Source organism: Mya arenaria, chromosome 1 (assembly GCF_026914265.1).
Source record: "Mya arenaria isolate MELC-2E11 chromosome 1, ASM2691426v1".
Taxonomy (NCBI): domain Eukaryota; kingdom Metazoa; phylum Mollusca; class Bivalvia; order Myida; family Myidae; genus Mya; species Mya arenaria.
This window is the reverse complement of record NC_069122.1, coordinates 21,820,260-21,892,348: the sequence shown is the minus strand read 5'-3', so window position 1 is coordinate 21,892,348 and position 72,089 is coordinate 21,820,260. Positions and strand designations below refer to the sequence as shown.

Below are 72,089 nucleotides of genomic sequence, written 5' to 3'. Positions count from 1 at the left end.
ACTAACATGACGGGGCTCACAATGGTATGCAACACTAACATGACGGGGCTCACAATGGTATGTAACACTAACATGACGGGGCTCACAATGGTATGTAACACTAACATGACGGGGCTCACAATGCTATGTAACATGGGGTGTAACACTAACTTGATGGGGCTCACAATGGGATGTATGATATACATGATGGGAGGTAGCGTATACATGATGGGGTTCACAATGGGATGTATCTTCTTAGTCACCACCAGTGGTTAGAAGTTTTAATGACTAAACTCGTTGCACTGAAGTGAAGAGGAGTCTTGGTATTGGAGTGGTATTGATCGATCTTACCTAGTACAATTTCGCACCACCTTTTTCAGCGGTGTGTTCTCCTTCCTGTCAACATGGAGGCAGATGTACATCACCGTATACATGCACCTGTTCGAGTGGATACGAGGGGACCACCTGTCAAACACGTACGATTTTATTTACAATTTTCTTAAGAAAATGATTAAATTGTGCATACGTATTTTGGAAACAGGTTTGTCGAAGTTTTTGAGGAAACTTAAGTCATCATTTGAAGCACTGTAATTCAACGTAGCCTTTATGACGTTATTAATCACGTGGTAATTTAAACACACACCGTAGTTGGAACATACTATGCCTACGGGCCTAGATAGAGGGAAGACATTAATGTAACACTTAGGCCGATAAATAATTTCGATAATGACTATTGTTTTAAGCCAGTTGTTTTCTCCAGCAATATGCACATCACCGTGTCAAAATGGCGGCTCCTGTGTTGCACCTGACACGTGTACGTGTCCACCAACACACGTGGGCCCAGTTTGCGAAACACGTAAGTAACGAGTTTGTGCAATATCTTGAGTGATTCATGTTCGAGTGGTTGTTGTTTGATTGCTTGTATGTTGTTTGATTTCTTGTATAAATATGTTATGTGTGCATTATGTGTATGGTTGTTGTTTGATTGCTTTTATAAGCCTGCTTTGTGTGCATTATATGTATGGTTGTTGTTTGATTGCTTGTATAAGCCTGCTATGTGCGTATTATGTGTGTGGTTGTTGTTTGATTGCTTTTATAAATCTGCTATGTGTGTATTATGTGTGTGGTTGTTGTTCGATTGCTTGTATAAGCCTTCTATGTGTGTATTATGTGTGTGGTTGTTGTTTGATTGCTTGTATAAATCTGCAATGTGTGTATTATATGTGTGGTTTTTGTTTGATTGCTTGTATAAATCTGCTATGTGTGCATTATGTGTGTGGTTGATGTTTGATTGCTTGTATAAATCTGCTATGTGTGCATTATGTGTGTGGTTGTTGTTTGATTGCTTGTATAAATCTGCTATGTGCGTATTATGTGTGTGGTTGTTGTTTGATTGCTTGTACAAATCTGCTATGTGTGTATTATATGTGTGGTTTTTGTTTGATTGCTTGTATAAGTCTGCTATGTGCGTATTATGTGTGTGGTTGTTGTTTGATTGCTTGTATAAGCCTGCTATGTGTGTATTATGTGTGTGGTTGTTGTTCGATTGCTTGTATAAGCCTTCTATGTGTGTATTATGTGTGTGGTTGTTGTTTGATTGCTTGTATAAATCTGCTATGTGTGTATTATATGTGTGGTTTTTGTTTGATTGCTTGTATAAATCTGCTATGTGTGCATTATGTGTGTGGTTGTTGTTTGATTGCTTGTATACATCTGCTATGTGTGCATTATTTGTGTGGTTGTTGTTTGATTTCTTGTATAAGCCTTCTATGTGTGTATTATGTGTGTGGTTGTTGTTTGATTGCTTGTATAATTCTGCTATGTGTGCATTATTTGTGTGGTTGTTGTTTGATTTCTTGTATAAGCCTTCTATGTGTGTATTATGTGTGTGGTTGTTGTTTGATTGCTTGTATAAATCTGCTATGTGTGCATTATGTGTATGGTTGTTGTTTGATTGCTTGTATAAATCCGCTATGTGTGCATTATGTGTATGGTTGTTGTTTGATTGCTTGTATAAATCTGCTTTTTGTGTATTATGTAAATCTGCATGTGTGTGTTATGTGTGTGGTTGTTGTTTGATTGCTTGTATAAATCTGCTATGTGTGTATTATGTGTATGGTTGTTGTTTGATTGCTTGTATAAATCTGCTTTGTGTGTATTATGTGCATGGTTGTTGTTTGATTGCTTGTATAGACGATCTGTATTCTGTATATTGTATGTGTGGTTGTTGCCTGATGTATTGTATGCTGTGTAGGTATTGTTCGCGTTGTTGTTGCTTGATGCATTATATTGGCGCGTCAAATGACTATAAATAGTTAAATCATGAAAGTTAATTAAGGGATGTACGTTTAGAAGTATTGGATTGTTATTTTGGAGATTAATAGTTGTGAATAAACTGACGTAGAAAATGAAAACGCAGAAATTTATGTGCATGATAACAAATTATTGAGAAACCTGTAAATACTCTTTGACTTACATGTATTTAGAACATTTATTGATAGAGTACATCCATTTGACATAGATACTCGACAATGTTGCACTAGTATAAAATGCATTCGTGTGTTCATTATCATTTACACGATTTCAGGAAGAATTGTTGCCGCAGTAACCGACTTTATTGATCAGTACAACGTGAGTGATGTTGTTGCGGGGCACTTGGAACGGCTCCTCAGCACGAGCGACATTAACCACGGTAACTCTGCAAATCAACTAATTAATAAAGCAACAATCATCATACAAAGCTAACATCATTTTTCATTTATCCAATTACGTTTGGCGTAAGCGTGCTTATCAAGTTAAGATTAACTTAGATGGGTGAAATACTATGTGATGTCGTGGATGTATTTACGCTCACGACAAAAAACTGTAGTTAACCAATATATTTGATGACAAAACAAACATGTAACAACGTGTAAAATTGAAATAGATACATTAAAAAAAATCAATATTTGTATATATTAAAATAACAATGATTGCTTCTGAGGCAGGATACCTCGCCAAAATAAAATTGTTCCCCATTTTCGATGAAAACTTCATATAACGTATTCTTTCTTTTTTCGATGTAAATTCTCTTTGTTGCTATTTAAATAATTTTTCTTAATGGTGTTAAGATCAGAAAAATTAAACTTCGTTAGCTTGCACATATTTTGGTACAGAATGCATCCGAGTGTGTACAGTGTTAGAAAACCAGGTTGATTGCTGGGCAAAAAGAGTGTTTACCGAAGATGTACATGGTGACGACTCTTGGTCATTTATTGAGTGGTTGTGGAAATTCACTGAAATATGTTTTTTATTTGTTTCAGGTAACGAAAGTCTGTTGCATTGTGTTGACGATAACACCTGTACCGCGATCGGCCACAAGATCTGTGTTCCTCCCATGATCGAGCTGGGGCAGCAGCACTGTAGGAGTTTCTGCAAGTTCTGTGTCAGCAACATCTTGGCTGAACCCGATGGTAAACTAACAATACATAGTCCATGCTTAATATAAACACTCTGCCCTGGAGTGGAATACGGACTACCGTATTTTGCGATATGTATTGCGTGTGGATTTATGATTGGTATATAATAAAAAATATTATTTCTCCACTCTTTTGAAATAAAGTGGTGTATCTCAAACTATCAATTATCAATGAGTATTTCTATTAAGTTTCTATTATGCCATCGTTTTGATTTTAATTGGGTATAAACTATGAACAATTGTTTTTTGTTAATGTGATAGGAAACGATAACGAGTACAAACTTACAAATCATCGTTGTTGACAATGATCAGTTATTGGTCCTGCTGTGGCTTAAGAATCGCATGACAGCACTGTGTCTGACATTAATTAGTCTAAGATGTCCCCGAATTAAAATGGACACGTAATGCACCAGTCAATTGTAACCACAGGCCCTCAAGGTCTGGGGGTATACCGGGGATAGCCGGGGAAATGGGCCGTGGATTTACCTTTTCGTTGGCTCCGCAGTGCCGGATGAATGCGGTGATTTTGTCTTCGCACTAAATATAGCGGGGAATGAGCCTTACCTAGGGTCCCTGGGGTGCGGGGGCATTTGGCGGGGATTTTACTTCCAGTTCGTCTCCGCATGATGGGGATTTTACCCGGGCTTGGCTGGACCGAAAGTCAAAGTCCCCGCTATTCCCCGGACCGGGGGGGGGGGGGCGTGGTTACAATTAACTGGTGCATAATGAAATAAAATTAAATCGGTAATCTTATTTAACCTCAATTTAAAGTAGAGCATCGTTTCCGTGATTGGTCGATAATTTTCCGGAAGCAAACCATAAACTAACTTGAATATAGTTTTCCGTTTATAACGGTGCATCGAATTGGACGAATTTAGTGTTTTTTAAAGTTTATTTTTAATTTATCACGCGTCCATTTTAGTTTATATACTTGTTTGAATAGTTTGAATACATATATCTATTTCAAACCTGTTAAATTGCCATCGAAAATACTGTAAGATTTAAACATAAGATATGAATACCGGAAATAAATCTGTATTACACACTTGATTTTCTGATACCGTAACACACAATAGCCTTTTGCGCATGCACAAATCTGCTCCCGCATTACTACGCGAAAGAAATAGGGCGATTTCATCTAAAATTGTTTTTCTGAAGATAATTTTTATTGTTTTTATTTTAAAAACAGTTTAAAGGTATGAAATGAAAGAAATTATATGTTAATCGGTTGATCTGTGACATTGTATCACTTCTCGTTGCTTGCGTAAAGATACATCGCACTCAACGTTCGGTCTCGTGAGACAAGGACTTGACGCAAGCAACTCGAAGACTTTGTACGATGCCTTCGAGCAATGTACTGTTACAGAGCTGATAATGGAAAAAAAAATCAATTCGCATCATCCTGCAATAGAATCATGCTTTACTACTCGCCAAATTAAAGCAATGTACACTATACTGAACCATTCAAGCGAAGGAGAATCTAAGAAACTAAAATAAACTAAATTCATTTCAAAAACAAATTATTAGATATAACTGTTTTTTATAGTAAATATAACTTTTTATTTAAGCGTGCATGACGAACGCTGCTGATGTTGTTTTCGTCGTTGATGCTTCGGGCAGTGTCGGATTAAGTAACTTTGACAAGGTGAAGACGTTTCTAAAGAAGACAGTGAGTCACTTCAACATTGACCAGAAGCACACAAGGGTCGCTCTTATTGAGTTCAGCTCACAGGTGACTTTGATGTTTCACTTGAACGATTTCACGGACATTACCAACCTGATGTCGGGTATCGACAACATGACCTACTCCGGTGGTGGAACAGTTACATCGGAAGCCATTGAAATTATGAGAGGGGTTGGGTTCGTAGGGTGAGTTAAGTTGACATTATCTGTATTCACCAATATACGCGTTGAAGCTTTAAATTGAAACTCTTACTGTTATTGATTAATCGGTCATTAACAAGCGTTTGTGTTGAAAATGCTTTACATTAGGAAATTAAAATATTTGTTCACTATTTATTACCATGTCTCATTTTTGCCAACACGAATAATATCAAGTTGTATTATTTAAATATGCACCCAATAACACTCGAATATTTAAATATTTACCCTACCGAGTGTTTTCATCTCATTTCTATGCACATGCACCTCAAAGAGAACACTCATCTGTTTTCTATTGACAGAGAGAGACCTATGATCCCCGATGTTGCAGTCATCATAACCGACGGTCTGTCTAAGTACCCGACACTGACTCGGCGTCAGGCCGACCACGCTAAGGACGAAGGAATCACTATGTTCGTCGTCGGTATCGGCAACGAAACAGACCATCAGGAAGTGCGTTATATGGCCAGTGATGACAAGGACCTTTTCGAGGTGGACGATTATGACGAGCTTGAGGGCATTCATCTAGATGTGGCGAAGGGTATATGTAAAGGTAACCAACGTGTTCATAGCCAATGTCAACGCTTGTTTGACATATAACAAATTATTGCTAATTATGTCAATAAAGTTCATGCAGTGCTTGGTACTTTATACCTCTAATTTTTGAATTGATTTCTTAAAGTTAAGAGTATGCTTATTACACTACAGGTACTAGATAAATACAGTGTTGTTGTTTTTTACAAAATTCCATCTTTGTGGGTGTACTGCTAGTACAATGTACGTTCCAAAGAGCGACGTGTTAACATATATCCATGTGCCCCGTGTTGCAGTGGTTCTGCCATCGAATCATCACAGTCGCAATCTGTCGACGCCGTCGCACATATCGCACGAGTGTGTAGACATGTTGCCAATTTGCAGCACCTATGCCCGCGACTCTTGCTCCGACTATGAAGCCTACGCCCGGCACAACTGCCCCAAAACATGCGGATATTGTCCCGGGGAGAATTTGGTAAGCCTATGTACGCTTTAAAGTTTTAGGACTTTTTCCATGCGAGCGCACTTTCCTTAATATTCGATTACTAATAAGAAAAGGACAAACACCGTTTGGGGTTTAATTATATATGCCATGAGTCATTATGTTTAATTTAAGATGGGACAGTTTCTGTATTTGCAGGACAATGTGTAGTATACTAATGCACTTCCATTTGTATATGAATATGTTTTGTAGTATTTCGAGTGGGTTATCTGTACATACATGGTTTAGTGCTTTATTGCAGACATACTCTCTCTTGCAGGAACGTGATTTGTGTTCTATTGTAGACTGACTTTCTCTGTACTTCAAGGGACTTGCTTTGTGTTGTTATTGCGGAACGACTCTCTTTGTACTTACAGAAACGTAAATTGTGTTTATTTCAGACGAAATCTTTATGTGTACTTGCAAGAACATGTTTTTTGTTTTGTTGCGGACAGACTCTCTCTCTCTCTCTCTCTCTCTCTCTCTCAGAAACATGTGTTTTATTGCGGACAGAATCCATGTGTACTCGCGGAAACAGGCTTTGTGTTTCATCGCGGACATACTCTCTAAGTGTACTCGCAGAAACATGTTTTGTGTTTTATTGTGGACATACTCACGATGTGAACTTGCAGAAACATGTTTTGTGTTTTATTGCGGACATACTCACGATGCGAACTTGCAGAAACATGTTTTGTGTTTTATTGCGGACATACTCACGATGCGAACTTGCAGAAACATGTTTTGTGTTTTATTGCGGACATACTCACGATGCGAACTTGCAGAAACATGTTTTGTGTTTTATTGCGGACATACTCACGATGCGAACTTGCAGAAACATGTTTTGTGTTTTATTGCGGACATACTCACGATGTGAACTTGCAGAAACATGTTTGTGTTTAATTGCGGACATACTCACGATGCGAACTTGCAGAAACATGTTTTGTGTTTTATTGCGGACATACTCACGATGCGAACTTGCAGAAACAGGTTTTGTGTTTTATTGCGGACATACTCACGATGTGAACTTGCAGAAACATGTTTTGTGTTTTATTGCGGACATACTCACGATGTGAACTTGCAGAAACATGTTTTGTGTTTTATTGCGGACATACTCATGATGTGTACTTGCAGAAACATGTTTTGTGTTTTATTGCGGACATACTCATGATGTGTACTTGCAGAAACATGTTTTGTGTTTTATTGCGGACATACTCATGATGTGAACGTGCAGAAACATGTTTTGTGTTTTATTGCGGACATACTCATGATGTGTACTTGCAGAAACATGTTTTGTGTTTTATTGTGGACATACTCATGATGTGTACTTGCAGAAACATGTTTTGTGTTTTATTGCGGACATACTCACGATGTGAACTTGCAGAAACATGTTTTGTGTTTTATTTTGGACAGACTCTCTATGTGTACTTGCAGATACTTGTTTTGTGTTTTATTGTGGACCGATTTACTATGTGTACTTGCACAAACAGGTTGTATGTTCTATTTCAGACGTATTCTTTGTACTTTTAGGATTATTATTTTTGCTGTCAGACTCTTTTACACTTGAAGGAACATGTGTTTTATTGCAGGATTCTTTGCACTTGCAGAAACTATTTTTATATTTTATTTAAGAGAGAGTTACTTTGAACGCACATAAACATGCTCTATTTCAGACTGAGCCGGCGTGCGCGGACACATTGGACAACTGCGATGCGTTCGGCACAGTCATGTGCCTCGAGCCCAAATACATGGACTGGGTCATGGACTACTGTAGGAAGACCTGTGGTGTCTGTGGTAAATATATTGCATAGGGATGGACTCGATGAATAATATACTTATCAACATATTACTGCTGACTTCTGCATTTTTTCCTTGTATGCTATAGTTCCGTTATAGTATATTTCAGATGTACAATTCTATATAGAAATGTATATAAATTTACGCATTTATATTGTTACATCGTCATAACTGTAATCATCAATATATTTAAGGAAGTAAAAAAGACCTATGGACCACTGTTCCTCCCACGACCTCGACTACGGAACACGCAGCAGGTAGCTGTTTTGTTACGAAATGTTGCATGTAGATATGTATTAAAAGTCACAAAGTGCAAATATATAGTACGTTTTTAGTCCGTTATGGTCTGATGTTCGAGGAGTATAACATGTTGGCTATCGACAACATGGTTTCGACTTGTACACATTACTTATAAAAGGATGGAAATTTAATCATAGCATATAGGTACAAGTACAGTTAATAAATAACATATCAGTTAATACTTTTATAAACTAAACAATCTTTAGCTAATGCACCACACACATCATTTACAGCGCCTGTACCCTGTAAGGACGAAGTTCAAAACTGTCAGGATTACGACGCAGATCTGTGCACAAATCCGGCGTACTCAAACTTCCGTCGAGTTTCCTGCAGGAAGTATTGCGGCCTCTGCTATGTGACGCGCCACATACCCTCAATCACTGTCAATAGCCACAAGTATGGTCAATGTTATTCTCAGCTTAGTTGTGTATATTTGCAAAAAGTGATTAGAAACAAATTGGAACGCGATTTCTGAAAACATGTAGCACTAGCATTAATCAGCCGATATATAAATACATTTGTTACCGATATATCGATAAATTCAACTTCTGTAATTGCATTTAACGTTTTTAGTTTGAGAACAGATCACGTTGCTAAACCAATCTTTTATGGGAAAGCCGTGTAGACTTACAACATGCCTCATGTTTAAGGTGCCCATCTTGGAGTCTACCCGTCGAGTGTACGTTGGAAGAACACCCAACCCAGTGCTGTCCGACCCCGAAATGTCCCCAAGGCTACCGTCTTGGAGTCCGCAGGCAGTGACATTTGAACGTGAACATAACATCGAAATGCTGATTGACTAAATGCGTTTTAAATAAGGTGTCTTAATAAATATGTATAGCCTTCTCATAAAGTGTTGTCCATCGGATCGACGGTTTAGACCCAATTAATAACGACACGTGGCTGTGATGTGCCAATACCGACAACCGTATTCAAACCTGTCACGGACGCGAATGCCAGTGAACCTACAGGCAGCACGTGCAAGAACATATTTCACAAAAAACATGCATTTTAAAACCAGATTTCCACTTGGGATAAAAAAACAGGCCTCTTTCCATTAACTCTCGATAACTGCTATTTTACTGTAAATAATTATGTTTCCACAATAACTCTGCCTGAAGACAGTTTTAATGGGTAGTCCACATTGGTGCATTTTTCTATAATATCAATTTTATAGTTAATAAAAACGGCTAATGGATTCATGAATATAAGGGCTTCCAAATGGCGTCTTTAAAAAGCATAATTGCTTCCTAAAATGATGATTTGGGCGAATGTGATTGTCCTAAAATTCGTATTTCAATCAATGCCTCCCTGCAATACTACTTTTTCAGAAATAGTTAATCTCACTTGAATCTGTCATAGTAAAAATCAAAAACTGAAAACACCTTATTATATAAATATTTGATAGTAAAGGTTTCTTTATTTTTTTGCACAAATATTTATTTATCCATCGGTATACGTTTTATTTCTAGGACCAAATTTAACTGAATTTCACGTTTATCGCATATCGACGGTCAAAATGTGCACACGTATGAATACAAATGTAGTAAAAAAGTAGACATACTATTATCGTTATGATAATTCAAATAATAAAGAAATAAATCGAAGACAATAGCAGAATTCCAATAACACGTTTGAAACTGTTGTTGTTTCCATATTGCCTTTACAACAGAAACGCACTGATAAAAAGAACCAAATAACCATATACTTCATTAAAACAATATCTACGACAGTCAGTTTCATTGTGAACAATTTCTCATTATCGAGGAAATGGGAATGGAACCATAAGTCGGTATTATAGAAAAAAGCGTTGACTGAGTATGTTTCAGGTTTATCTTGTCGTTACATGAAGTGTATTGTACATGTAATAAAAATAATAAATAAATAACATGTTGTAATACAATTCTATTTAAGTTAATAACACGGACCGTTGTTAAAACTTATATTAATCCCAACCAACTGAACCTTAAACAGAGCATTATATTGTCCACCGTTTAAAAAATGACCATTCAAAATTGCAATTTCAGACACGCGTCAGCCACCAAGAATCTTACCAGCCAATGTGCATTTTGGAGAAATGTTATGTTTTATTTATCAATATGAGTACCAGCATGGACACCATTGCGTGAAGCCGCCATTTACCACGTGTATATTATATAAATAGCATATGGCAGCATGTGTGACACCCGAGAGCAGAATGTCACCCGAGGCGTTAGCCATATTATATTTATTTTATTATACCGAACAAAATTAAGTACATAAAGTAGTTTTAAAATGTTTTTAATTCATATAATAAAACAAGTTTAACAAGGTTAACAAAATATAACATAATAAAATAATTATATCTAGAACAAAATTTCAACGTTAATTTTCTGTCGTCTGATGTTTCTGAGTACACATTGAATAGTGACGTCACTACTGTATGTGTATAAGGGAGGCAATCACGTCATGATTTAGCTAAATTATTGAAGCAGTTATTTGCCCTTATATGACATTCAAAATGTCACTGCGGTCACATGACCTGACAGTGAATTTTCGCTTGGTCACGTGTCAAAAAGGTGCAAATGTTTCTGACAGTCAAATTATCTCTTTTTCGGATAATGGGATTTTACCATTGTAGACTTTTAATAAATTGATATATTGACAAATAGCTCATTAGTACGTAATGAAATAAATTTCAAATAAACTGGTATTCTCCCAGCCCAAACTTTGTTTTCTGGTCATTACAGCCATGTAGGTTAAAAATATCTTCCATGGCCGAGAGTGTAAGATAGGTTCATCACATCCCGAGCATAAGGAGTTTTGCGGAAACGAGGTTCACGAGCGGCCAGGGTAGATGTTTTTTCCCGAATGACTTGAAACATGGCAAACATTGTGTTCTCATTGGATGTTCACGTGGGTACCAATGACCTGAAGCATGACAAACACTGTGTTATCAGTGGCTGTTCACATGGGAACCAATGACCTAAAACATGACAAACACTGTGTACTCAGTGGCTGTTCACTTGGGTACCAATGACCTCAAACATCACAAACACTGTTAACTTAGTGGCTGTTCACTTGGGTACCAATGACTTGAAACATGACAAACAATGTTAACTCAGTGGCTGTTCACTTGGGTTCCAATGACCTGAAACATCACAAACACTGTTAACTCAGTGGTTGTTCACTTGGGTACCAATGACCTGAAACATGACAAACACTGTGTACTCAGTGGTTGTTCACTTGGATTCCAATGATCTGAAACAAGACAAACACTGTGTACTCAGTGGCTGTTCGCTTGGGTTCCAATGACCTGAAACATCACAAACACTGTGTACTCAGTGGCTGTTCAATTGGGTTCCAATGACCTGAAACAAGACAAACACTGTTAGCTCAGTGGCTGTTCACTTGGGTACCAATGACCTGAAACCTGACAAACACTGTTAATCCAGTGGCTGTTCACTTGGGTACCAATGACCTGAAACCTGATAAACACTGTTAACCCAGTGGGTGTTCACTTGGGTACCAATGGCCAGAAACATGATAAACACTGTTAGCCCAGTGGCTGTTCACTTGGGTACCAATGACCTGAAACCTGATAAACACTGTTAACCCAGTAGCTGTTCACTTGGGTACCAATGGCCAGAAACATGATAAACACTGTTAACCCAGTGGCTGTTCACTTGGGTACAAATGACATGAAACCTGACAAACACCGTGTACTCAGTGGCTGTTCACTTGGGTACAAATGACCTGAACCATGACAAGCACTGTGTACTCAGTGGCTGTTCACTTGGGTACCAATGACCTGAAACCTGACAAGCACTGTGTACTCAGTGGCTGTTCACATGGGTACAAATGACCTGAAACCTGACAAGCACTGTGTACTCAGTGGCTGTTCACATGAGTACCATTGACCTTAATCCTGACAAACACTGTTAACCCAGTGGCTGTTCACTTAGGTACCAATGACCTGAAACATGACAAGCACTGTGTACTCAGTGGCTGTTCACTTGGGTACAAATGACCTGAAACATGACAAACACTTTGTACTTAGTTTCTGTTCACTTGGGTACCATTTACCTGAAACATGATAAACACTTTGTACTCAGTGGCTGTTCACTTGGGTTCCAATGACCTGAGCATGGCAAATGAAATACGGTTTATAAAATGGTTTTGATGCACTTGGGTAGGTAAAAATAGATTGTCAAACGTTAATGAGTACTGTAGCCTCTTAGCAACTTGGCAAAAGCTTTTTAATCAATTGTGTCAGAAAAAACGCAAAAATTGTACACCATCTAATTTTGCAGTAGAAAACAAGACGGACAGAAACTGTATTATGCAATACACACTTCTAGAAGTTATGTAATTAACGATATCAGCGCGATAACGAGCGTCTTCTTGACAACTTAGACGCTTTTCTGCATGATCTCGCCACGGCTCAAAATTCATGACTCCCAACCGTCACCATCAAATGATGAAATTGTACATTCCTAACTTGATATTTCATAACGTTACTAAATAGTTTATCGCAAAGGTTCATTTAATTTTAACTAAATACAAAAACACTATATCGAGCAAAAAATCTATGACATTTTATATTTACAGGAAACGCATTGTTCGAATGAAACCGAAGGTTCACTATGGGCAAAATTAAGAACAATGGTAACAGCCAATCAAGGTGTCGCAATTTTGATTTTATCAATCTGAATCTAAGGCCACAACAAATTAATCATTTGTTCTACGGATTTTGCCAAAAAAGTAGGATAAGCGAGCGAAAAAAACAACAATTTTTTTTTAAATTTAAGGCAAATCAGAGGCGAGCGAAAAGCGAAAAATTAAAAAAAAAATGTAAATTTCTTACCAAATTTATTATACAACTATGTTAAGAAATGCTTTTTAATTGCAAAAAAGGTTCTCAGCTATAATTAAAATGGTTTTGATTGTATCACATGTTAATGTGTCTCAATATTTAACAAATGCAATAAGATCGAATGCTTTACTATTAACTTTCATTGCATCAGCAATTTAAATGTGGATACTATTGCAAAGACAGCATTCCTCACAGTAACCTGCAATTATTCGAAGACCAATAAGAACAACTATTGTATTCATTCCGTACTAATCTAACTTACTATCACAAAAAAAACACATTTTAGACAAGTAAGAGTAATTTATCATTTGAGCATTTCTAAATATTGGGTCAGGTCTAAATTTGAACCTCTTGAATCACACGATATAATTGTAGTGACATTGACATAGCAGAATATTGAAAATGTAAATAACACAGAACATTTCTGAAACTAATATACACTGTGAATTGAATTGTGGGAAAATAAAACTGAAGCAGTAGCAAACAAATCTGCAATGTGGCACTGGTTATTATATTAAGTGCAGGTGTTGGATTAAAGATGTTTCCATTTCAAGACGTCGCCTTGACCACGAACCTATGGTTTATAGGTCCGTGCCTTGGAAAAGAATAACATGACAGCCTCCATAGCTTCAATGCCTGTAAGAAACAGGCCACTTTATCACTAATTGATCAAAGAAAATAAGTGTGATAATGCACCAGTCAATTATAACCACGCCCCCCCCCCCCCCAGGCCCGGGGAATAGCGGGGACTTTGACTTTCGGTCCATCCAAGCCCGGGCAAAGTCCTCGCCCTGCGGGGACGTACTGCTTGTGAAACCCCCGCACCCAAGGAACTCTAGGTAAGGCCCATTCCACACTGTATTTGGCTGGAACACAAAATCACCGCATTCACCCGGCACTGCGGGGCCACCTGGAAGGTAAAAACATAGCCCATTTCCCCGGTATACCCCTGGACCTGAGAGGGGGGGGCGTGGCTACAATTGAATGGTGCATAAGAACAAAGAATTTAGAAAATTAAAACAGTCATTATACTTATAAAAGGTTGTATTTTCTGGTTTTACTGATGTTATTATAATACTGTATGTGTAAACACAGACTGTTTCTAAAACATTTACAAGTCCTACTTTTTTATCTGTTGATAACACTTGAGTACAAAGGTGCTCGTCACATTGCCTGGATACAGTTATACATTTTTTTATAATTTTTTATTTTTAATATTTTTTTTTTTTATTTTTTTTTTTTATTTATTTTGGTCAAAATAGTGAATATATGTCATTTAAAAAAATATTCCACAATTTTTCATGAAAGAAAATTAGTATAATATATAAATAAATATAAGGTAAACATGTGCAAAAAATCTTCAATTCCAAACAGATCTAATCAATAGAGCATAGTTCCTAAAATAATTGAGATAATCTAATAATTTTTACTGTTCTGATAAGGTAAGATTCCCATCTACAAGAAAAATATAACTTTTATGCTAGTAAGATTGACCTTTACGGCATATTCAAACAAAATGCACCGACCAGAAACTGAAATTCGCCATTACGAAAGAACCGGGAGGTTGAAAAACAACGGATTTTTCACCCCTGAAGATGTAAAAAAGATGTAAGCAAGTGGCCAAGTGTGCTATATCCTGATATTTACAATTACTTGATAAACTATCCGGGACTGTACACAGCTGAATCACTGAAAGCCTACAAGTCTCTAGACGGATATAATCATTTCCATTGTGGACATGTGCAGCAGGTTTTGTACCATGAAGTAAGCAAAGAGTCAACCGCTTGCTTACTGAAGACGAAAGTGACTCCATCACAAAGAGTGAATGACAAGCCACATGAGACTTGGGTTTGCATCGACATAAAGGGAGGACATGTGATCAGCACTCACTGCACTTGCAAAGCTGGGTATGTACTTTTTAAGTTTATGATTGTATATTTTTCTTGGTGGCTTATAAAATTTAGTAAGACAAAAATAAACATTAAATAATGAGAATAAATTTTATTATTAAACCAGTTATTGAACCAGGCATCAAGTTAATGCCAGAGTGTCAATATAAATGGGGAATCATGAAAGTTGAAGTACCTTAAATGTACCGGCTATTTCAAAAATATGCTTGAAAAGCATTGTCAATTTATTTCAAGTATTATAAATCTGTTTTTCAGATTGGGTGAAGCTTGTAGTCACATTGCTGCTTTGCTGTTCAAGATGATGTCTGCAGCATTGTATGGCCTCAATGAAAAGTCAAGGACAAGTGTCTCCTGTGCTTGGAACCAGTTTTATAGGAAAAAGGTAAACAGTGATACAATATGCTAATAAGAATTTGTTTATTTGTCACACACAAGAATGTTTACCTCTGTGATAATCTCTAAATTTGTTTGCTTATATATGTTATCCAAAATCTTTCAAAAAACAATTTCGTCTTTATATTTCTTATTTTTTGTATGCATTTTTCAGGTGCAGCCAAAACCTGTGGACATGATTAATTTCGACAACCCAAAACCTCTCCGGAAGAAGCGCCGTCGAAGAGTCCTTTCCACTTCTGTCGAGAACGATGATGGGTTTGACGCAGCCGAGGCACCCCGCAGTATAAAGCGCATTTGCCCTTCCGCATGTATCCTGACTAAAGGCGACTCTGACACTGACACTGCATCAGAAGATGAAGACTTACCACCAGTTAGTATTTTATTTCTTTGTCTGCATTTAGTGCATTAAGCCTATTACAGAATAACACATAAATCTGAAATTGAGTAAGAACTCAGATCTTAAATGCTATACTTTTAAATTATTAACTGTCAGAGCATTGTTTCAAATTATTACGCTTATTTTACAGGATGATTAACATTAAATAACACAACATAGCTTTATGGAGAATTTGTTTTTTTCAGGTGCTGAGCAGATTTCATGAGGTGGAACATGAGTCACTGAGCCCTACAGACCTAGCAGACAAATGTCAGCGATTTGTTCGGGACTTTCAAGTACTACCCCAACAGGTCATGAATCTCGAGGCGATGACAAAGGGCCAACAAGACAGTGTCCTGTGGCAACGACAGAGAAGGGGGCGAATAACAGCCACAACAGCACATGATGTTCTGACCTTAAAGCAAGCAACAACAAAGTCAAATGTGCTGAAGAAAATAATGAAGTACCATGAGTGTGACCTTTCACGTCTTGATGCCATTAAGTTTGGCAGACAGCACGAAGAAACAGCAAGATCAATGTATAGTGATAAAATGAGGCAAGGTCATGAAAACTTTAATGTATCTGAGTGTGGGCTTTTTGTTGACAGCACATTCCCATTGTTTGCAGCTACACCCGATGGACTCAGGGAATGTTCATGTCATGGCAAGGGGCTTGTAGAGATCAAGTGCTCATACAAACATAGAGACTCAAAAATAGAAGACATTAAGGATCAGTCTTTCTTCCTTAATAGTGACAATAAACTGAAAACTAACCACCGCTACTATTAACAAATTCAGTTTCAAATGTATGTTTCTGGGAAGACATTTTGCAATTTTGTGGTGTTCACATACAAAGGAATAGTAATACAGACTGTACCCTATGATCCTGAGTTTGTAAATAGGTTAATTAAAAAGTGTACAGATTTTGCGATAAATGATCTTGTACCTGAGATTATTCAACACAAGTTGAACATGTAAAAAGAATTTAACCTTGTGAAATATACATAAATGTCCTAACTGTTTTTGACTGTATTCTTCGAATTGTTGTATTAAGCTTTCAGGATTGTTCAATACTATGCCTTTACATTATTTTATTATGTACTTAATTTTCATTGCATTGTGAAGCTTGATATTTTTTACTCCTTTGCAAAAAGCATTGTTTGTAGTTTGTATTTTTGTTCCATTTTTACATTATAACATGTAAATAAAGAGATTACATCAAAATTGTGTTTCTCTTTTAGCTCACACTCTCATATAATTAAAGGTTGATTTTTACACTTTTTTACATTTAATAATGTTGTAAGGCCATCCTTAAATAGAGTTCGTTTTTCGGGCCATGTTGGAACAAAATAGGAACAACAATATATTTTACTTTGTCATTTCTTCATATTCTGTCAGATGACTGCAAATAAATATTTTGTTTAATTTGGCCAAATAGAAAACAAAAACAAAAGAAGATAAAGTTCATTCTCATTTTAATACTTCCAGTGACTTCATTTAAATTAGCTTCCAATAAGTTACATGTATAAGAAATATGCCATTTATCAAGCATTAAACAGCACATTCAAAAGCACATTATAAGCATACATAAGTTATAAATATGTCTTTGAGTAGTAAATAATTTAAGCTTCCTGCTTTAAGCATTAACATGAACATAAAAGTTACTTCACAAGTTTGGGGAGAAGATTTGTGAAAGCCGCACAAATTGTCAAAATATAATCTGCGTGTCTAATTAAAGAAATAGGCAAGGTGTTTTTCAAAATTTGAAATCTTTTTACACGCTCAATTGCCCTCTCAACATGTATGCGAGACTTTGAGAGTCTTCTCGCACATTCCACTTCCCTTTGTGAGAACTGACTTTTCCCTTTCGCAAATGGTGGTATTGCCAGAGATGCTCCATGGGCTGCTAGTTCATCAGCAATGAGAAAGCCCCTATCGGCAAGAACAAGGTCACCTACTTCTAGAAGCTCATATAATCCAGATCGTGCTGTGATCTCCTTGTCAGATACTCGCCCCCCCCCAGCACTTCGATAGGAAACTTACTGATCCATAGGGTGTTATGCCGATTAGGAATTTCAGGGTATTGTGACTTTTATAGTTAGACCATGTAGAAGCCCTAGCATCAAGATTTGTTGGCCTTTGAATGAAAATCTCACTACAGTTAATAATTACACGACACTTTTTGTAGTTCTTTTTGAATGTTCTTGGCATGTTTTTCATAATAGCATCTTTTGAAGGCCATTGCAAAGGAAATTTGAGTCGTTTTGCGAGATTAGGCAAGCTTTGAGTCAACACTCTTGACACCTGTGTTGGGCATGTCTGGAATCTCATAGCAAGGTCATTATTAGTGAGATTTAACTTAAGTTTCATCAACACCATTAGCAGTACATTGCCCCGGCAAAGCTTTCCGGTTGGTTTTATGACATCAGATACTGTTGCCAGAAGCCAGGTAAACATTGTCATTGATTGCAGACCAGTCAATGTTGATACCTCACGGTTGCCAAGGTTCTTGTATGAAAAGTTTGTTTTCTTTATCTGCTCTTTTAAGTCTCTATTTTCACACATCAGGCGCTGATGATCCTTCTGCAGGGATGTATAGTCTGCCTTTAGGTTGTCAAGCTCTTCCTGGATGGGATCAGGTCCTGGATCTGTGCCTGCAAGTATGAAATGACTTATGCTTTAGGCATATATACAGCTGCAATCTGTGTGTGTGGACAGTTCTGGATTTATTATGTATGCATGTCTTTAATTAGCCTTCTATATAATTCTTAGTGTGATAGAATGCTAAGTTATTTTTTTTAAGTACATAAAGTTTAAAGCTTAATCTAATATCTTGGTCACACGATTGAGGTAGATCATGTCCTAACATCAGGAGTGCCTCAGCAATTTCGTCTTGGTCATTGGCTTGTTGGCGGTTTTCTTTGTCATTTGGTGTTAAGACAAGTCTGCGTCTCTGGAGGCGCTTGAACCTATCTGCTCGTGCAGGAGTCTGCTCAGGCTGCTTGGCTGTGGTAGCGAAACTGAATACACTCGGTATGTAATCCTGGTGATATTGGTCCTTGGACGGTGTTCCTGCCAATGTATAACAAATTATGTATATATAATATGGAGTTATAATTATTATTCACCTGTTGAACAATATGTCATAATATTCTTTTAGGGTCTAACCATTGATACCGAAACTGTAACAATTAAGCCAGCATTCTATACAGATAATACAAACATATCCCGGATACTTTAATTACTACCAATTATTTTTGTCTGGTAGTAGTTTCTTGGTACAGTACCATTTTTACATCTCGAACACGAAAATGGGATGATAATTAAAACATGATACTGTAGTACTTAAAAAATAACATAATTACTTAATACCTTCGGCGAAATGCATGCTGCAAAGACGGTCATGATCCGAAGGCTCCCACAACTTAACATGTTAAATCCAGATTATTTCACAAAACGTTGTGTGCACCCTAGTGCAGAACAACTAGTCGGCATTCTGAGTTTTTGTTTACACTTTCTATAAATAACGCTGTCAAAAGATCCCGCAATATTCACGCTCTGATTGTAAATAACAATGGCGGTGTTTTGCCAACCAGTTGTATTCGAGGCCGACCAGCAGGTGCGTGTGACGTCACGCTTCAATGTGCCTATAGAAGTTTTGCACTCAAAATCAGATTTAGTTATTACCACTAAATTTTGAGTACAAAACAATGAATTATTAAAAACACACATAGATAATTATTGCCTTCGACGCTGTGAAACTTCTGTTGTTTACTGAAGACTATAATCCATTGACTATGACACTGATTTTCACCTAAAACGTGTATTTTACATTAATAAAACTGATTTAGTAAACTGAAAAATAATACCGGAAATGAATAACAACGGTGCGTCCTGCAAAATATGCCCGACAAAAAAGACTGTCAACAAATATCAGCTGTTTTGCGGTTACCCGGGCCTGATTTTGTCCTGACACGAGGAAAGTTTGCTCGCGAAGAATCTAAAGCATAGAAATACCTTCAAAAAAAGTCGAAGTCGACGTTGCAGGTTTAAATTTTAAGTAAAAGAAATTCAGAAAATAGGGGAAATTGAGAAGTATACAAAAAAAATCCGCGCGGCAAAATAATATGTGCGGGCGCAATTTTTTTTTATTTTTTTTTTCGTTTTTCCGTATTTTAGGTGCGGCAAATCCGACGAACAAATGATCAATTTGTTGTAGCCTAAAATTAACGTTGAAAAAGTTTCACAATGAAGAGCACGGCAGTCTTATATCGTTAAGAGCTACTCTAAGGTGATCGTGTTATCAATTTATTAATTAACACATGCTAATTCAAGTGAAATATAGAAAAAGCTTCTTTAATGAATAAAAATCTCGTTATTTTCCTTACTAAATGTAATTTGGGCGACTTTGTAATCTGGTTAATGGATTTTGGTTGTCTGCTCTTCTTAATGAATCTGTGAATATGCCCGGCGATCCCATTTGTTGAGTAATGAGCTTGAACACTAAATATCCTACACGTCGGTGTGTTATTTTTAAATTTTCTTATAAGCAGGCCAGATGATTTTGATTATTAAGTTTATTAAGTTTAGAACCAGAGGCTTTTTCATAGTCAGACAAAGTGTGAAGTATGTGCGGAAGAGATTTTTATAATTTTTGCCAAAAAGTTGAGTATCATTATAAAATGACTGATTCGCTCTTGTGTGGTATCAGTATTGGGGTAGGGAAGTTTTATACCCTCAATGGGATGGATTGCAGTTGCCCCGTTTTCTTGAGAATGTTAAACATAGTCGTATCTCAGATATAATACGCATGTACAATATATACACGTTGGTAACTCTGCAACAATATTTCTTGTTTAACTATATATTATTTAAATAACTTTATACTCCAAACAGTCTTCCGATAAAAGTAAAGTACATGAAAAAGGACATATAACGTATAAGTAAAATACAACTCAACAAATAATACGGTACCTGGTTCATGATGATATGATAAGTCTATTCTTCTTAGCCTAAGTAGAACACACAAACGATTTCTCCCCTTCTCCCCCCCCCCCCCCACACACACGCGTCAACACCCGCCCTTAAATCATACTTTATAGCCGGACACAGACACTCCAAATGATACCATTCACTCGATGCACATTCACTTCCTCTGTCAACGCCATCTTGTTCATCGTTTACCCTTCCGAGCTCACAACACACGTATACTTTTCTCGTAGCTATATTCCAAAATCGCTCCTTCTCCTATGTCCCGCCTCTTGTTCCATTTTTTTTCTCATCCTTTTTCCGTATATATTATTTTTTTTTGTATGTTTTTCGATGAAATATGGAGTTTTATCATCAGTGAAACATCAACAGTGAAAATATCACTTTGATATTTCCAATGCAAACTAAGGAGTGAAATATCAGGTTTAAAATTCCATTGTTACAGTATAGGTACTTCACATTGATCCAAACTAAACACATCATTTTTTACCAGAATATGCTGCCAAAATGATTTGATATTTAATAAGGTTTTCATAAGATTAAATAAAGATATGTTTGGAGAAAAACACAATTTACCGTTTATTAGAAAAATTGTAATCCTGCTAGGAAGTGGCCAAAGGTGTGGGCGGCTTATCATCACCCGGGATCGTTACCTTGGATGAAGATGCACGGAGTTGCATGAATTGCTTGATAGTTAGGTGGATAAAGGCCGGGGCGAGAAGGGCGTCAACTGATTCAGTGCATGTGAAAGAACAAAAGTTTAATTTCTAATTTACGTGCACTTCTAACGACTGGAGTAGTTGCTTGGTGTGACTTGGTAATCCCAGCAATATCACCTGGTTAGCCCTCGCTGGCTCAATCAGGGGCAGGCTCTCGCGGCTGTAAATGGTTGTCCATAACCAGCATCATTGGCCGCGCTCTCCCACAGTTCGGTAGGAAGCAACGCTCGAACCATTCACCGAATACGTCCGTGTTCATATAGCCAGTGATGCTGGTCGCAGAGAGCCATGACCCTGTAAATATACAGAACATTGAGTTCATTTTATGTGCATTTTACTAAGTAATATTCGTTATGACTTTATAGGCATAACGACATTTATTTTTAGGAAATAAACCGCTCTATTTAAGTTCTGTAAGAATTGTTTATGTAGTCGCAGTAATACACAACTTTGTAATTTTGACGCATTGTGGTCGTTTGTTAACACTTTCTGACAGCCGGAAGTGCAATTAATTTTTATAGACTGCTTTCGATTCTGGGATCGAATGTAATCAGATATCAAGATTTAAGGCTGAAATTATTAACCAGTCTGTCATAGCTCTTCCTTTCCGTTTTCGTCGTCTGAAGGATAGCATACAAAAAATTACAGCTTCATAAAATCGTATTAAATCGAAGTATTTTCATTGTTTTCTTCACATTATTTTAAGTTAAAATTGCACAGAGATGCCTAAGGCTCGAAGGAAAAGAAAACATCAGGTGGAAGAGGACCTGGTCGAGGGAAATTTGGAAGATGTACCAGAGAAACCTGCGGGTGAGAATCTGATTGATTTTGAGAAAATTATATTGGCCTCAAAAATTATTCCGGGGGGTGGTGAGGGCACTGATTCACCAGGTCAAAGTCAAGGTCCAGAGACCACTTTGCCAATTTCAGTTGTTCGTCTTAGTGATGACGACTTGGCTGCACATGTTCCACAGCCATTGAGGGAACAAATTCAAAAGGGAAGTTTTATTAATTTGGCTCTTCTGTTAAAGGGTTCCATTGAATTGCAAGACTATGCTAGTAGTAACATTTTGCGGCTAAATGACGCCGGGAAAATTGAGTCAAAGCCACGTGAGTGTAGGGAAAAAATCAGTAACATCGAAAAATGGACTGACGCGTTTATTATTTTTTCGGGAGTGTATCTCGCAAGATTTCCAAGTAAGGCCAATGAATTACTACACTATATGTTTAACATCAGAGAGAGCTCTAAAAAGGGGGGTTTCGCATGGCGGGCTTATGACGAACAGTTTCGGCTACGCCAGGCGATTTATCCGTCATCTTGGGCCCATATAAACACAGATCTGTGGTGGCGCTGCACACAGAACAGCGAACCCGTCAGTCACACTGGGCAAATTCCATCGACCCGCAAATTCACATGCCACGAATACAACAGTGGCAATTGTAGGTGGCCAAATTGTCGTTTTAGCCATACATGTTCAAGCTGTGGCGGTCAGCACCCTGCAGCGAGCTGCGGCGGGGGGTCGAACCAATTTGCTGTTACACGCTCACCAGCCGCCAACAGAGGCCGCCAAATTGTTTTTCGCGGCAGGGGGAGACCCTTCTTTCGAGGTGCCCGCCAATGAGCCAAATAATTTGGACGTTATGAATTTGTCCCCCACCCCAATAGATGTACATAAATTACAATTGCATTCGGAAGGATTTGATTTTAACAAGTTACAGATTATTCTTAAATGATTTAAAGAAGGTTTCCCAATACATTATGCCGGGCCACGTGTGGCGCGAAATTCAAAAAATCTTCGTTCAGCTCTTGCTCGGCCAGATATTGTATCACAAAAAATAAATGCAGAAATTGCTGAAAAACGGGTTGCGGGCCCTTTCATTTCCCCCCTTTTGAGAATTTAATTGTCTCACCACTAGGTCTAGTGCCTAAGAAAACCAGTAACCCAAATGCGCCGGATGTGAATAAATTTCGTATGATCCACCACCTTTCTTTCCCGGAAGGGGAGTCGGTAAACGATTATATAGATCCAAACCTAGCATCTGTACAATATACTGGTTTTGACGAAGCTGTTGCCATGATTCAAAGATTAGGAAAAAATTGCAAATTGTTCAAAATGGACATCAAAAATGCTTTTCGGCTAATTCCCATTAGGCAAGTCGATTTCGAACTGTTAGGCTTTAAACATAAAGAGCAATATTTCGTTGATAAGGCATTACCTTTTGGCGCTTCTATAAGTTGCAGCACCTTTGAAAGTTTTTCAACGTTACTAGAATATTGTGTTAGAAAAAAAAAATGTCATCAGGCGAGTTGCTGCACTATTTGGATGATTTTTTTAGGGGGGGGGGGGGGGGGGGCAAAAATGTAGAGGCTTGTGCGTCAATCATGCATATTTTTATAAATACTATGGCGGACATAAAAGTACCAATTGCGGAAGAAAAAACGGAGGGACCGACTGAAATATTAGTTTTTCTAGGCTTAGAGCTGAATTCTAATAACATGACTGTTAAAATACCGCGAGATAAAATAGAGCAGGTCATCGAAATGATAACTGTTGTCTTGGCTAAGCAAAAAACAACATTAAAGGCTATGCAATCTTTAATTGGCTCGTTAAATTTTTGTTGCAGAGCTATACCAATGGGTAGACCTTTCTGTCGGCGCCTAATTGACTCAATACGCGGTTTAACAAAACCGTATCATCACATAAGAGTTAATAAAGATATAAAACACGATTTGTTAATGTGGCTCGAATTTTTTAGGTCGCATGACGGAGTTTCTATCTTTCACGACAGTTTTTGGATATCAAATGAGGATGTAGAGTTTTTCTCAGACAGTGCGGGAGGCGTAGGTTTGGGGTTTGGAATATATTTTCAAGGTGAATGGTGCAGTGCAAAATGGCCCGACTTCTGGCATAACTCAGGTTTGACTAGGGACACCACGTGACTCGAGTTATTCCCTATATTAGTTGCGTTCTTTATTTGGGAGGATAGGTTCACAAACAAAAAAATAAAGTTTAATTGCGATAATGCAGCGGTGGTTCAGATTATGAATAAACTTTCGTCTAAAAAACCCCAATGTCATGCGCTTGGTTAGACTTCTAACCCTAAAATGCCTCAGATTAAATGCAGTGATAAAGGGACAACATGTTAGCGGGAAAAGTAACTTAATTTGCGATGCATTGTCTCGTTTTCAGTACGAGAAGTTCAGACTATTGGCCCCAAATGCAGAACGCGAACCGCGACAGGTACCCAGCCTTGTTTGGAAAATATTCAACATCGAGCTGGAAAACTTCTTGCGGCCGGAATAGCTCCGAATACACAATTGGCGTATGCTAAAAAATTGAGTCAAAGCCACGTGAGTGTAGGGAAAAAATCAGTAACATCGAAAAATGGACTGACGCGTTTATTATTTTTTCGGGAGTGTATCTCGCAAGATTTCCAAGTAAGGCCAATGAATTACTACACTATATGTTTAACATCAGAGAGAGCTCTAAAAAGGGGGGTTTCGCATGGCGGGCTTATGACGAACAGTTTCGGCTACGCCAGGCGATTTATCCGTCATCTTGGGCCCATATAAACACAGATCTGTGGTGGCGCTGCACACAGAACAGCGAACCCGTCAGTCACACTGGGCAAATTCCATCGACCCGCAAATTCACATGCCACGAATACAACAGTGGCAATTGTAGGTGGCCAAATTGTCGTTTTAGCCATACATGTTCAAGCTGTGGCGGTCAGCACCCTGCAGCGAGCTGCGGCGGGGGGTCGAACCAATTTGCTGTTACACGCTCACCAGCCGCCAACAGAGGCCGCCAAATTGTTTTTCGCGGCAGGGGGAGACCCTTCTTTCGAGGTGCCCGCCAATGAGCCAAATAATTTGGACGTTATGAATTTGTCCCCCACCCCAATAGATGTACATAAATTACAATTGCATTCGGAAGGATTTGATTTTAACAAGTTACAGATTATTCTTAAATGATTTAAAGAAGGTTTCCCAATACATTATGCCGGGCCACGTGTGGCGCGAAATTCAAAAAATCTTCGTTCAGCTCTTGCTCGGCCAGATATTGTATCACAAAAAATAAATGCAGAAATTGCTGAAAAACGGGTTGCGGGCCCTTTCATTTCCCCCCTTTTGAGAATTTAATTGTCTCACCACTAGGTCTAGTGCCTAAGAAAACCAGTAACCCAAATGCGCCGGATGTGAATAAATTTCGTATGATCCACCACCTTTCTTTCCCGGAAGGGGAGTCGGTAAACGATTATATAGATCCAAACCTAGCATCTGTACAATATACTGGTTTTGACGAAGCTGTTGCCATGATTCAAAGATTAGGAAAAAATTGCAAATTGTTCAAAATGGACATCAAAAATGCTTTTCGGCTAATTCCCATTAGGCAAGTCGATTTCGAACTGTTAGGCTTTAAACATAAAGAGCAATATTTCGTTGATAAGGCATTACCTTTTGGCGCTTCTATAAGTTGCAGCACCTTTGAAAGTTTTTCAACGTTACTAGAATATTGTGTTAGAAAAAAAAAATGTCATCAGGCGAGTTGCTGCACTATTTGGATGATTTTTTTAGGGGGGGGGGGGCAAAAATGTAGAGGCTTGTGCGTCAATCATGCATATTTTTATAAATACTATGGCGGACATAAAAGTACCAATTGCGGAAGAAAAAACGGAGGGACCGACTGAAATATTAGTTTTTCTAGGCTTAGAGCTGAATTCTAATAACATGACTGTTAAAATACCGCGAGATAAAATAGAGCAGGTCATCGAAATGATAACTGTTGTCTTGGCTAAGCAAAAAACAACATTAAAGGCTATGCAATCTTTAATTGGCTCGTTAAACTTTTGTTGCAGAGCTATACCAATGGGTAGACCTTTCTGTCGGCGCCTAATTGACTCAATACGCGGTTTAACAAAACCGTATCATCACATAAGAGTTAATAAAGATATAAAACACGATTTGTTAATGTGGCTCGAATTTTTTAGGTCGCATGACGGAGTTTCTATCTTTCACGACAGTTTTTGGATATCAAATGAGGATGTAGAGTTTTTCTCAGACAGTGCGGGAGGCGTAGGTTTGGGGTTTGGAATATATTTTCAAGGTGAATGGTGCAGTGCAAAATGGCCCGACTTCTGGCATAACTCAGGTTTGACTAGGGACACCACGTGACTCGAGTTATTCCCTATATTAGTTGCGTTCTTTATTTGGGAGGATAGGTTCACAAACAAAAAAATAAAGTTTAATTGCGATAATGCAGCGGTGGTTCAGATTATGAATAAACTTTCGTCTAAAAAACCCCAATGTCATGCGCTTGGTTAGACTTCTAACCCTAAAATGCCTCAGATTAAATGCAGTGATAAAGGGACAACATGTTAGCGGGAAAAGTAACTTAATTTGCGATGCATTGTCTCGTTTTCAGTACGAGAAGTTCAGACTATTGGCCCCAAATGCAGAACGCGAACCGCGACAGGTACCCAGCCTTGTTTGGAAAATATTCAACATCGAGCTGGAAAACTTCTTGCGGCCGGAATAGCTCCGAATACACAATTGGCGTATGCTACTGGCCTGAACGCGTTCAAAATGTTTCGCGAAAAGTATATGATCGATCGAGATTGGCCAGCTAACGAACAACACAGTTTTGTTCATTGCGTATAGTTTTAAAATAGGTCGCGCAGCGAGCACTATCGCAACATACATAGCAGCAATTAATTACTTTCATAAACTTCATGGATGGTTTGATTTTCAAAAGTCATTCATTATACAAAAAATGTTAGAAGGTTTTTCGACGAGGAAGACCATCAAAAGACAACCGCGCCCCCCCCCTGACGAAAAACATCTTAAGGGAGGTATGTTCCGTACTAACAGAAGTTTGTTATACGCAATACGAGGCGAGTCTGTTTCACACAATATTTACATTAGCATATTTTGGCCTTTTTCGCGTCGGTGAGTTAGTTTCGAGTAATTCCACGAGTAACCCGACATTGTTAACGGATGATTGCAAAATCAATTTGAAAAGTATTGCAATCACGTTAAAAACACACAAAACAAGTCAAAAAAACGACTCCATTGACATTAAAGCTCCCAGCAGAAGCGGAAAAAAACAATCTGCCCTGTTTTGGCGATGCGTGAATATTGTAAAACACGCGCTTTATCTAAGGGCCCTTTGTTCTGCCACAATAACGGGAGGGCGGTTACCAGGCAGCAAGTGGCAAGTGTTCTTTCTAAGTGCATTCAAAAAACTGCGTATGCGAGAGGCCATTACAGAACGCACAGTTTTAGAATAGGCCGGGCTACCGATTTGGCTTCATTGGGTATGTCAAATGAGCAAATTATGCAACTGGGCCGCTGGCGTTCGAATTGCTACAAGCGCTACATAAGACCGTAGCCAGTGAAGGCGGGATTTTACAGTATTTTTTAAACCGAAGAAAAATATATAGTTTATGTGTCTACAACATCTAGGTCTATCATAGGGCTGCTATTTACCACTTTTCAGACATCTGGATAGTTGGGGATTCCCTACCATATTGGGATGGCGTCCGGGCGAGGGACACGGGGAAAGTGAACCTACGCACTTCATGCGAGTTAGGATGGTACGGGGTAAGGGGCCTTGGGTGGCACGGGCTGCGCCGTGCCATCGAAACTAAGGTATTGTTTCAAAGTCCACCAAGGGCTGTTTTTATTCACCTCGGTGGTAATGATCTCGTGTCAGAGTCAATTTTTAGACTCAAAAACATTATAAATAAGGAGCTCTGTTACATTAGAACCGCCTTCCCGGCCGCCACCATAGTATGGATAGATATAATTCAACGCCGCAAGTGGTTGGGTGCGAGCGATGCGAAAGCGATCGAACACAAACGGACGCGAATAAATAGATTGGGGAGGTTGATAACTGCATCCGGGGGTCCGTCTGATGCGATTACTTGCGACATTAAGGCAGGAGATCATTTCTTTAGAAATGACGGCGTCCATTTAAATGACGTCGGAATCGAATTTTATCTCGATTACCTCAGAGACGCGATTTTAAAAATAAGGTAAAAACTTGAGCTGCTAATTATGTCGGGCGAATTTTTGGGGGAAACCAAGTTTCTGTGGCGGAAAAATTCAGCCAGCTGAGAGTAGGGCAACATTTAATCTACATGATCACTATATCAGTCAATAATCTTTTTGGTTAAATCCAATATTTTTTATGTTTGTTCCCAACTTGAAACTTGATGGCGGGGCTAAGCCCCATACCCATCGGTGAATTGGTGGTTACAGACAAACGGGCAAAAACATGTTAAGACGATAATTTAACGCAATATAATATACAAGTCCTTAGGTTGTTGCTCTTGTGTTATGGTAACACCTATGTTGCGCAACCCTGCAGGTTCTTGCGTGTTGTGTCTAGTAATTTGTGCGTTTAACCTTTAAACGCTGTGGAAACAGTTTGCTTTGCGTTTTGATTGCGTGTCAGCAGGGTCTTGCGTGTTGTGTCCAGTAATTTTTGCGTTTAACCTTTAAACGCTGTGGAAACAGTTTGCTTTGCGTTTTAATTGCGTGTCAGCAGGGTGTGTATTGCGTACAAACATTGCGTTAAGTTTAACTTTAAATATTTAGCAAAGGGGGGTAAAAATACAAATTATCTGCCCTTATCTCGGCTGGTTGTTATTTTTAACGGACTGCTTGGCGCCTTAAAGCGAACCCTTGCAGTTCCGTTTTTTGCGGCCGCATATGTCCACTTTTTTGTTTTGAATTTTATTACAATAAGTACGTAGTACATTGATGTTATATATTGCGATGTCATCCACGATATTGTCTCTGTTTAAAAAGTTGCAACTCAATAAAATGATATGTTTAAGAGCTGGCGTTTGTTACAGTTTATTTCACTTATAAAATAATACAAACGTAACTGTAATTTGATAAATAGCGGCACTTATACAACATCTAAATACAGTTGCACTGACTGTGGAAGAAAAAGTGACACGTAAATAAACAACTCAAAAGTAAACTGTATATATATTTTATGTGACGTTTACTACATTGTACCTCAAATGGCAAAATACGAACTCGGAAACCGTCCTTATATGTTCGATGATGAAAGTTGTCCTTTATATATTGCATTGCGGTAGAATTTTCCCGTCGGCGGATATGTAGAGATGAGCGGTGACATGGTTCCGCGGTAAATACATGTTTGACGCTTCACGTTCCCCTTGCGAGAGGCATCGTCCTCTTCGTTTCCGCACCCCCCCCCCCATTTCATCGAAGTTATAAATCTAGTACTAGAATTGTGCATAAAAAAATAAGAAAACCGTAACTCAATAAAAAATATATACCTGCATCTTCGCAATATTGTGTGCATTCTTGATAAAAGTTATTTCAATTGTATAAGCAAGACTAATTTAAAGTTTACAAATTATTATAAATCAAGATTGACGAAGATTCGGTCTAGTAACTTATATAACGATACATATTGATCCCGTAGTAAGGACTGATTCTTTCTTCCACCTAAGATATTTCGATAAAATATTCCAATAGTTCATATAATCTTGGCAGTGTTATGCCCATGATGGTAAACTAAGAAACATTTGTAGACGTTTATTTTACAATTGCGACTATTAGGTTATTTTCTGATTAATAAAATATGTTTATGATTTAATAAGTCGACATCGATATCTGGGCAGACTTAGACTTGGTTCCAAAACCAGAAGAAATCGTCTATTACATTCACATTATACATCCTGGTTCTGGATCTGTGTCTGTAAACGAACCGCTGGGTGTTCAGCCTCCAGCTACCAAAATCATTCACCACTTGGCCGGAAGTAAAGTGTGACGTCCTGCAGTATGAAAACGAGGTTTCGTTTATGTGGCTTACATAATTATACTTATGTGAAAAACTACAGAAACAAGCTCAGTAGCAAAAAGTTTAAACATAAACCCGGTTTAATGGCACTGAGTAAACGCCAAAGACAAAGAACACAAAAAACAAAAAAAATCACAAACAAGAAACATGGAAGAACAATACGAGGTAAAATACGACTTTGATACGATCAAACTTCTATTTAATAATTGCCATTTAGTTAATTTATATTTTCAGGCAAACATTCCTATAGTAATCTAGATGTCTCATCCAACCCATTACTGCTAATATGAAATAAGGCACTGCCTTAGACGGGCTCTAGATATGTTATCAACTGCAGAAACTGCTAATGCAGTACATTTTTCTTAGGTGAACAAGTGTCAAGGGCAAAATTCATTTTATATGACATACTATGACTTTGACTACACCAATTAGATTATTAAGGTGCATAACAAGTAAGGTTAAGGCAATGCAAAGCAAATTTAATATGTTAATGTTTGAAAAAACTCATAATAACAAACACAAGTATATTAATTTACCTAATACTGAATATCATACAAACATTTACAGTACAAATAAATGATTTCTACTTTAAACATAAGAAGGTAAACCGAAATAGATTGAGTTTACTTGAAACTAATTATTACAGTTATCTGACAATTAACCTGTACTAAACTATTTTAATATGTAAAACGGCATTGTGTATATTTTAGATTTTTAAGGTTCTGCAAATAACCTGGAAAAATGGTTTGACCACCTCAGCAGTTTGAAATGAATATAAATTCCCTGTAGTTGATTTTGTTAGCACCATTCCATCAATGAATATAACGATGTATGCAGCAAGTATGAAAACATTTAATTATTTAAAGTATGAGTCTTTAAACTGAATTATACATCTATAACAGTTAAAAAAACAAGAGGGCCCTGAAGGTCCTGTATTGCTCATCTAATCCAATACAGATCATCAAGAATAACAATCTGATCAAGTTCCATGAACATATGGTCATAAATGTGGCCTCTAGAGTGTTGACATGCTTTTCCTATTACGTGACCTTGTGACCTAGTTTTTGACTGCACATGACCCAGATTCGAACTTGGCATAAAGCTAATCAATATAAACATTCTGACAAAGTATAATTAACATACAGTCATAAATGTGACTTCTAGAGTGGTAATAAGCTTTTCTTATAATTTGACCTAATGACCTAGTTTTTGACCGCACATGACCAAGATCGAACTTGGCCTGAAGCTAATCAATATAAACATTCAGACCAACTTTCAGGAAGATACAGTTATAAATGAGACCTCAGGCCTCAATTTCTCGATACTTATTAAGTCCCTTATAACCGGATTAAGCTAAACTCACTATTTTTGGTTTTCAATAATTTGGATAGTATATACTTCTTTAAGAGTTTTTAAACTTTAGATAGGAATTATCTATATGTTAGTTAAATTAAACCATTTTTCATTTATCAAAATTCCATTCAAGTATGTATTTTGAGTAATTGAAATATTAAAAGCTACTTAAGCCTGTTAAGCTTAAGAAGTTTCGAGAAATTGGGGCCTAGAGTATTTACAAGCTTTTCCTTCAATTTGATCAGGTGACCTAGTTTTTGACCAAACTTGATCCAGATTCGAACTTGACCTTGATATTATCAATATTAACATTCTGACCAAGTTTCCTGAAGATACAGTCATAAATGTTACTTCTATAGTGTTAACAAGCTTTTCCTTTAATTTGACCGGGTGACCTAGTTTTTAACCCAGCTGACCCAATATCGAACTCGTCCAAGATTTTATTGAGAGTAACATTCTGACCAAGTTTCATTAAGATAGTGCCCAAACTGTGACCTCTAGAGTGTTAACAGTCAAATTGTTGACGACGGACGACGACGGACGACTACGACGGATGACGGACACAGGGCGATCACAATAGCTCACCTGAGCACAAAGTGCTCAGGTGAGCTAAAAACAAGCACATAGATTATTCAACAAAACATTAGTTCTTGTTATTGATACATATATATTTATGTTGTAAACTTGTAATATATGCACAATAAAGCAATTTAACTGTTCACAACATTATCAGAACAAAAATGCACTATAATTATGCTTACATTAGCTCATTCATAAGCTCATTCAGTTTAAAACTATAAAAAGTACATACTTTGCCAATACACTTAATTGTTCAGAACGTATTAGGCTCTGTTTTAATTTTAACAATGTCACTGTATTTAAGACATAGTAAATTGCCCCCCCCCCAGCAAGAGTTTAGCAGCCTACTGACAAGATGACTGTAATAAACTATGATGTATTGATCTATTGATAGGGGAATACTCTCCAAGAGAATTGACACATTTCTCTGCATTTGATACATATGCAATTCTTGTCTCTTATTTCAATTGTTCATGATGATTACAGTACTGAAGTCATCGATCCAAGATACATAATGCACTCTGGAATAGGGTACTGAAGTGATCGTCCCATATGCCAACTCTGGTATCCTGGATGAAATGTTACTGGTGAATACAGTACTGAAGTGATCAAATCCTGATGCCACTCTGGTATCCTGGATAAAACGTTACTGGTGAATACGGTACTATAGTGATGAATTCCGATCTGAAACAGATTAACACCTATTTTAAACTCAGAATATAATAAACAAGGGTCAATTTGTTTACATTGACGCAGATGAAGAGACTATCACACTAACAAATGAAGTCACCGTTGTTAAAAACATGTAAATATGGCCTAAGACCACAGTTATTCTAACTATATGTTTCATATAGACACTAACCAAGCTTACAATGTATCTCTTTAAAACAGTATTTTCATATAATATTTTTGCAAAAACAGACTTCAAAACTCCTATAGTTCAATTTCAGGCTGTATGCAACACATACTGAAAGTTTGGCAATGATATATTAAACACTTTTAGAATGAGTATAAGCACCAGTGGTGTTTTCATAAAAAAGCAGAAATAGCCATTTCCATCAATCGGTAAGCCGCAAACTTTTAAAGAACCATTACTTCCTCATGTATTGGATTAATCTGACCAAGTAAAGTTTATATATATATATATATATATATATATATATATATATATATATATATATATATATATATATATATATATATATATATATATATATATATATAAGACAGCACCATAAAAATGGCCTGCCTACTCCATTAAGATTTTTTCAAGGCAAAATAAGATTTTTCCACTTTATCAGCTTAGCGTTTATATAAAAAATGACATAGAGCCAAACTGAAATGCTTCCAAGGACAAATGGCGCAGCAAAGGAAATGGTAAAAAAAACACCAAAACTGAAAGATTCATGACAACTGCTAGTGTTTTCATGTATGAGATGTCTACATGATGTAGAAAATGCAGTGATAGCATAATTATGCTAAGTTTAAAAAAAATGCTTAAAGTATCTGTTTTGAAGGCTAGATTTGCCTTAAAATTAAGATTACATCTCTTAACCAGTATCTATAAGTTGCTTATTCACACCTGATTAGTATAAATCTCACTCTTTGGAATCATTTACACATAAACAAGTACTACAAAGTTAACATACATCTTCATTCTGAAATATTAGATTCAGAGCTGCAACTCCTGGATCTAGATTGCAGGACCACTGCCATGGGCGAAAAGCCGCAGCAAACTGGAGCTTATTGGCACATCATATTCTGCAAGCAATACACAAAATCAATGTTTGACACAGAATAAGACGATCTTCTTCTACTGTAAAAGTAGGAAAAATGCCTGTAAACACTCATTTGAGACATATATAACCTTTTATGTAGGAATTATGCTCCAGTCAATTGTAAACACCACTCAAGCCCGGGGAATAGCGGGGACTTTGACTTTCAGTCCAGTCAACCCAGGGTAAAATCCCCGCCCTGCAGGGAAGAAATGATGTTAAAATACCCACCAAATGCCCACGCACTGCTATATTTTGCACCTAGACAAAACCACCGCATTCACCCGGCACTGCAGTGACACCTGAATGGTAAAAACACAGCCCTTTCCCCCGGCTATCCCCGGTTTACCACTTTGCAATTGACTGGTGCATTAATGCGATAAATGTGCAGAAAAGTTCATTAATTCCAAAACAATTATAACAAAAAATATTAAATATATAGTCTTTTGGACGATTTGCAATAACTTTTTTAACAACTCAAAGGTTAATCTTTACTAATCGAGTACCCAGATGCATTTTGAAAGCCTTTAAACTAGACTTTCTTAGAAATCTTTCTTACTTATAGACAATATTCCTTTCTAAAAAATCCTTGCCAAGAACGGGTATGGAATTCCATCACTAGACCATGTTTTGATCAGCATTGGTTCTTGTCCTTGAAAATACCTCTGTGGCTTCAGCAACCAGGATGGCTATATTTAATAAACAATAAATTAGTGTTTTAATTTATTAAAGCTGCACTCTCACAGATTGAACGTTTTGATCAAATTTTATGAAACAATTGTACCGAGATTCGCTACAGAAAATAATCTTTTTGGTGCCAATCTGGTGTACCCTTTAAGTAAGGCATTTTGAGTGTATTTAGGTTTTTTCTTTAATGCATAAAGGGAAAAGGTACTTATCTCAATCCCCCTGCTCACTTTTTATTGCTTTTGTCATCAGAGTTGAGATGTATATTTTTTCAATGTATTAACTTTAAGTAAATGACAGTATGAATAAATGAAAAGTAGCAAAATTTCTTTAGATAGGGATCTCATTGTGTTGCTGTGATTGTTTAAGTAGATGTTTTTTCATGTTCATAAGCTTAAAATCATATGCACACTAAATGAAACATAATTCTGCATCATGTGTAGTAAGTTGTGATACTTGTTTGCAATTAATGCAATGTTTGCTTAAAAGAGCAAACAAAATGTGCGAATAGATGCACAATACAGTCCAAAGACCAATGAAGGTCAGCAGTTTTATTAGAAAATGATATTACCTCAAAGCCGCAACAAAAACGGCATGAAAGAAATTCAATTCGGAAAGAAACAGTTCATCAATGAGCTATTGAAATAAACACTGATCATGATGTCATAACAAGCGAATGTTAATATCAAAGAGCAAGAAACATACTGGCATTTTATTTCAGGGAAACCTTGAGAAAAGTCTGGTTTATTTCCAAACTTATTGCCTCCAGTAATACATAACATGGCAATACCTGCATTGCTGAAAATTTATCCACAGCAGTAATGTCAAAAACCAGGTGGCATGGATGCATTCTGAAATACAAAAAAAGTCTGAATTTGTGCTAATCTTACATATCCCATTTACAAGTGATTTACACTGAAATCTAAACTATAGTAACACAACTTCTTAATGACCAAACATATTGCTATTGAGCATTAGTGTACTTTTTTATTTTGTATGTCATGTTTCTTTGCCCCAATTTATGGAAATATTTTATAACAGGTTCAATCTTTTTAAGTCCGTTACGCTTAAGATTTATCGAGAAGCTGGGGTCTTATGCACCAGTCAATTGTAAGCACGCCCCCCCCCCCCCCAGGTCCGGGGGTATACAGGGGATAGACAGGAAAATGGGCCGTGTGTGTGTGTTTACCTTTCAGGTGGCCCTCAGTGTCGGGTGAATGCGGTGGTTTTTTTTGTCTTCGCTTTAAATATAGCGGGTAATGGGCCTTACCTAGGGTCCCTGGGGTGCAGGGGCATTTGGCGGGGATCTTACCATCTGTTCGTCCCCACAGGGCGGGGATTTTAGCCAGGGTTGGCTGGACCAAATGTCAAAGTCCCCACTATTCCCCGGACCTGGGGAGGGGTACAATTGACTGGTGCATTATCGCATGCAGATCTGAGGTAATCGCAGAGAGTGTTTACAGTATTAACTGTCAAAAACACAAACTTCTAGGCATCTCATTTAGACTTTTTTACTTATTAACAAGCAGAAATTTTGACACAATGGAAATTTTATAACAAACTTGACCATGAAATTGAGTGTGAGCAAGCCAGTACAGTTTGACTTACCATCTGGCGATGTAAATTGAAAAAATGGAGTTGTACCTAATTTTTTAAGGTGCAGGTCTAAGAAAAGGCATGACGGTCTAAATAGAGAGGTGCAGTTGTATATTAAAGATGTACGTACACCTCCATCTAAAATATAGAGGTGCAGTTGTATTTATGTTAGAGGTGCACCTCTATTTTAAAGTTTTAAAATATATATAGAACAGAACGTATGAATAAAGAATTGCACAGCTTGATAACATACAGGTGCACCTGTAAAGTAAGTGTATTTTAGTAACATTGATGATTCTCTCACAAAGCCATGTTGTTTCATTGTAAGGGTATGACAACTCTCACTGAGTCATGGAGGCTGTTTGGCAGGATGGTTCGCCATTTCCACACCCTGGACTGACTATTTAGTTACAATATTTCACACGATCTGTGGCCCACAGCAAAACCATCAACCCGCATTTGCCGATTTGTCTTTCAATCACAATCTTGCACTCTTATGGTGTCAGCCTTCCTCTCAACATATTCAGTCACAATCTCTCATCACCCATAGTGTTGCTTGGCACGAGGGGTCACTCGGCACTATTTATTTGCAATCTTTCACACAATCTGTGGATCAAAGCAAAACCATTCATCTTTACAGTCACAATAGCTCACAAAGCCATGGTGTTGGACCGCAACCGTCCATTTATCTTTTCAGTCATAATCTAGCGCTCCGCCATGGGTTTTTTTGGCAGGAGGGGAAACCCCTCCCGCACCCTCCCCTTCCAACTTTTTTATTTAATAACATCTGTCACAAAAAAAGTGGTGTTGCAATTCAGTTACCTGGTATATGGACTGCAGTTGTGGCCAGTCGAGCTATCTGATTGGGGCGATTCGCTCCCTTGGGTGATCTACTCGTCTGAGAATTGTAAAAAATATGTTTGTCACTGTGTACTCTATGATACATATAATAAACAAATAATCAACTTTTGGTCGTATATATTTACATATTAAATATTTTAATATGACATACAATCTTTATCATTCACATGGTGAATCGCAACCGTCCATTGATCTTTTCAGTCATAATCTTGCGCTCCGCCATGGTTTCACTTGGCAGGAGGGGATACACCTCCCGCACCCTCCCCGCCCAACTTCTTAATTTACACAAAAGTGGTGTTGCATGGCACAAGAGTTCACCTGTCACACAATTCCTCTATATCTTTTTAGTTTCAATCTCTCAACCAGCGTGTTGGTAATTGAAGTGTTCCCATCCTTTGATCTCAGTCAAAACATCTCACTCAGCCATTGTTGAGGTTCACAGACGGTACACCCCATCCATCTTTTCAGTGACAATATCTCGCTCAGCCATAGCGATTTCTGAACTGGTCAACTGCATGTCATAAGTTTATGAAATTGATATCTTCATTGTATGATTTACTGAAAAGTGGTTTTACATTTTTACAAAATAATCATGCTGTACCTGGCTGACGTGACAAGCTCTGCTATGGGTACCGGTATAATCCATGGTCGTAATTAAATCGGTAATCCAACAGGAATTAATTCTTCGCAATTTCTATCCGATCAACAACTGTCAAACATCTAAATAGTATTGATATTGTAAAGCCTAAAATGACAACTACTAACTGTCAAGTGTGACCTTCGTATAGAATGGTAAACAATGCGTATGAATATCTTTAATAAACAAGTGAAAACAAAGTATATATCTCAGACAATCTATAGAAATATTTTTTATTTGTCTATTTGAGTTTACCAAAAGTATTCATAGTAATTGCTTATAAGCATATTTTGAAATATTTTTATAACTAGTGGGGCGCTATTTCGCCGCATCTCATAGTTTAAATTGCATGGGCCTGTTTTCTTCCGTATCGTCACGCTCTGATGACGTTGGTGTCCGGCATGCACGCGCTCAATATAGTTTACGAACAGAAAAAAATACTGGTTCCATCACCTTTACGTCTTTTTTTCAGGCTGATAGTATGTGCAACTTTTGAACGAAAGTAGTGCTATGTGTGACCGTAAAAGGGCTCTGCCGAGCTTCGCTCGGTTTAGAGCCCGTATTAATTATATATATACTTTTATGGTATTTGCTTTGGTAATGAAGTAAAAAATAAAAACGGTTTGCCTGATCATCCGCTATGTTAAAACAACAACATCGACCTTTTAACGTTATTACGGTTATTTAAACATCATCAGTGAACAAATTCCACTCTGGTCAGTACTAATATTGTTTACCTTTTTGATATGGCAACCCCCCGAAAAATAAACATTATTTCTTGCCAAAAATACAAGAAAAAAAGAGGAAACCAAATCATTAATGATATGACTTCCGAGCGAGGTACATTCTAAATATACAAAGAATAAAACAGATTGTCGCCAAATTGTCCAGGAGGGCTCTACCACAGGAACCCAAGGAATAACATACATCGAGGGTCATAACCCTGTTCTCTCAGTGAAAGGGGACGCAACACTGCCACACTTAAGTGAATGTGAAGTTTACTGACTATAATAATTTTAAACGAACAATTGAGTCGTATCGATCTCCAGAGATGATAAGGGAAAATAAAAACAACAACGGTAAAATGGTTACATCTATGGTAATTTTTGAGTAATTTGCGCAATGCAAAAGGGTTATGGATACCAAATGTTGTTCTTAGTCCGAGTCAGCACGCAGAGTCACACCATGCGGTCCTGCAATACCACACTGCCTGCTGGTGATGAACTGTTGTGCTTCAGTAAGAGGCGTTGCTCCTTTGCCGCTCTGTTGTTGAGTTGCCTCCAATCACTTGTTGCCCCCTGTCGAAAGGTACCCGGTATGATCTGGTGGTTTTCGTCTTCCACGTCAAGCAGGCAATTATTTTCGTGTGCGTAGCGGACTCTCATGATGGTGTGCAGGCATACGCAGGCGAGGACGATGGACTCGACCGTGCTAGGATTCTGTTTCGACATGGTGAGCAGACAACCGAAGCGGTTTGGCAGTATACCAAATGTACCACTCTGTCGATAGTTGAGGATTCGTTTTCAGGGTCCACGTGTCGCCTTGAGTAAAGTTTCATTAGACAGGTTTTAGGGCGAATGTTTCGGCGGCAATAATTGAGAAGGGGCTGTCCGTATTATCATGTGGTAGAGGGTCTGGTCTGTTCCCAACCGATTTGTTCGGTGACGAAGTGATCTTACAGTCATTCAAGTTCTGCGCATCTGTACAGGAACCAGGGGAGCCGTCGTTGACCCACTGGAACTCATAGTCAGCGTCTACCACAGCAATATGGACGATAGAGTGGTACCACTAGTAATTAAAATACATGAATTCGCTCTTTTTGGGATTTCTTATGGGTACGTGCTTCCCCTCCAGTGCATCAACAGCATGTGGAAAGTGCCACTTGGTGTTGGCGAGTTCAGCTGCACCTCGCTACTCGTCTTGGGCAATACATGTTGAGTAATTCTTCAGTACGATGCTACGATGGCCTCGCAGACTTAAATGGTCAACTCTGAGGACGTCCTTTAAGGCAGAAACATCCTTCCTCCTCAGCTCATCCATGAGTTGGTGCTTTTTGCCGAAATGAACATGATGACGGGGATCCGCTCTCTTCTTCTTCTATCCTCATCCCTCTGGAGAAGTAATATATTTAGCGCTTGGTTTAGTGCTAGGGCAGAATTCACCAGCTGGAGATCCGTGGTAGGGGTTTAGCACTTGGTTCTAGGTGTGATCGGCAATCCAAGCAATACCACTTAATTGGCCCATGCGGTATTAAAAAGGGACAGGATCACGTGAGTCTTATGGTTGTTCATTACCAGCACCAGTGACCGCGCTCTCCCACAGTTCGATATCAAAGGACTGAAGGTCCTGAGAGTTGCCAAGAGAAGTTTCTTGCAGATGCATTGCTAAATGAAGCTTATATGAGTAAACAAAAGTTTTGTAAATATTTGACGAAAGGTTCTAGATTTTTAGCAGACATAAAAACATGTAATATTGTCATGGTTTGAAAGAACTATACACAGTTGTTCAGCACATGAAGATGATGTGACATATACAAGATCCAGGTCCCTACCTATAAGGTCAAGATCACACTTGGAGGGAGACAAACAGCTGTATACAATTGTCGGATGAAAAATCACTTGCAGTTACAAGTCTTGCATAAAACAGTTGAAATCAGTGTGACCTTGACGTTGATGAAGTGGTTATAGTGACAAAAAAAAAAAATTGTGGACTTTTCTTTTATTTTTATCAAGAAAATAGATACATTGCACATTAAGTATGATTTGGTAAAAAATCAGAGGTAACAAAATAGTGAATATTTAACCTGTTTACTGGCCTAAATGGCACACAGTAGCTCAGGGGCCGTATTCATAAAGCTCCTAAGGAAAATCTTAAACTTAAGTGAACATTTCAGATGCGGATTTCCAATTTATTTTTAAGCAAACGTCAAAGAAACTTTTCATGCTTATGAAAAACATAGTTTTGCATATGAATGCAAAGTTTCATTGAAGTATTATGGGTAAAAAAGTGAGAAATCTGCAATGGAAATGTTCACTTAAGTTTAAGATTTTCCTTAGGAGCTTTATGAATATGGCTTGAGCCTGTACAAGACACTTAGTAACTAAAGTTTCATTTAGATCCAAACTGTTTGAAATTCAATCCATAGATTTTATTACCAAATGTTGGGGAAGTGTTTTAAGTTGGAAGTAAATATAATACTTTTCATGTGCACACTTGGCCTGGGAGTGAAGGGGTTATTTTTTCTAAGCCTTTGAAGATATGAGATGAAGAAACAAGAGGCACATCAGTGCCTGTGCTCCACTGGCCAAAAGGTTCAAGCAAAGACCACCTAACGAACATTTTCGTCAAGTTTCATAGAAATACAATCATCAATTTTTGAGGAGAAGTTATTTGAATTTTTTTTTACTTTAATAGCTCTGGCTGCCATGTTGTGCAGTGGACCGAAATGATTTGGGCAATTTGAGTAAAGGAGCACCAAACAAACATTTCTGTCAAGTTTTATCGAAAAAAGGTCATCGGTTTCGACGACAAGTCGTATAAAGTTTTTTTTATTTTTTAGCTCTGGCAGCCATGGTGTGCAGTGGACTGGAATCATTTAACAAATTTTGGTTAATGACCACCCAAGGAACATTTCTGTCAAGTTTCATCAAAATCTGATCATCGGTTAACATTTAATCTGAATAGATTATGAAGCAAATATCTAACCTGAACAAGAACTGACGAGATAGAATCGACTTGGTGTTTCACTTACACTTTTCGGCCATTTAAGTTACTAAAAATAGCTGTTTCATAAACTTTCAGAATGTCACTTAAACGAAAATTAATGTTCAGTCTATATATACTTTCCTATGTATAAATGTAAGGTTTTTAAATTAATCTTTTTGTGAGAACTTTATGCTTATATGTTTACTCATAAATTATTATTGTTTAAAAATTATTTAAAGATGCTATACGTGAAAAATTAAGACATTATTATTTTTTCTATTAAAGGGAGGTAATTCAGTAGTAAAATGTAATCAAAGCTATTAAAGCATGGCATTTCTTTTCTAACCATGTTGATATTATTACAGTCTATTCAAGCAAGATGCCTTTTGTTTTTACATAGTACCCATAGGTTCTGAAAATCAAGGAGCACTATTCCCAACAGAAGGATGTCACTCCCTATCACTGCATGAGCATCATAATAAAGAAATGTTTACTCAAACTGCAAGCTGCTCAATTGAAATAGGTATTTACCTCAAGCATACAGTTTTATAATGTGGCAAAATAGTCGGACTACTAGATTGTCATTCGGACTAGTAAAATATGCCATTATGCTAGTCCAACTGGCTAGTAGGTTAAAATGTTTTTCGTGAAGACTGCGGACGAGAAGTCCTTAAAGGTTTTTCTATTTTTAACTCTCGCAGCCATGTTGTGCAGCGGACCGGAACCATTTGGGCAATTTTGGTTAAAGGGCATCCCGATGAACATTTATGTAAAGTTTCATCAAAATCTGATAATCGGTTTCTGAGAAGATGTAGTTTAACGTTTTTTTTTCTATTCTTAGCTCTGGTGCCCATGTTGTGCAGCAGACCAGAACTGTTTGGGCTATTTTGGTTAAGGACTACCCAAGTAACATTTCTGTCATGTTTCATTGCAATACGATCATCGGTTTCTGAGGAGAAGTCGTTTAAAGGTTTTTCTATTTTTACCTCTGGGGGCCATCTTGTGCAGTGGACCGAAACCATTGAAGCAAATTTGATAAAGGACCATCCAAGGAACATTTCTGTTAAGTTTCATCAAAATCTGATCATCGGTTTCTGAGAAGATGTTCTTTAAAGGTTTTTCTATTTTTTTTGCTCTGGCAGCCATGTTGTGCAGCGGACCGGAACCATTTGAGCAATTTTGGTTAAGGACCACCCAAGGAACAATTCGGTCAAGTTTCATCAAAATCTGCCTATCCGTTTCAGAGGAGATGTCGTTTAAAGATTTTGCTATTTTTAGCTGTGGCGGCCATAATGTGCAATGGACCAGAACCATTTGAGCAATTTTAATAAAGGACCACCCAAGGAACATTACTGTCAAGTTTCATCAAAATCTGCCTAACCGTTTCAGAGGAGATGTCGTTTAAAGATTTTGCTATTTTTAGCTCTGGCGGCCATATTGTGCAATGGACCGGAACCATTTGAGCAATTTTGGTAAAGGACCACCAAAGGACAATTCCTGTGAAGTTTTGTCAAAATCCGCTTATCAGTTTCAGAGGAGATGTCGTTTAAAGTAAAAGTTTACGCACGCACGCACGCACTCACGACGGACAATCTGTGACGACATAAGCTCCATGGCCTTCGGCCAGTGGAGCTAAAAAAACAATGACTAGATTGGCATAGAATCTGCTTGAAATACTGGTTAGAATGAGATTGTACATACAAGATGGTGTAAAAGTAATACAAGTACAAGGTTTATGTTGTACATTATCAGTTTTGTAAAATAGTATGTCTCTGTTTCACATAAAACACTGTTTGTAAAACAATTTGCTGCCTGTATGCAATATGGCCTATTAACATCTTGATTAACCTTAAATTTGACCTTTGACTTTGAAGGATGATCTTGGCTTTGATATGTTGCCATTAATTATGTGTACTAACACTAACCCGCGACACTATTAACCCATTATCTGATAAGACACATTTTGATGCATCCGAGAAATGTTAAAAATGGAGCATGTTCTTCTTAAGGAGCAAATACTCACTTTTTTAAAAAGGTTTTCAAAACTGTTAGAAATTCAATTTTTCTTTTGCAAAGCATTTCAAAAATTTATAACCAAGTGTAGAAAATAATGTCATCATCCAAATATAGCATATCGGGTAATGGGTAAATGATGTACTATGAAAGCAGTTGTATTCCTGTTATATTAATTTAAGGTTAGCAAAAAAAAAATTGGCTTGAAAAAATATCTAAGTTGAATGAAACAAAGATAAACAGACAACGATATGTACAGTATAGTAAAAGTTTAGTCATAACATAGAAAGAAATCATAGGCAACATAATAAGCAAATGACATATCAATAGTTTGTAAGATATGTGAAATGACATACACTCAGTCAAAGTTCTAACCGATCACTTCTTAAACTGGATTTTTTTTTTAAAACTATATTTCTGTCCTGTCTGAAAAATTAGTAATTGTCTCAGCTGATGTAAACTTGGCAAAACTCCTAATCGGTCACTTAGTAAAGTAACTTTCCTGAAAAATGCATAAAGTGTCAACAATATACAGTTCAGTATTCTATTTTTCCCATCTCGTGGCAATATTCTTAGAAAATTTCAACTAAATCGAAGCTTAAACGGCAGAGAAAACACAGTTCATATGTGATTACTCCTAATCCAAAAGTCACAAGGAAAAGAAATTACAATGCAAATTCCATAGGGAATCACATTTTTCATTGATTTTGTATTTTTAAAATCTTTTGACACAGTCTCTGTTTCACATAGAAGGTAATGTTAAAGTTGAACATTTTTTTTTAACTTATTAAGCCATTGGTGACTGTGTATCAGTCTCACATGTCATGTAATATCATTTTAAAGTGACAAAGGGTGGTATTTTTATTTTTCTTCCTTTATACGCTATGTTAGATTTTGTGACTTTTATTATTGATAGTGTTGTCATTTGAGACACTGTATCTTTTTGATGAAGCGTAGTACGTGAACCAAGTTTTCACAGCATGTGTACGAGATAATGGTCTTTTCATAAATCTAATTTGTAATTAAGCTTATTGTACAGGGAAGGGAATATTAGAAGATTACCTAGGTGACCGATTAGGAGTTTTGTTGAGTGTATTCAGCAAAACAACTCTTTAATACAACTACCTGTCTTAGATAGGTAGTGGTCAATTAGGGAAGGTGTCACCAAGAGCATGTAAAAAGAATGCAGACAGCTGTAGCTGGAATTTGGCAAAAGCAAATTCAATTTTTAAAGCCTGGTATAATAAAATGCGAGTATTCCTGTACTCCTTGTATTTAACTAAAGTATATTTAAAACTTAACTACTAGTAGACATGCATATATGGTACATGGACGCCTCCACTCAATTGGTGTGTGAAAATCAAGGTAGAATGTGAACGTCAAGGTCAGAATGATAGTGATACATGACACTTCACAATCCAAAAATGCAACCACAAGCCAAGTTTGGTGATCGTAGGCCATATAGTATAGGAGATATGCGCTGACAAAGATTTAAAAGTAATTCTGCTGATGAATATTCAATCTTTCAAACACGAAAAAAAACCTATATCGTCTGGTAAAAGTAATGACCAAAAACGTTATAGATGAAATCATTTTTAGTAAAAGAGGTAGATTTTTTCCTACAATATGTAATTGAACTAGAACTCTGACCAAGGGAGCTCTACCATTGTATGAAGTAAATATGAAATTCCATCCAGTAGTTTTCAAGTTATGCTCCAGACAAGTAAAAGTACCAAAGGACAATAGCTCCATAATTAGCAAATTAAGAGTTATGGTTCTTGTACACTGCACTTCATCTCATTGAGTTTTAACATTGTATGAAGTATTATGAAATTCCATCCAGTAGTTTCCAAGTTTTGCTCTGGACAAGAAAAAGTAACAAAGGGCAATAACTCTGTAATTAAGCAAATTACTGCACTTCCTATCATTGAACTTTACCATTGTATGATGTTTTATAAAATTCCATACACTAGTTTTCAAGTTATGTTCCGGACAAGACAAAGTAACAAAGGTCAATAACTCCATAATTAGGTAAATTAGAGCTATGGTTCTTGTACACTGCATTTCTTCCCATTGAGCTTTACTATTGTATGAAGTTTTATCAAATTCCATTAACTCATTATCTCCTAGAGACACATTATTGCACAATTATTGTGGCTGATGTTTGAAGAAATTGTGAGAAATAGAGCATTTGCTCCTTAGGAGCAAATGCTCTATATCCCATAATGCCTTTAAAACCATTGAGATAAACCGATACTTCAAGCCTTCAAGATTATTTTTGGTTAGCTAAAAATATAAAAATGACGTCGGAATCTAAATATAGCATAGGGGATAATGTGTTAAGAAATACTGAAGTTATGGAAGAAAAACAAAAAACGAATGGACGGACAGACAAACAGGGTGATTACTATAGGGCTCCCACATTGATGTGTGGGGGTCCCTAATTACACCAAAATGAATAAAGTGTGAGGATTTTAATGCCTCATGATTCCCACCCCAGATTGTAAATTAGTTTACGAACCGTTGCGTGCTTTACAATTGGCCAATTAAAAAGTACACAAGAGGTTGATTGGCACATTGCTGCTCTTGTTTCATACTGGTACCTTTAAAGTAAAATTGTGAAACGCGGCTGGTGGTTCACATAATGATTGACAGTTGTGGGCAGGAACTATGAGAAATAAAATTCTCAAATTGAATTCAAATGACTTTTATAATAGGTAAAATACGCCACTTTCACATCAAATAATGCATCAATCTGTCACATCAATGACAGATAGGTAATGTCCTCTAACAGACAAAGATAGATTTTTGTGTGTTTTAAAGTGAATTTTCATCAAGAATATTACTCTAAATAATGAAGATCAAATGTAAAGGTCAACGTCAGAAGGACATGAAACTGATGAAAGTGGAACGCTGCATTCAATATATGCATCCTCACACTAAGTTTTGGTAATCCTAGGTGATAACTAGATCCTCGTTCGATTTAGTGAAGATTCCATCCTGTTCTGTGACTAAGCTTGATTCCACACCACCCAGGTCAAGAGCTAGCAAGTTTGGTAATTCTTGGTGATGGAATGATATAACAGGCAACACTATGAATGCTCCAGTGTATGAAAAGTAAACATCTCTAAACTATAAACTATGAACATGATTTTTCACTCATTAAAGGTGACCACAGACTGTCATGCTCCAGTGTATGAAAAGTAAACATCTCTAAACTATAAACTTTGAACATGATTTTTCACTCATTAAAGGTGACCACAGACTGTCCTTTGGCTATGAAATTCAGTGTTTTTGGTAGTTTGGCTGTAATGTCTTCCAACTGACACTGAAAGGCTGCAACTAGCACTTCGTTTGATACATTGAAGATTCCATCCTGTTCTGTGAGTAACTGGGATTCCACATCACCCAGGTCAAGTCCTAGAATGGTGGCCGTCATCTCGGTGTTTGGCATGTCAGTAACCTATATAAATAAAGTAGGGAATAACTCCGTTATTAAGCATAAAGGGGTTATGGTTCTTGTACACTGCACTTCCTTTCATTGAGCTCTACCATTGTATGCAGTATATGAAATTCCATCCGGTAGTTTTCAAGTTATGCACTGGACAAGAAAAAGTAACAAAGGGAAATAACTCTGTCATTAAGCAAACATGGGTTATGGTATTTGTAAACTGTACTTCCTCTAATTGAGCTCTACCATTGTTTAAAACTTTATCAAATATAATCTAGTAGTTGTCATAGTATGCTCTGGACAAAGTTTACACTATAAAACTATGGAACAAGGGGAGATAACTCTGCAACAAATTGACCAAGCGTTATAACCCTTGCAAAGTGCACAACTTCACATTGCTATCTATCTAAGTTGCAAGTTTCAATCAAATTCCTTCAATTCCTTTAATTCTTTCAAGTAGTTTTTAAGTTAGAGTATGGGACAAATACACTATCGAAATAGTTTGCATGCGTAATTGCCAGGGGTAGTATAAACATTTCATAAATGAAACGCTTGATGTTGATGGGACATCTTTACCTTAACATGGCCGCTAAAAAAAATGAGCGGCTTCCTGAGATGCAATATCATGTTAAATATGAAGTTTGTCAAATGGATGAAAAGTTAATGGCAATTTTACATCTTGAATGTGACCTTGACAAGTGGACCCTCAAAATGTGTGGGTCATTGAGATGCACCTTCATGCTAAAATTCAAGTCTGTTCATTGCAAATAGTTTAGGTAGATCAGAGGATTTGGAAAGGAACTTTTGCTCGAGTACATGTATGTTTGTATGTTCCAAGATATAGCATTTACCTCTATCTTTGTAAATTGTGTTGACGACAGGGATTCCTCATTGTTATATCTCTTGCTGTTGACAACAATATTGGTGATGGCAACAACATCCCCCAACACCACAGGCTCTGCTGCAATGTTGCGCCACAGGCTGACTTTCACCTTCCCAGTACGGTCCTCCACCGTAATGGTCCGCACATTCACCTCTTTGTCATTCACCATTACTGTAGTGGCAACGCTGTCCTGCAAGGAGAAATAACATCGACATCTTTGATGTGGCATAAAGAAGTTTTTGATTGCTTATTTTCAATCATCATCTTTTATGTATGCCAACATTTGTCTGCCTGTAAAGGGGCATTAAATTTGCACACAAAAAAAAACGTTAGTTATTACCCTGTCAAATTGTAACCCTTGCGATGGTAAATAAAAGTGTGTAGTTGAAACACCAATGCGCCCAAAGGGTCTTGTCACAAATAAATTTGACATCTGACCTTGAAGGATGACCTTGACTGTGTTATGTTACAAATGAATATTTGCAACTTAATGAGATACACATGCATGTCAAGTATCAATTCTGTATCTGCAATAATTCAAAAGTTGACCTTTGACATTGAAGGATGACCTTGACCTTCAAATGTTACCACTGAAAATTGGTGGCTCCATCAGGTACACCTACATGCCAAATATGAAGTCACTAGCTGCATTAGTAGAATATATGACAATTAAGCTTTGTGACATTGAACTTTGACCTGCAACACATAATCTTGGATGTGGTTAACATTTCTGTAAAATTTAAAAAATCATTTATTCATGACGGGAGATATGGATCAGACACGAACATGTGTACGGCTAGACAGACACATAGGGCGAATCCTGTTACACTCTATCCAATAAGCTCTATGTATGGGTGATGGTATACTTTGTATAACAATTACGCAATCAAGTGTTCACTTTTATATATATACACTTTGAGAAAACACTTAGAATACACTTTGTGCTCAATACAGTCCAAAGGACTTAGAATCAAAGAAGCTCGACCAATAAAAATGAAAAAGTTAAAATCAAACTATTGATCAAACACACTTAACAATTAAAATCTCGTTTCCAATATTCAAACACGTGTGATGTAAACACTTGATGAAAAAAGTCACAAGTGCTTCTCAAATACTTGCTTTACAATATTTTAACAATGTATCCAATATTCCAAACACCTCAAACTATTGATTATCAAACTCTTGATGTAAACAAAATGTTAATTGATTTTTAACCAGTCTTTAATATGTCAATTCAATACATGTCTGTGAGTGTGAACATCAATAAAAAAATCCCAAATGTACGTGTTTGATAATGGTGGTGGGGGCGAATAGCGCAGTAAAATGATACCTAAATTTAGCATGCGCACTCGAGTAACGTTAAGTAGAAATGCACGGAATACAACATACATATATAACCCGAGATAAACATAAGGCTTGGTTACGAAATTATTCCATGCATGCTAAAATGAACGAAGACGGATCGTTTTTCCGAAGTCGAATTCACGTAATTTGTGCAAAAATGGTTTGTTTAAAAATGCACAGAGAACATCAAACATAAATAACCTACGATAAAAAGAAAACTCAAGTGAATGACAATATATTCAAGTGCATGCAAACGGAACTGCTGATTGTCGATTCGTTGTTGTTGAACGAGGGCCGAGATTTTACAAAATGGCAGGCTCCGGTGTTGTTGAACGATGCCCAGAGTTTTTGAAAAATGACTGACTTCGGACGCTTTGTAAATTGTGCAGATATGTCACAAGACAAAAATAACAATGCACTGCTATGATTGTAAAATACTCAACACATACAATAAGAAATTGAAGGAAAAACAATTTGTTATAGTTGGCTACTTACCAGATATAGTTTGTGGTTTGTAGAAGAGTTAGCCCGGATTGAAGCTGGCGACGATTCCTCCGCGATATTTTAGTCGAACATTCAAAATGAATTGTATATAAATCACTTATGATAACAAACGTTTCTCGACGTTAATTTTTTTTAATTTCCATACGTTTATTTTAATGAAATAACAAAATAGCACGCCCGACACTTCACATTCAATGGACTACTTTTATTACCCGGTACTGCACAATTTGACAGAGGGGTGAGCGCAAGACTGTGCTAAGTGCATTCTTTATTGCTTTACACTTAACACAGTCTTGCGCTCACCCCTCTGACAATATGTAAAAGCATAAATTACTACGAGACAGGATAAATCATTTTTAATACCTTCATTTGACCAAAATGCAAATAATCGAGTTTCAGACTCGCACAATAAATGATTTATTAAGACACATCACACATAATAATTGAACTATGCATGTGGAAAACATGATAGATATGGAACTTCTTTCAGCGCGGCATTCTACCTGAATCAAGGGGTCCGCGAAAAATAGTGTAACTCTGAAATATGGTATCAAACATGACTCCAGAGAGTTTGCCTAAAGGCAACTCAAAAAAACAACGCTCGAACCATTGGCATAATATGTCCATGTTCATTTAGGCAGTGATGCTGGTCGCAAGGAGCCATTCCCTCGAGAGACGCATAACATTGCGTCCATTATGTTTGCATTTTACTAAAGAAATACAAACGTAACTGTAATAAGAATAGCAGATAGCGGCACTTATACAATATCTCAATACAATTGCACTGGCTGTGGAAAAAAAAGTAACACGTAATAAACAAACTTAACAGTAAACTGTAAATATTTCATTTGACGTTTGCTACATTGTACTTCAAATGATAAAATACACTACCGGAAACCGCCCTTATATGTAAGATAATGAGGAAAACTGTCCTGTATACATAATGCATGGCGGTAGAATTTTCCCGTCGGCGGATATGTAAAGATGACCTTGATATGGTTCTGAGGTAAATACATGTTGACGCTTCACGTTCCCCTTGCGAGGGGCATTGACCTTGACCCTGTTCTCTTCATTTCCGCACCACCCAATTTCATCGAAATTATAAATATAGAATTAGAAATGTGCATACATACATATGAAAACGTACCTAAATAAAACAATATATCTGCATATTCGTAATATTGCACGCATTCATGATTAAAGTTATTTCAATTGAACAATCAAGACGATCCGAAAGTTTATAAAGTATTATAATCGAGGTTGACGATGATTACGTCTAGTAATTTATATCACAATAAGCACTTAGCAAGAACACAAATGATTTGAGGTCCTAGACTGAGTACATGTAGTATACAGGGGGTCTCTGACAGCAGAGCGTACCATTTATAGCGTACCGCAGCCGCATCAAAACGTACCACATCATAGCAGAAACGTAGCCCAACAACAAACAACGTAGAACAGTAGAACACCGTAGCATAAGGCAGATCATAACGTAGTACTACGTGAAAGAACCTATCATAGCGTGACACAGCGTGTCATTAGGCGGCAGGAGGCCGGAGGGTAGAAGGTAGCATAGCGCAGAATAACATTTCGAAAACAAAAAAGAGAACTTATCAATCGGCGGGACGCGCTAGGTTTACGTTATGCTACGTTCTCGCCACGTTGTTGTACGTTGTGGGAATTCGCAAGCGATATTTGAACATGTCAAACATTAAAACTTCCAGTTCACGTTTTGTCACTTTTAATCACGTTTAGCCACGTCGTTCTACGGTTTTCTCACGTTGTTGTCGCGTTTCCAAACGTAGCTAAAAGCTGCGGCCAAATCATGAGACTAGGACTGGAGCAAACGATAGTATTTATTTGGTAAATGCACGTGCCGTATACGACCGGCCCACCACTAGTTTTACGTGTAAATAAAAGCAGCATATCAAAGTGAAATATATGAGATAAAAAAACTTTCCTAATTTGTATAGTGTTCATCTGTCTGCTCATTGAAGCTCAATGTGTGTGTGCGATAGTTTATACCTCCAGGAAGGTGTTGTTAGTTTATGCTACTCTTGCATTCTGAATTTTTACATCCACACTAATTAGAAAAAAAAACTGGGATATAAAAGTTTTTATGTTATAAATTTGAAAACTCGCATGCGGTTGCTCGCGATTCTTCAACTTTCAAGTACAGCTTCAATTGTTCTTATCGGTAACAAGGAAGTCCTGAAATTAATTTTCCCGACGAAAAGAAGCTCTTCTATGCACTTGTGCATAATATGCTCTTTAGATAAAGGCGACAGACAAGTGCAAAAGGGTTGCCCTGATAAGGAAGATGTTTTATATGTTTACATGCTGCATAATACAACTCGTAAACTTTGTCCGCTCTTTATGTATGAACATTATGTAGAATTTATCTAGATGTTTCTACGATACACGACAGAAGACTTGAGACATCATTTGCTTAAAGTAGTAGGTTATTGTTTGTATTTTGTTCTAAAAGAGGTTAATACGCAGAGACTTTCAATTTAAAGTTTTAAACATAATATATAGAGCTTATTTTATTCAAGTTTTCTTCTCGTCACTTTTCAAGAGTTTACTTGATTTCATGACTAAACAAACACAACTACATTCACAGCAAACATTTCTGCCGCGGCCATATTGACATGACAAATGCAATCGAATATGCACAATATAGACAAGCACTGTGACCAAACATGCTCATGTGTCAAATGATACATACAAACAGACACACACAAAAAAGACCGTGATCAAAACGCATATGACCTTATATTAAACACTTCATATTCAGATCTAATGACACACTTCACATCAGTACCTTATGACATACTTCACATCAAGACATTATGACATTCTTCACAACAATACCTTATGATACACTTCACATCAAGACCTTATGTCATAATTCACATCAATACCTTATGACATACTTCACATCAAGACATTATGACATACTTCACATCAATACCTTATGACATACTTCACATCAAGACCTTATGACATACTTCACATCAATACCTTATGACATACTTCACATCAAGACCTTATGACAAACTCTATATCAATACCTTATGACATACTTCACATCAAGACATTATGTCATAATTCACATCAATACCTTATGACATACTTCACATCAAGACCTTATGTCATAATTCACATCAATACCTTATGACATACTTTACATCAAGACATTTTGTCATAATTAACATCAATACCTTATGACATACTTTACATCAAGACATTATGACAAACTCCATATCAATACCTTATGACATATTTCAGATCAAGACATTATGACACACTCCATATCCATTTCTTATGCCATACTTCACATCAAGACATTATGACACACTTCACATCAAGACTTTGTGTCACACTCCACATCAAGATCTTGTTTCACACTCCATATCAATGCCTTATGACACACTACACATCAAGACGTTATGACAAACTTCACATCAAAACGTTATGAAAAACCTCATATCAACACCATGTGACATACTTTTAATCAAGACCTTATAACATACTTCACATCAATACCTTATGACATACTTCACATCAACACCTTGTGATATAATCCACATCAAACCCGTATTACATACTTCAGATCAAGACATTATAACACGCTTCACATAAATACCTTATGACATATTTCACATCAAGACCTTACGCCATACTCCACATAAATGTCTTATGACATACTCCACAAAAATACCTTATGACATACTCCACATCATTACATTATGACATACTCTGCATCAATACCTTATAACATACTCCACTACAATACATTATGACATACTCCGCATCGATACCTTACGCCATACTCCACATAAATACCTGATGACATACTCAACATCAATACCTTACGCCATACTCCGAATCAATACATTATTACATACTCCACATAAATACATTATGACATACATCACATCAAAACATAATGACATACATCACATCAATACCTTACGCCATACTCAACATCAATACCTTATGACATACTCCACATCAATACATTATGACATACTCCGCATCAATACATAATGACATATTCCACATCAATACCTTATGACATACTCCACATCAATACCTTATGACATACTCCACATCAATACCTTATGACATACTCCACATGAATACCTTATGACATACTCTACATCAATACATTATGACATACTCCACATAAATACATTATGACATACATCACATCAAAACATAATGACATACATCACATCAATACCTTACGCCATACTCAACATCAATACCTTATGACATACTCCACATCAATACATTATGACATACTCCGCATCAATACATAATGACATATTCCACATCAATACCTTATGACATACTCCACATCAATACCTTATGACATACTCCACATCAATACCTTACGCCATACTCCACATCAATACATTATGACTTACTCCACATCAATACATTATGACATACATCACATCAAAACATAATGACATACATCACATCAATACCTTACGCCATACTCAACATCAATACCTTATGACATACTCCACATCAATACATTATGACATACTCCGCATCAATACATAATGACATATTCCACATCAATACCTTATGACATACTCCACATCAATACCTTATGACATACTCCACATCAATACCTTACGCCATACTCCACATCAATACATTATGACTTACTCCACATCAATACCTTATGACATACATCACATCAATACATTGTGACATACTCCGCATCAATACCTTACGCCATACTCCACATCAATACCTTATTGCGTACTCCACATCCATACTTTATGACATACATCACATCAATACATTATGACATACTCCGCATCAATACCTTACGCCATACTCCACATCATTACATTATGACATACTCCGCATCAATACCTTATGACAAACAACACATCAAGACTTTATGACATACTCCACATCAATACATTATGACATACTCCACATCAATACCTTATGACATACTCCTCATCAATACATTATGATATACTCCACATCAATACATTATGACATACTCCACATCAATACCTTATGACATACTCCACATCAATACCTCATGACATACTCCGCATCAATACCTTACGCCATACTCCACATCAATACCTTATGACATACTCCACATCAATACATTATGACATACTCTACATCAATACATTATGACATACTCCGCATCAATACCTTATGACATACTCCACATCAATACCGTATGACATACTCCGCATTAATACCTTTCGCCATACTCCACATCAATATCTTATGACATACTTTACATCAATACATTATGACATAATCCGCATCAATACCTTGTGACATACTCCACATCAATACATTATGACAAACTCCACATCAATACCTTATGACATACTCCACATCAATATCTTATGACATACTCCACATCAATACATTATGATATACTCCGCATCAATACCTTATGACATACTCCACATCAATACCTTATGACATACTCCACATATTACAAATCAAATTAAAGTGAAACATGTTTTTAGAGATTAATACATGTTTTATCTGAGTCAAGAAATATATCCTATATATTTCAGTATTGAAATCTGCTATCAATCGTAATTGTTAAATATGGTTATCATAACGTTAAATTTGCACTCTCACAGATTTACCGTTTTAACAACTTTTTTTTATTTTTTTGTCTTGGAATGAGCAAATTTTTGCATGAATATCTGCAAACGAGTGATAAAAGACTGCTGACAAAAGATCAAATCGCAGATTTTAATATTTCCGTTCGAAAATTAATGTTTTATGGCTAAAGCCGTTACTAACGGTTTAAGAAAAATGCCTAAATCACATTTTTTGAACTTAAATATAAAGATCTGCAATCTAGTGCTTTGACAGCAGTCTTATTTATCTGATTTACACGCATTTTCTCATAAATTGGCTCGTTCCAAGACAAAATATAAAAAAAAGTTTTCATAATGGTAAATCTGTGAGAGTGCAGCTTTAAAATAACTATCAATTTGGTATAATGTAGTCCATACCCTCATGGTAAAGTTCAAACGTTGTGGCGTACCCTTTTTATTACGTTTGTTAAGAATATAACAAAGAAAAGGTACCACGCACTATCGTTAAGATTCGTAGTTTTACAACTTGAACGATGTGACGTCATGGTTTGGTTCCCGCCTGCTTACACATTATGACATTTTGAACATATAGGGTAAAATCTAAATGACTTAGAAGGGCTTGCTCGCTCGGCTCAATCATTAAGATTTTAGCAAATAAGCTCTATTACCATAAAAACCACACTGATCAACAACCGTACAGGGCATCCGACCACTAAGGTCCCAATGGTGTATGATTAATCTAGGCTGTGCTATTGTGTGGACAACGTTTTCTAGATACCTTTTACCGTTGTCTTGAGTTTTATCTTCTCACCCTGAAAACAATAGAGGCAAACAACTTGTTAATAGAACCAACCTCTCGTGTTGCATAATCCTTGGTGTATATCCATCCCCCAAGATTAATGTAAAAATAGATTTACACACTGTTGGCTCATTGATCTTATACTAACTAACCCGTCAAAAAAGAAGGCGAAAGTGAAGTTCTATTGGTCAAATACAACCAATTACTGGAGTTTCATGAGCCTAGGTGAAACTAAGTTTTCAAACACTATTGGTAATTACAAAGCCTCAAAAGAATAAAGGCTATTTACAATTAAGTATAAAGTAACGTTTAACACCAAGGATTCGTAGTTCTAAGGGCTGACGACGACGACGACGACGACGACGACGACGACGACGACGACGATGACGACGATGATGATGATGATGATAATTGCAAACAGTAATGGTATGGCATTTCACATTATAGTACATCGGATACCTTAAATTATATAGATTGTTAATACATTGTGACTGTATCTCAATGTGATTAGTGAAAGAAGTCTCTTAATCAAATTTAGTAAAGAAACGAGATTTCAAAAGCTCTCTTCATTCTAACAATTTGATTGGATGGTTACTGGGTATATATTCTTCTCACCAAATTCAGTAAAGAAACAGAAGAACTGGATGATAGCTTGATATATATATTCTTCTCACCGAGCGTTGCCGCACGAAGCCTGCTGCGCTTTGTACGGACATAATGAATCTCAATCTCATTGCATCGAGTGCCCTTGGACTTATACTTTTAGCGTTGATAAGGTAGTTTTTATATCAATACAAGTATAACTTCCAAATCCCCGCCGGCCATATATTGTAGTTTATATTAAGCTTTTTTCGATTTTTTTTTGCATTTTGCCTTTTTATTTAAGCGAAGCATAAACGTGTTGAAAATGATAGCTTTATGAATAAAGCGGTCTTAACTAAAAGTGTCATTAAGTTTTACATATCGTCCTTCATGAATACGGTGCATTAGGAAATAAATTGTTTTAAACTATTCAAAACAATCAAGACCCAACGCATTATGCATTTTTCTTTTGGAATATACTTTATTTATCGCGTGTGTTTTTCCAGAGGTGGAGAAAGTTCCAGTCACTACTGCACGGTATATCACTCGTGCACGCAATACAGATCACACCGTCATACCACTTGCTGTAGCTGGCCTTGCTGGTCCAGATGCTCGTATTACAGGTTAGTAATACACATGACGTATTAAGCGGCTCAAAAGTTGTAATTGCTTTCATGTTCAGACTGTGTCGATTGAATAACATTTTTACAAGCAATATCAAGTCAATTTTTGGTGAAAATGTGACTCATTTTTAAGTAAAACTTATCATGAGAGCAAAGAAATGTGTTTTTATCCGACTCGATAAATCCCGTGATGCGAAACGGACTTTTAATCTTATTACAGCTATAAATACGTTAGGGCTACAGTGTACATTGTTTTTGTCCAGAGTTAATGTCTTACTGCTGGCCTGACAAATAGTTTGCCTTTTTCTAAAGATATTATTTTAGTTAACGATTTTTTTCTATATTTCAGAATTGAATCCTACACTGGCACCTGCTCCAGCCAAGTATGTTGCCATGGTTGGACTGGTTTTGATTGCACAGAACGTATGTACACGGATATATATATATATATATATATATATATATATATATATATATATATATATATATATATATATATATATATATATATATATATAAAACATTTTGTACCAATAAAGACGATCATTTTGAAAAATATCATGCAAGTTTTGATGTCGAAAGATATTGTGTGTGCCTAAATCATGTGAGTGTTAGGATCAAATAGCATTGCGAAGCAGCCGAAGTAGAAACTCCCCTTTTATATGTATTTGATCGGCAAAACGGATTTAAAAGTACAACAATAAATTGCCAATGCCGATTACATGCACTTTCCATTCATGGCATTCTTTGGCATAATTAAGACGAAAAAACACATGTACATGGTCTCACAATGGAATGTATCTCCTAAGCCGTCACCAATACTAGTAGTTAGTTTTCTATAACTTACCTAGTTGCACTGAAGTGAAGAGGAGTCTTGGTATTGGAGTGGCAATGATCTTACTTGGTATAATTTCGCACCATCTTTTTCAGCGGTGTGTTCTCCTTCATGCCAACATGGTGGCAGGTGTACAGGGCCCTATACATGCACCTGTCCCAGTGAATACGAGGGGACAACTTGTCAAACATGTACGATTTTACTTACATGCATACAAATTTCTCAAAATTTTTAAAGTTGTGCATCAGTATTGGCCCGATCCTTAGTATTGTTACCGGCAGATTTCGAGCCTATCTTAGAGTGTAGTAAGCTTTGCAAATAAAGGGTATTAATTTGTCTAATATATTGTTTGAACGGTGCAGAATATGTAAATTATCATTTTAATTTATTAAAGCTGCCTGCGAGGGGGTACCTTGTCAACATGGCGGGACATGCGTCTCCCATAACAACTGCGCATGTACAACAGGATACACCGGATCCAGCTGTAATTCACGTATGTGTTTGCTTTATACATTACGGAAAACGTGAAACTGTTATCTCGTTTACTTTTATATGTGCCATTTTAGCTTTATACTAGTATTTCACAACAACTCACGGAACAATGTCATGTCGAGTAGGCATAGATAGAGGGAATATCATACCTTGTAACACTAAACCGCTAACTTATTTCGAAAATAACTATTGTACTTAAGACATTTGTTTTCTTCAGCCATATGCACAGCACCGTGTCAAAATGGCGGCTCCTGTGTTGCACCTGACACGTGTACGTGCCCACCAACACACGTGGGCCCAGTTTGCGAAACACGTAAGTAACGAGTGTGTGCAATGTCTTGAGTGATTCTTGTTTGTGTTGTGGTTGTTGCTTGTTTGCTTTAATTGACGTTCTGTGTGGGTATTTATTGTGTGATTGTTGTTCGATTGCTTGTATTGACGTTCTCTGTGTGTATTGTCTTGTGGTTCTTGTTTGATTGCTTGTATTAACCACAGGGGCAGGTTGCGTTGTTTTGACACACCACGCCCCCGTCCGTTTTTTTTTTTTTTATCAATTTTTTTTATCAAATTTTAGTAAGAATATGATATGGTAACTGTAACTTGTGAAAATTGGCAATTTTTTTTAATTTTTTTTTTATTATTTTATTTTCTTTGTAAAGGGTGACGACTTGACCCTGGATTTCCATGTATTTGCCGATATGACCCTGTTTAAGAGGCCATAACTTTATCAAATCTTAACCAAACTGTACATTTTTGGACTTTCCTTGTAGAGTAAGTGTCAATCTTTAAGAAAATGTACAGTTTTAACAAAAACAAATGCAATTTCAAACCCGAATTTCCTAAAACATGTTACTCGACGAACCAACTACCCGCAATTTTCACCGAAATTTTCCAGACTAAAATGCATTATCCCGCTATTGCATCATCAATTCAACACGTGTGCATAAGAGAAACAATATATCTATCACGATACAGGTGAAATGGAAGTCAAATATCGTCCAACAGAACCACAACATATTCTTACTAAAATTTGATATAAAAAAAATTGATAAAAAAAACGGACGGGGGCGTGGTGTGTCAAAATAACGCAACCTGCCCCTGTGGTATTAACGTTCTCTGTGTGTATTGTCTTGTGGTTCTTGTTTGATTGCCTGTATTGACGTTCTCTGTGTGTATTGTCTTGTGGTTCTTGTTTGATTGCCTGTATTGACGTTCTCTGTGTGTATTGTCTTGTGGTTCTTGTTCGATTGCCTGCATTGACGTTCTCTGTGTGTATTGTCTTGTGGTTCTTGTTCGATTGCCTGTATTGACGTTCTCTGTGTGTATTGTCTTGTGGTTCTTGTTTGATTGCCTGTATTGACGTTCTCTGTGTGTATTGTCTTGTGGTTCATGTTTGATTGCTTGTATTGACGTTCTCTGTGTCTATTGTGTTGTGGTTGTTGTTCGATTGCCTGTATTGACGTTCTCTGTGTGTATTGTGTTGTGGTTGTTGTTTGATTGCTTGTATTGACGTTCTCTGTGTGTATTGTGTTGTGGTTGTTGTTTGATTGCCTGTATTGACGTTCTCTGTGTGTATTGTGTTGTGGTTGTTGTTTGATTGCTTGTATTGACGTTCTCTGTGTGTATTGTGTTGTGGTTGTTGTTTGATTGCCTGTATTGACGTTCTCTGTGTGTATTGTGTTGTGGTTGTTGTTTGATTGCTTGTATTGACGTTCTCTGTGTGCATTGTGTTGTGGTTGTTGTTTGATTGCTTGTATTGACGTTTTCTGTGTGTATTGTGTTGTGATTGTTGTTTGATTGCTTGTATTGACGTTCTGTGCGTTTATTGTGTGTGTGGTTGTTGTTGTTTAATTGCTTGTATGGACGTTCTCTGTGTGTATTGTCTTGTGGTTCTTGTTTGATTGCTTGTATTGACGTTCTGTTTGGGTATTGTGTTATGATTGTTGTTCGATTGCTTGTATTGACTTCTCTGTGTGTATTGTGTTGTGGTTGTTGTTTGATTGCTTGTATTGACGTTATGTGCGGGTATTGTGGGTATGGTTGTTGTTCGATTGCCTGTATTGACGTTCTGTGCGTTTATTGTGTGTGTGGTTGTTGTTTGATTGCATGTATTGACGTTCTGTGTTGGTATTGTGTCTGTATGATTGTTGTTTGATTGCCTGTATTGACTTCTGTTTGGGTATTGTGTGTATGGTTGTTGTTTGATTGCCTGTATTGACGTTCTGTGCGTTTATTGTGTGTTTGGTTGTTGTTTGATTGCTTGTATTGACGTTGTGTTTGGGTATTGTGTGTGTGTGGTTGTTGTTTGATTGCTTGTATTGACGTTCTGTGCGTTTATAGTGTGTATGGTTGTTGTTTGATTGCTTGTATTGACGTTCTGTTTGGGTATTGTGTGTGTGGTTGTTGTTTGATTGCCTGTATTGACGTTCTGTGCGTTCATTGTGTGTATGGTTGTTGTTTGATTGTCTGTATTGACGTTCGGTGCGTTTATTGTGTGTGTTTGGTTGTTGTTTGATTGCTTGTATTGACCTTGTGTTTGGGTATTGTGTGTTTGGTTGTTATTTGATTGCTTGTATTGACGTTGTGTTTGGGTATTGTGTGTTTGGTGGTTGTTTGATTGCTTGTATTGACGTTCTGTGCGTTCATTGTGTGTGTGGTTGTTGTTTGATTGCCTGTATTGACGTTCTGTGCGTTTATTGTGTGTGTTTGGTTGTTGTTTGATTGCTTGTATTGACGTTGTGTTTGGGTATTGTGTGTTTGGTTGTTGTTTGATTGCTTGTATTGACGTTGTGTTTGGGTATTGTGTGTATGGTTGTTGTGTAATTGCCTGTATTGACGTTCTGTTTGGGTATTGTGTGTATGGTTGTTGTGTAATTGCCTGTATTGACGTTCTGTGCGTTCATTGTGTGTGTGGTTGTTGTTTGATTGCCTGTATTGACGTTCTGTGCGTTTATTGTGTGTGTTTGGTTGTTGTTTGATTGCCTGTATTGACGTTCTGTTTGGGTATTGTGTGTATGGTTGTTGTGTAATTGCCTGTATTGACGTTCTGTTTGGGTATTGTGTGTATGGTTGTTGTGTAATTGCCTGTATTGACGTTCTGTTTGGGTATTGTGTGTGTGGTTTTTGTTTGATTGCTTGTATTGACGTCCTGTGCGTTTATTGTGTGTATGGTTGTTGTGTAATTGCCTGTATTGACGTTCTGTTTGGGTATTGTGTGTATGGTTGTTGTGTAATTGCCTGTATTGACGTTCTGTTTGGGTATTGTGTGTATGGTTGTTGTGTAATTGCCTGTATTGACGTTCTGTTTGGGTATTGTGTGTATGGTTGTTGTGTAATTGCCTGTATTGACGTTCTGTTTGGGTATTGTGTGTATGGTTGTTGTGTAATTGCCTGTATTGACGTTCTGTTTGGGTATTGTGTGTATGGTTGTTGTGTAATTGCCTGTATTGACGTTCTGTTTGGGTATTGTGTGTATGGTTGTTGTGTAATTGCCTGTATTGACGTTCTGTTTGGGTATTGTGTGTATGGTTGTTGGGTAATTGCCTGTATTGACGTTCTGTTTGGGTATTGTGTGTATGGTTGTTGTGTAATTGCCTGTATTGACGTTCTGTTTGGGTATTGTGTGTATGGTTGTTGTGTAATTTCCTGTATTGACGTTCTGTTTGGGTATTGTGTGTATGGTTGTTGTGTAATTTCTTGTATTGACGTTCTGTTTGGGTATTGTGTGTATGGTTGTTGTGTAATTTCTTGTATTGACGTTCTGTTTGGGTATTGTGTGTATGGTTGTTGTGTAATTGCCTGTATTGACGTTCTGTTTGGGTATTGTGTGTATGGTTGTTGTTTGATTGCCTGTATTGACGTTCTGTTTGGGTATTGTGTGTGTGGTTATTGTTTGATTGCTTGTATTAACGTTCTGTGCGTTTATTGTGTGTATGGTTGTTGTTTGATTGCCTGTATTGACGTTCTGTTTGGGTATTGTGTTGTGGTCGTTGCTTAATGTTTTGTATTGATGCTCTGTTTGGGTATTGTGTTGTGGTTGTTGCTTAATGTTTTATATTGATGCTCTGTGTTGGTATTGTTTGTGTAGTTGTTTGATTGCTTGTATTGATGAATTGTGAGGATGATTTTATTTGGTTGTTGCTTGATGTACTTAACAGACATTGGAAGCAAAAACAGAATGAAAGGCAACTACATAACTCTCTGACGTTTATGTATTTAATACATTTATTGATAAAGTACATCCATTTGACCTATTGCTCGTTTGTTTAAGGTAACAATCTTGCACTTTTGAACAATGCATAACCATTCGTGTGTTCATTATTATTTACACGATTTCAGGAAGAATTGTTGCCGCAGTAACCGACTTCATTGATCAGTACAACGTGAGTGATGTTGTTGCGGGGCACTTGGAACGGCTCCTCAGCATCAGTGACACTAACCACGGTAAAACTGCAAATCAAAGTAACACAAAACTACTTACTTAATAAAGCAACACTAATGAAGCAACGCTAACACAATCTTTCATATATCCAAATATATTTTGGCGTTAGAGTGCCTGTCAAGTTGAGATAAACGTAGATAGTTGAAATGCTATGTGACGTCGTCCTTTGTCAGTATTGACGCTTACGACCAAATCTGCAATTTACCAATTAAAACATTGTATGGCATAACTTAAGTCATATTTAAGTTTAACAAAATCAAGGATGGATAATTGGCGCATCTTTGTTTGTCTCGCGGAACTGTTAAATCAAAATATGCACCCAATCTAGCCCCCTCAAATGATTATTACTCACTTACATTTCCCACAATTAAATTCTCTTTATAAATTTCTCACAATTATCTTCTCAAATGCATTTACCTGGCAATTGTTTCTTTATTTTGGAACACGCTTTAGGGAAAATGAGTTAAAAAAAGACCTCGAGGTAATCGTAAGGTTTTGCGCATGCTTTGTGTATTTGGGACCGGCAATTATGCTCGAGTCCTCGATTCATATAGATTTTGATCCATCGTTAGTATATTTTATATGATTAAATAAAAGAAATAATCGGGAATAAGCCTCGACCTCGACCAATCGCCAGTTCTTGAATGACCGACTGTTCGAACAATCGCAGTTTTATTGATTATGATTACAAAACAAACTGTTGTAATTATGTGTCAAATTGAAATAGATGCATTAAAACATCTAAATGTATTTTAAAATAGCTATGATTACCTGCTTCTGAAGCACGATACCTCGCTAAAATTAACATGTCCTTCGCAAGACCAATGTTCGCTGAAAACTTCATATAACGTATTATTTTTTGTTTTTGTGTAAATTATCTTTGTTGCTATTTATATAATTTGTCTTAATGGTGTTAAGATTAAAAAAAACTTGCACATATTTCGGTACAGAAAGCATCCGGGTATATACAGTGTTATCAAACCAGGTTGATGGCTGGGCAAAAAGAGTGTTTACCGAAGATGTACTTGGTGACAACTCTTGGTCATTTATTGGGTGGTTGTGGAAGTTTACCTAAATATTATTTTATTTGTTTCAGGTAACGAGAGTCTGTTGCATTGTGTTGATGATTCCACCTGTACCGCGATCGGCCACAAGATCTGTGTTCCTCCTATGATCGAGCTGGGGCAGCAGCACTGTAGGAGTTTCTGCAAGTTCTGTATCAGCAACTTCTTGGCTGAACCCGATGGTAAACTAACAATACATAGTCCAGCCTTAATCCTAACACTTATAATTATTTACTTGGCAATTGCAATTGTCATTACTGTCATCATTGATCAGATATTCATTCTTAAGTATACTTGCCAATGCAGAATTAAAGATACGATAACTGTAATGTAATTAAGTATTTCTCCACACGTTGGAAATAAATTGGGTATCTCACATTATCAATGAGTATTTCAAGTTTCTTTCATCCCATTTTGATTTTGAGAATCAACAAAGAACAATTGTCTTTCGTTTACGCGATTGGAAACAATAAAGGGTACAAACTTTCGATTAGAAAATGCTTTGCTTGTCCTCACATACCCGTATGGGTTGTTGACAATTTGATCAGACATTGATCCTGCTGTGGCTTAAGCGTCGCTTGACAGCACTAAGTCTAAGATTAAAATGGACGCGTAATGATAATTCGGTGCACTCGATTCGGTAATCTTATTTAACCCCAGTTAAAAGTAGAGCATCGTTTCCGTGATTGACCGATCATTTCCTGGAAGCAAACCATAAACAAACTTGAATATTTTTTTCGTTGATTACGATGCATCGAATTAGACAAATTGAGTGTTGTTTTTTTTATTTTTAATTCATTACGCGGCCATTTAAATTTATTTGCGTGTACTCTGAAATTTCTTGTGCAGTTTGTTTCTCACCGATCTTCAAAATAATTGTGTTTCCTATAATATGTTTGTATTGCGTATTTACACAAATACGCATCGTATCTGTAACTCTGCCTATGGATGTATCGATGTTAGTATAAATATATTTATTTCATACCTGGTAAATTTCCATCGAAAAAACTGTAAGATTTAAATTAACATAAATTATGAAAAGCCTCGTGCGTACATGCCCAGATCTACTTCCGCATTACTACGGGGAAAATTACGGGGCGTTTTTCATCTAATTTAAATGTTTGTGTGAAGAAAACTTTCATTGTTTTTAATTTAAAAATAATTCAAAAGAATGAAATGTTATGTAAATGAGTTGATCTGTGAGATTGTATCTCTTCTCAATGCTTGCGTAAAGATACAGCAACTTGAATCGTTTTTAACGGTACCTTCGAGCTAAGCACTGTGACAGAGTTGAAAGTCGCATCATCCCGAATGAAATCTCGATTTACCACTCGCAAAATCAGAGCAATGTACACTTAACTGAACCTTTTAAGCAAAGGAGAATATAAGAATCTAGAATAAACTAAATTCATTTCAATACGAATTTTAATTTACTATAACTCTTTCTAGTAAATATATATTTTCATTTTAGCTTGCATGAGTAACGCTGCTGACGTTGTTTTCGTCGTTGATGCTTCGAGCAGTGTCGGATTAAGTAACTTTGACAAGGTGAAGACGTTTCTAAAGAATACAGTGAGTCACTTCAACATTGACCAGAAGCACACAAGGGTCGCTCTTATTGAGTTCAGCTCACAGGTGACTTTGATGTTTCATCTGAACGATTTCACGGACATTACCAACCTGATGTCGGGTATCGACAACATGACATACTCCGGTGGTGGAACAGTTACATCGGAAGCCATTGAAATTATGAGAGGGGTTGGGTTCGTAGGGTGAGTTAAGTTGACATTATCTGTATTAACAATATCTGTCATGTGTTTCCGTTCCGGATAGAAAAATCCGACCCGAGGGCACCTGCGTTGCCTGGTAACGAGGCTTGCCGAGTTACCGGCAACGCAGCGTGCCCGAGGGTCGGATTTTTCTATCCGGAACGGCCACACATGATATATATTTTTTCTGGCATACATTAAATAACATATTTTGTGAAGAAAATATATATCACCAAAAAGCGCGTGCGATGATGTTTACTGACGTCATGACGCGCAGTAATTTGTATTCACTGCATACGTCAATAAGTTCCTTTGAAATTACGTCTTTTAAGGGTTATTTTGTTTTATTTTTTAAAGTTTATTTTTATCAAGTTAATGTTAATGGAATTCATCTATTTAAATTTCATAATTATGATTACATAACGTGTATTATAAAAGAAATTGAAATATTACGTCAAAGCGCGTGACTCATCTGGCATGGGGGGATGCCAGATGGAGTTTTCCAGCACGGCTGAATTCACCGGAAATGCCTATCCGGTGTGCTAGAATCACCAATATACGCGTTAAAGCTTTAAATTGAAATTCTTACTGTTATTGATAAATAGGTCATAAACGAACGTTTGTGTTGAAAATGCTTGACATTAGAAAATTAAAATATTGTTTCACTATTAATAACCGTGTACTCATTTTGCCAACAAGACTAATATACAGATTTACTTTGTAAATATGCACCCTGTATCACTTGAAGAGTTAACTGTTTATCCTACCTAGTGTTTTGTAATACAAGTGATACAATCCCCTGTTTATCCTACCGAGTGTTTTCATCTCATTTCTATGCACATGTACCTCAAAGAGAACACACATCTGTTTTCTATTGACAGAGAGAGACCTATGATACCCGATGTCGCAGTCATCATAACCGACGGTCTGTCTAAGTACCCGACACTGACCCGGCGTCAGGCCGACCACGCTAAGGACGAAGGAATAACTATGTTCGTCGTCGGCGTCGGCAACGAAACAGACCATCAGGAAGTGCGTTATATGGCCAGTGATGACAATGACCTTTTCCAGGTGGACGATTATGACGATCTTGAGGGCATTCATCTAGATGTGGCGAAGGGTATATGTAAAGGTAACGGACTTGTTCATAGCCAATATCAACGCTTGTTTGACATACAGCAAACTAGGGCTAATTATGTGTCAATAAAGTTCATGCAGTAATTGGTACTTTATACTCCTAATTTCTGAATTGATTTCTTTAAATCATGTTGAGGGTATGCTTATGAAACAATTACTAGATAAATACATCAGCTGATTTTTACAAAATTCCACCTTTGTGGGTGTACTGCTAGTACAATGTACGTTCCAAAGAGCGACGTGTTAACATATATCCATGTGCCCCGTGTTGCAGTGGTTCTGCCATCGAATCATCACAGTCGCAATCTGTCGACGCCGTCGCCCATATCGCACGAGTGTGTAGACATGTTGCCAAATTGCACGAGCACCCCCGCGACTCTTGCTCGGACTATGAAGCCTACTCCCGGCACAACTGTCCCAAAACGTGCGGATATTGTCCTGGAGAGAACTTGGTAAGCCGATGTACCCTTAACAGTTCCAGAACTTTTTTTATACGTGCTCACTTCCGTTAAAGTGATACTCGTTTTTGTTTTTTTAAATCAATACATACATGTATAACAAACATAAATGTGAGTGATGAACCTTAAACTACCTACTAAATAATGGATTTATGGAAAATATTAATTACTAATAACAATATTGTAACCGTGTTTCTAATAGCTGAAAACGCCAAAATATTAAATGACGGGTGGGTCCTTCACATTCACAGTGATCAACTATCGTCTCATAAGGTAGATAAAACGTGTTTCTGCCCCTTCCTTTCAAATTAAACACGGTATCCTTCATAAGAACCATTGTTTTCGATATTTATGTATCCTTTTCGGTAAATTAAAAGAATTGTATACTTTGTGGTACATCTTATTGGGGAGTAAGAGTGCATCTTTAATATTCGATTACTAAGCAAAAGTTTGTGCTTTTATGATATATGCCATATTTGCACGACAATGTTGAGTAATTATTGTTCTTATATGGATATGCTTTGTTTTATTTCGAGTGTGTTATCTGCACTAACATGGACATGTTAAGTACTTTATTGCTGACGGGCTTTCTCTGTTCTTGCAGGAACGTGATTCGTGTTCTATTATACACTGACTTTCTCTGTACTTTCAGATACTTGGTTTGCGTCGTATTACGGACCGACTCTCTTTGGTTTTACAGAAACGTGTATTGTGTATATTTCAGAGGGATTCACACTGTGTATTTGCAGGAACTTGTTTTTGTTTTATTGCGGACGGATAGATTTGAAGTAGCAGGATCATTTTGTAGCTTTTATTGCGGACGGACTTTCTCTGTACTTGCAGAAACATGTTTTGTGTTTTATTGCAGACGGATTCTGTTTGTGTACCTGGATAAACATGATTTGTATTTTATTTCATACGGATTCTTTGTACTTGCAAGAAAAAAAAATGTTTGTTGGTTTATTGCTGACTAACTCGTTTTATACTTGAAGGATCAGGAATTGTGTTTTAATGCAGGCGGAATCTCTTTGCTCTTGCAGAAACATTTTTACGTTTTATTTAAGCGGGAGTTACTTTGAACGCACATAAACATGTTTTATTTCAGACTGAGCCGGCGTGCGCGGACACATTAGACAACTGTGATGCCTTCGGCGCAGTTATGTGCCTCCGGCCAAAATACTTAGACTGGGTCAATGACTACTGTAGGAAGACCTGTGGTGTCTGTGGTAAGGATTTTGCATGGGGGGGGGGGGGGGGGCTCTATGAATAATAGACTTATCAACATGTTACTGTTGACTTCTGCAATTCTTTTCTTGTATGCTTAAGAGTTTTGGCAAACGTTTTAAACGTCACAATAAAATATTCCGTTATAATAATTTCAGATGCACAATTCTATATAGAAATGTAAATATATTTACGCCTGTATAAAAAAACATGTTCATAAATAGTATCATATATTTTAGGAAGTAAAAAAGACCTATGGACCACTGCTCCTGCCACAACCCCGACTACAGAGCACATAGCAGGTAGTTGTTTTGTTACGAAATGTTTGATGTAGACGTATTTAAAGATGTACGTGAAGTTAGCGGTCTAACGGCCTAGCGGCCTAGCGGCGTGAAGTTAGCGGCCTAGCGGCCTGGCGGCCTAGCGGCGTGAAGTTGGCGGCCTAGCGGCCTGGCGGCCTAATTTTTTTCTCTATTTCCAAGCAATTGTTAATGCGTTTTTTTAAAACAATGATAAATCAAAGTTTTTTATTCATACAGTTACATAGCGGCCCGTTTTTTAAAAAAAAAAAGTCGATCAAGCACTTCAGCGGCCTAGCGGCGTGAAATTAGCGGCCTGGCGGCCTAGCGGCCTAAAACTGAATCCTATTTCAAAGCGTGTATACATGCATTTCTCCTAAAACACTGACATATTAACTGTTTTTAAGCACACATTACCACATTGAAGCGATTATCGACATTTTTTTTCAAAAACGTCGATAAACCAGTCAGCTAATTTAAAGCACTAAACATGCCTGTTCTTCTAAAACAATGATATATTTACTGTTTTTATGCACAAATTACCACTCTGAAGCGTTTTTCAACTTTTTAAAAAAAAAGTCGATCGACCACTTCAGCGGCCTAGCGGCGTGAAGTTAGCGGCCTAAAATGGTTTCCTATTTTAAAGCATGTATACATGCATTTTCTTCTAAAACAATGACAAATTAACTGTTTTTTATGCACAAATTAACACTTTGAAGCTATTAGCGATTATCAACAGTTTTTTTTCAAAAACACCGATAAAGCAGTCAGCTATTTCAAAGCATTAAACATGCCTGTTCTTCTAAAACGATGATATATTTACTGTTTTTATGCACAAATTATCACTCCGAAGCGTTTTTCTACTTTTTTTCAAAAAAGTCGATCGAGCCCTTCAGCGGCCTAGCTGCCTAGCGGCGTGAAGTTAGCGGCATAGTGGCCTGGCGGCCTAAAATGCTATCTTATTTCAAAGCATGTATACATGCATTTTCTTCTAAAACAATGATATATTTACTGTTTTTAAGCACACACTATCACTCTGAGGCGATTATCAACATTTTTTTTCAAAAAGTCGAACAAGCAGTCAGCTTTTCAAAGCATGTGAACATGCCTCTCCTTCTAATACTTGTTATATATTTTCTGTTTTTATGCCCAAATTATCACTCTTAAGCAATTATAAACATTTTTTTCAAAAAAATTCGATCGCTAGGTCGCTGAAGTGCTTGATCGACTTTTTTGAAAAAAAGTTGAAAAACGCTTCAGAGTGATAATTTGTGCTTAAAACAGTTAAAAAATTTTTTTGAAATACTCTGAATAGATAGCAATTTAAGGCCGCTATGTAACTATATGAATAAAAAAACTTTGATTTATCATTATTTAAAAAAAAACGCATTAACAATTGCTTGGAAATAGAAAAAATAATTAGGCCGGCAGGCCGCTTGGCCGCCAATTTCACGCCGCTAGGCCGCTAGGCCGCCAGGCCGCTAACTTCACGCCGCTAGGCCGTTAACTTCACGCCGCTAGGCCGCTAGGCCGCTAGGCCGCAAGGCCGCTAACTTCACGTACATATTTAAAGTCACAAAGTGCAAATATAAAGTACGTTTTAGTTGGTTACGCTCTGATGCTTGAGAAATAAAACATATTGGATATCGATAACATGGTTTCAACTTGTAAACATTACTTATAAAAGGATGGTGATTTAATAGTAGCATAGTTACAAGAAGAGTAAGTAAATAGCATATCAGTTAATAAGTATATAAACTTTTCGAATAATTATGCTATGTGGTTGGACAATTTTAAACTAATGCACAACCACAAACACCATTTACAGCGCCTGTACGCTGTAAGGACGAAGTTCAAAACTGTCAGAATTACGACGCAGATCTCTGCACAAATCCGGCGTACTCGAACTTCCGTCAGGTTTCCTGCAGAAAGTATTGTGGCCTCTGTTATGTGAAGCGTCAAATACCCTCAATCACTGTCAATGGCCACAAGTATGGTCAATGTTATTCTCGGCTTAATTGTTTATATATGCAGGAAGTGAAACAATTTCGAACGCGATTTCGGTAAACATGTAGCACCAGAATAAAACAACAAATATAAATACATTTGTTACCGATATATCGATAAATTCAACTTTTGTAATTGCATTTAACGTTTTTATTTTGAGAACAGATCACGTTGCTCAACCAATCTTTTATGGGAAAGCCGTGTATACTTACAACATGCCTCATGTTTAAGGTGCCCATCTTGGAGTCTACCCGAGGTGTGTACGTTGGAAGAACACCCAACCAAGTGCTGCCCGACCCCGAAATGTCCCCAGGGCTACCGTCTTGGAGTCCGCAGGCAGTGACATTTGAACGTGAACATAACATCGAAATGCTGATTGACTAAATGCGTTTTAAATAAGGTGTCTGAATAAATATTTATAGCCTTCTAAGTGTTGTCCATCGGATCGACGGTTTAGACCCAACTAATAACGACACGTGACTGTGATGTTCCAATACCGACAACCGTATTCAAACCTGTCACGGACATGAATGTCAGTGAACCTACAGGCAGCACGTGAAAGAACATATATATAATGCTTTCTACACCAAATTTCCACTTAGGATAAAGATCCAGGTCTATTTTTATTTACACCCGATAGCTGCTATTTTATTGAAATAAATTTTGTTCTTCAATAATTCTGCCTAAAGACAGTTTTAAGGGTAGTCCGTATTGGTGCATTTTTCTGTCATATCAATAAAATAATTAATGAAAAACGGCTAGTGGATTCATTAACACAAGTTGCGTTAAAAATAGCATAACAGCTTCCGTAAAAGGTAATTTGGACAAATACGATTGCCCTAG

The 72,089-nt window shown here is 37.1% G+C and overlaps 4 protein-coding genes across 5 annotated transcripts in view; 3 read left to right on the top strand and 1 right to left on the bottom strand.

Annotated features, from left to right (window-relative positions):
* LOC128233394 (transmembrane cell adhesion receptor mua-3-like) overlaps positions 1–9,330 on the top strand; it is an 18,877-nt gene extending 9,547 nt beyond the window's left edge. Inside the window, exons 4-14 of the mRNA XM_052947056.1 lie at positions 360–455; positions 740–835; positions 2,567–2,671; positions 3,282–3,431; positions 5,005–5,305; positions 5,620–5,870; positions 6,148–6,326; positions 8,003–8,123; positions 8,321–8,383; positions 8,660–8,822; positions 9,077–9,330. Of these exons, the coding sequence (XP_052803016.1) occupies positions 360–455; positions 740–835; positions 2,567–2,671; positions 3,282–3,431; positions 5,005–5,305; positions 5,620–5,870; positions 6,148–6,326; positions 8,003–8,123; positions 8,321–8,383; positions 8,660–8,822; positions 9,077–9,188 (1,637 nt within the window). The 3' untranslated portion in view covers positions 9,189–9,330. The remainder of the gene's footprint in view (positions 1–359; positions 456–739; positions 836–2,566; positions 2,672–3,281; positions 3,432–5,004; positions 5,306–5,619; positions 5,871–6,147; positions 6,327–8,002; positions 8,124–8,320; positions 8,384–8,659; positions 8,823–9,076) is intronic.
* A 6,061-nt stretch (positions 9,331–15,391) lies between these two features.
* On the top strand, positions 15,392–16,239 carry LOC128233415 (uncharacterized). Its single transcript, XM_052947084.1, has 2 exons — positions 15,392–15,573; positions 15,739–16,239. The coding sequence occupies exons 1-2, from the start codon at positions 15,394–15,396 to the stop codon at positions 15,994–15,996; spliced, it is 438 nt and encodes a 145-aa protein (XP_052803044.1). The 5' UTR covers positions 15,392–15,393; the 3' UTR covers positions 15,997–16,239.
* Positions 16,240–46,676: 30,437 nt separating this feature from the next.
* Positions 46,677–50,113, bottom strand: LOC128233402 (uncharacterized). Of its 2 annotated transcripts, XM_052947074.1 has the most exons (3): positions 49,896–50,113; positions 48,025–48,246; positions 46,677–47,185 (listed from the first exon to the last, which is right to left on the bottom strand). In XM_052947074.1, exons 2-3 carry the CDS (start codon positions 48,223–48,225, stop codon positions 46,964–46,966), a joined length of 423 nt encoding a protein of 140 aa, XP_052803034.1. In that variant the 5' UTR covers positions 48,226–48,246; positions 49,896–50,113; the 3' UTR covers positions 46,677–46,963. The 2 variants fall into 2 exon arrangements, with proteins under 2 accessions (XP_052803034.1, XP_052803027.1); XM_052947067.1 differs by lacking the exon at positions 49,896–50,113 and having other exon boundaries at positions 48,025–48,701.
* Positions 50,114–56,707: 6,594 nt separating this feature from the next.
* On the top strand, positions 56,708–71,636 carry LOC128225550 (collagen alpha-1(XII) chain-like). The gene is made up of 15 exons (XM_052935414.1): positions 56,708–56,741; positions 57,404–57,520; positions 57,870–57,943; positions 58,451–58,484; positions 58,750–58,848; positions 59,065–59,160; positions 63,186–63,290; positions 64,385–64,534; positions 65,824–66,124; positions 67,003–67,253; positions 67,533–67,710; positions 68,822–68,942; positions 69,180–69,242; positions 71,068–71,230; positions 71,478–71,636. Coding segments are annotated over exons 1-12 (1,440 nt in total). The 3' UTR covers positions 68,823–68,942; positions 69,180–69,242; positions 71,068–71,230; positions 71,478–71,636.
* The last annotated feature ends 453 nt before the right edge of the window (positions 71,637–72,089 follow it).

What these genes read in the sequence shown, in the direction of transcription:
- LOC128233415 (XM_052947084.1), top strand. Translation starts at nt 15,394, where the DNA reads ATGCTTGAAAAGCATTGTCAATTTATTTCAAGTATTATAAATCTGTTT. An exon ending in ACCAGTTTTATAGGAAAAAG is followed by an intron (nt 15,574 to 15,738) that starts GTAAACAGTGAT and finishes TGCATTTTTCAG; the next exon opens with GTGCAGCCAAAACCTGTGGA.
- LOC128233402 (XM_052947067.1), bottom strand. Translation starts at nt 48,285, where the DNA reads ATGCCACATCAAAGATGTCGATGTTATTTCTCCTTGCAGGACAGCGTT. An exon ending in CACAATTTACAAAGATAGAG is followed by an intron (nt 47,186 to 48,024) that starts GTAAATGCTATA and finishes TTATTTATATAG; the next exon opens with GTTACTGACATGCCAAACAC.
- LOC128225550 (XM_052935414.1), top strand. Translation starts at nt 56,708, where the DNA reads ATGATGATGATGATGATAATTGCAAACAGTAATG. An exon ending in CTTCTTGGCTGAACCCGATG is followed by an intron (nt 64,535 to 65,823) that starts GTAAACTAACAA and finishes TTTTCATTTTAG; the next exon opens with CTTGCATGAGTAACGCTGCT. An exon ending in GGCGAAGGGTATATGTAAAG is followed by an intron (nt 67,254 to 67,532) that starts GTAACGGACTTG and finishes CCCGTGTTGCAG; the next exon opens with TGGTTCTGCCATCGAATCAT.